General features: G+C 45.3%; 1 long non-coding RNA gene across 1 annotated transcript; it reads left to right on the top strand.

Annotated features, from left to right (window-relative positions):
• The first annotated feature begins 38345 nt into the window (after positions 1-38345).
• Positions 38346-40430, top strand: LOC146183958 (uncharacterized). The gene is made up of 3 exons (XR_014708523.1): positions 38346-38400; positions 39550-39638; positions 40349-40430. It is a non-coding gene; the product is annotated as an uncharacterized LOC146183958 (long non-coding RNA).
• The last annotated feature ends 31659 nt before the right edge of the window (positions 40431-72089 follow it).

Genomic DNA, 72089 nt, shown 5'->3' with positions numbered 1-72089 from the left:
CCTAAGAAAATAATTTAGGTTGCAAAACAATTTTGTTCCGCACTCAAAACAAGCCGAATGCTACTCAATTATTAGTAGCTGTACTGTCCAAATTGTGTGCTCTATATGGGCACGCCTACTCTTTGATACATTGTGCCTAATCAAACAGTGGTGAATAGCAGCACGAGTATTAGGAAGCAAACAAGAACGCTTCTGACCACAGTGCACTTGATCGGTAATACGTTTTTCCGCGGCACAGCCTCTGTCCACGCTGCATTTTGAGCCGAGTCCGATGGAAACTTGTACACTTGCGCTTTCGATCCATTGGCGTAGTTAGAGCGACAGTTAAGCGCACAACAACACCCAGACATTATAGATACCTTGGTCGCAAGCGCTTATGCAGCACGGATTAGGAACACACTAAACGCAGGCTGAAAACACGCACGCTCAGGCCGAGTCGTTCCAGACTGCCTTGCCTGCGTACGCTTGCGCTCGGCGCCGCCGACCTATCCCCGTCCCCTGACGTAGGACTAGTGGAAAGGGGGACTTGCGCTGGCCTTCTTTTAGTCTAGGTGGTATTGGCCGGTCGCGCCAAGGCAGAACGATGATGCGGTAGAAAATCCACGGGCAGAGCGTTCTCACGGGCGCGGGCGCACGCGAGCGCGCGAACCGCGCTGCTTGAAGCAATCTACCGACACCCCATTCAGCGCACAGTTTTTTTTGGACCAGTCCGCTATACGGCCTCCCCTGTCAAGTCCATTTTTTACGCGCCCCCTCCCGCTATAATGGGGAGTTTGGCGCTAGCGTCTGTAATTCGTGGCCGCTGGGAGGCATAGGGAGTTTCACACCAGTATTTATTTTTCATGCCTGTAAGCCTCTTTTTATTCTAACCTTTCTCTCATCTATTTTCGGGCGTTATCAGTCACCACGCTTTCGGCCCTTTTCGCGTTTCTTGCCTCCAGTGTTCCGCATCATCACCGAATCTTGTCTCCCTTCGTTTGTTTCCTCTTTCCCCGATCCTACAGCCGTCGGCTGTGCGTGGGTCTGTTCTGCTCCTTTTACGCCGGTATATATTTGCCTATGTATCGCCATGGCGATGTTTAGTTTCCTCATGCTAAACCTTGCCCCACCGGCATGCGACGGCTGCACTCTCTACTCCTTTTCTTTCAACATATTTTTCTGTGGCGGCGGTGGCGGGCTCTTATATGGTAGGGGGCATGGTTTCAGACCTACCCGGTGATGTTGCGGTCTTTGCGCCACCGCATCAGCGTTCACTATTTCTTACACGGCATGCTCCGTTCGAGGTATTTACTGTCGATGCCTCCACATTTTTTGTGGCGGTGATGTGCACCTCTTCGTCTGTTTGCTTTCATTCCGTCTCCGTTTATTCTCCCCCGCACGCCTCATTTTACTCTGCTTCAGAAGAACTGGATGAAATGATTACCTTGGCGGCGTACCGCCCCATCATTCTGGCTGGCGACTTTAACGCCAAACATATGCGGCCCTGCGTACTTCTACTCACGTGGCTATAATTAGTCCACATTGCACTGGCCCATCAACTGATAGTTTTGAATAACCCAGCTTCCGCCCCGACATATGATAACCATTCCGCCGAGTCGTGGAATGACGTCGCATTCAATTCCCCGTCCTTTCTCAGCTCCGGGTACATTTGGTTCGTCTAGGATTCCGAATCCATGTCAGAGCACTGTCATGTTGAAGTGACAATTGGTCTTCCTCCTCAACAGCAGCACCGTGTAGCGGTTGCGTGGAGGGCTCGTATCCTCGAATCCCTCCTATCGGACACATGGTTTCCTCGGATCCCTCGCGCGGACTTGCGTTCTTCTGACGCACTGGAAACCATGGTCACGCGGTTCCATGACCGGGTTGCCACGCTGATTGAGCTCCACAAACGTACTGCAGCGGGTTCTCAGAGCTCTAAGCCACCGAAGCCAAAGTAGTCACCCGAGACCCCCTCGAGCGGCGCTGCGTTCGAGCTTTTGCAGTGGCACCTCCAGCGTTGCTCAGACCTGCCATGCGGCCTGAATACCGCACCGCGTTTCAGGTGGCACGTAGTGTGCACGTAGCGAGTGCGTTCACGCGCAACTGAAGCTCGTTATTCGAGAACGGTAGGTCAGGAGGAACGAAAGGGTTATAAATCAAGTCAACAGATGCAGGGAAAGACGCGTGTAGCACTGAATCAATTCAAGAATCATCACAGGCTACCTCTGTCCAGAGCGAAACTGCCGCGAACTCAAGGACGGAGATCATCAGGACGCTTCCAGCGATATGCAGGGGCGGTAGAAATACGGGTGCGCGCCGGTTGGAGGATGCTTGCTTAAATGGTGCGCCGAAAACATTTTTCCAGATCGCATTGCTGCAAGCCTGTTGTACGAACGTTGTCTGCGCCTCCTTGTTACTTCGCCGGTAACACGGATGTGCCACCTGAAACGCGGTGCGGTATTCAGGCCGCATGGCAGGTCTGAGCAACGCTGGAGGTGTCTCTGCAAAAGCTCGAATGCAGCGCCGCTCGAGGGGGTCTCGGGTGACTACTTTGGCTTCGGTGACTTAGAGCTCTGAGAACCCGCTGCAGTACGTTTGTGGAGCTCAATCAGCGTGGCAACCCGGTCATGGAACCGCATGACCATGGTTTCCAGTGCGTCAGAAGAACGCAAGTCCGCGCCAGGGAGCCGAGGAAACCATGTGTCCGATAGGAGGGATTCGAGGATACGAGCCCTCCACGCAACCGCTACACGGTGTTGCTGTTGAGGAGGAGGACCAATTGTCACTTCAACATGACAGTGGTCTGACATGGATTCGGAATCCTAGACGAACCAAATGTACCCGGAGCTGAGAAAGGACGGGGAAGTGAATGCGACGTCATTCCACGACTCGGCGGAATGGTTATCATACGTCGGGGCGGAAGCTGGGTTATTCAAAACTATCAGTTGATGGGCCAGTGCAATGTGGACTAATTATAGCCACGTGAGTAGGAGTACGCAAGGCCGCATATGTTTGGCGTTAAAGTCGCCAGCCAGAATGATGGGGCGGTACGCCGCCAAGGTAATCATTTCATCCAGCTCTTCTAAAGCAGAGTAAAATAAGGTGTGCGGGGGAGAATAAACCGAGAAGGAATGAAAGCAAACAGACGAAGAGGTGCACATCACCGCCACAAAAATGTGGAGGCATCGACAGTAAATACCTCGAACGGAGCATGCCGTGTAAGAAATAGTGAACGCTGATGCGGTGGCGCAAAGACGGCAACATCACCGGGTAGGTCTGAAACCATGCCCCCTACCATGTAAGAGCCCGCCACCGCCGCCACAGAAAAATATGTTGAAAGAAAATGAGTAGAGAGTGCAGCCGTCGCATGCCGGTGGGGCAAGGTTTAGCATGAGGAAACTAAACATCGCCATGGCGATACATAGGCAAATATATACCGGCGTAAAAGGAGCAGAACAGACCCACGCACAGCCGACGGCTGTAGGATCGGGGAAAGAGGAAACAAACGAAGGGAGACAAGATTCGGTGATGATGCGGAACACTGGAGGCAAGAAACGCGAAAAGGGCCGAAAGCGCGGTGACTGATAACGCCCAAAGATAGATGGGAGAAAGGTTAGAATAAAAAGAGGCTTACAGGCATGAAAAATAAATACTGGTGTGAAACTCCCTATGCCTCCCAGCGGCCACGAATTACAGACGCTAGCGCCAAACTCCCCATTATAGCGGGGGGGGGGGGGGGGGGGCGCGTAAAATATGGACTTGACGGGGGAGGCCGTATAGCGGACTGGTCCAAAAAAAACTGTGCGCTGAATGGGGTGTCGGTGGGTTGCTTCAAGCAGCGCGGTTCGCGCGCTCGCGTGCGCCCGCGCCCGGGAGAACGCTCTGCCCGTGGATTTTCTACCGCATCATCGTTCTGCCTTGGCGCGACCGGCCAATACCACCTAGACTAAGAGAAGGCCAGCGCAAGTCCCCCTTTCCACTAGTCCTACGTCAGGGGACGGGGATAGGTCGGCGGCGCCGAGCGCAAGCGTACGCAGGCAAGGCAGTCTGGAACGACTCGGCCTGAGCGTGCGTGTTTTCAGCCTGCGTTTAGTGTGTTCCTAATCCGTGCTGCATAAGCGCTTGCGACCAAGGTATCTACAATGTCTGGGTGTTGTTGTGCGCTAAACTGTCGCTCTAACTACGCCAATGGATCGAAAGCGCAAGTGTACAAGTTTCCATCGGACTCGGCTCAAAATGCAGCGTGGACAGAGGCTGTGCCGCGGAAAAACGTATTACCGATGAAGTGCACTGTGGTCAGAAGCGTTCTTGTTTGCTTCCTAATACTCGTGCTGCTATTCACCACTGTTTGATTAGGCACAATGTATCAAAGAGTAGGCGTGCCCATATAGAGCACACAATTTGGACAGTACAGCTACTAATAATTGAGTAGCATTCGGCTTGTTTTGAGTGCGGAACAAAATTGTTTTGCAACCTAAATTATTTTCTTAGGGAAACAATTTTATTTCGCCAGTGGCCACGTGATCGTAGTTGCCGTAGTAAATGACTGGTTTAAAGCCGAGTTAGCTACTCGCTGCGTTAATATACTTATGGCAATCGCTGCTCACAGCTTAAGCAGTTTTTTTATAATTACGTTACAGCTTTGTGACCAGCATTTCCGTGAAAGCGACCTCGTATTCACGACAAGCTACACCGAGTGTCGTCAAGGTCATCGTTCTGAGTAATATCTCTGCCTACTATTCTTAGCTTTATCTCTCCATCTAACAATAAATGTGCTCTCAGATGAATTGTGTGCCTGTCTTAATGTTTATTCAAGTAACTCTGAATGAAGGTGAACATTTCTTCGCAACGTCATTTCTGCCATTGAAATAAATGCAGGTAGATTGTGTCAAACTTCTCATATACTTCAAAAGACTGGCAATATAAGGTAACACATGTTACACAAATATAACCCTCTTCATCGCTAGCACAAAAAAAAATTCAAAAGGTAGCTCCAGAGCAGCGTTGAATAAAAAAAAAACACGCAACCGCATAGGGTGAAGCCTACTTTCAGTACGATCTCACTGCGATGACGTCACATAAGGTTGCATGCGCCTTGTACTAGTCTAGGTGGTGCTGGACCGCCTCGCGGCAGAAACAGTGTGATGGAAAGAAAAACCGCAAGCATAGCGCTCTCGAGGGCGCAGGCGCTCTCGAGCAAGCGTACCCGACCGCATCAAAAAAAAGCACAGAGAACAGCAGATATCGTTTCCCATTTTTATTAACTGCACGTGAAACAGAAAATGAAATGATGCGACGAGGTATCCTTCTCTCTCTCTCTCTCTCTCACACACACACACACACACACACACACACACACACACACACACACACACACACACACACACACACACACACACACACACACACACACACACACACACACACACACACACACACACACACACACACACACACACACACACACACACACACACACACACACACACACACACACACACACACACACACACACACACACACACACACACACACACACACACACACACACACACACACACACACACACACACACACACACACACACACACACACACACACACACACACACACACACACACACACACACACACACACACACACACACACACACACACACACACACACACACACACACACACACACACACACACACACACACACACACACACACACACACACACACACACACACACACACACACACACACACACACACACACACACACACACACACACACACACACACACACACACACACACACACACACACACACACACACACACACACACACACACACACACACACACACACACACACACACACACACACACACACACACACACACACACACACACACACACACACACACACACACACACACACACACACACACACACATTTTACATAGCCAACAGTTTACAGTAGTGTTCTGTGTTCTGCGCTAACATTGTAATCTTTCATGCTTGCTTTATCACTACCAAAGAACCCAGTTTGCCGGCACTGCTTCTGTCAGCATGTGTACAGTTGATATGAAATTAAATAAATGTTGCACATATTCGTTCTATGCATTCCATACCATCAAAGCAATGTAGAAACATGGAGCAAATACCTGCGTTCTAGTTACCTAGTGGTTGGTATTTGATGCAAGTAATCACATGTCACTGAGCTATACATAACCAAAATGCATGATTAAAAATTTGCATTACCCTTCCTGGAAGAACAGTCTTCTTCGAAACGCAATTACGCCTCTCCACAGCACATGAAGGTAACAAGTTCAACAACACGAACCACAGCGGATATTGCCGACTGTAATGGCCAGCACAATCAACAGACGAGATGGGTCCATGGAACTGGAGGTGCACGCAGACAAGTCTCTCGTGTTATGAAGGGGCGAAGAGTCAGCAGGATTGAGATGCACAGAGTAAAATAACCATGACGAAAAATCGCGGCTTTTGCCGATAAGCCAACACGCAGAGAATTCACAGCGCTAGGCTACGCAGACGACCGACGCAGACGACGGTTCTAATTCAAAACGAGCGAAGTTTTAACGAAGCAAGCCACGTAGCGGAGTCGGCGGCGGCGTCAGTGCGAGGGTAAAATTTAGGCGCGAGGGAGAAGTCTTCCTCCCAGCTTTTTCTTTCCTCCTTTCGCCCCCGCTTGGGAGAATTATACGGCACGGAAGTGCCACTGACTTTCCGCGGCCTAACTCAACGCCAGTAACCAAAGCCTGCAGAGCGATGAAAAACGAAGGCGACGAAGAGGCGTAAGCATGAGGAAGGAAACCACTTAGGAGAGGCCCTTGCCATTCGCAATGCATTAGAGAAAGTGTAGCGGAAGTGATGTCAAAATTTAGGGTTAGCCAAGTCGGGCCATAGCAACAGCGACGCTGTTACTATGAAAACTCGGGCCACTAGCAACAGCGTTGCTAAGGGCCATAGGTAGGTGAGCGTCGCGGAGAAAGAAAATGCGGAGGGTAAAGGAGGAGGAGAGACGTTGCAGCGTCCGGTCTAGGCGGCGCGCCCGCGCCCGGCTTCAAAATAATGACGTTAGGGCCTCTCCTAAGTTCTTTCCATCCTCCATAGGAGTACGTGTCGGCTGGTGGCAAACGAAATCTGTTAGAAATTACAAGGGGCTGAAAAGTACCCATGCACGCGAAAGGCATTATACACTGGTCATGTTTTGAGTCATCTATATAGCAGGATAAGAAGATAAATAAGGTTGGGTAATCGCTCTATGAAGTCGCAAATGTATAGATAGAATGTAGATTAGAACCCTGAACAGGCGGAAAGACGAAAGGGACGGTTGCGCGGACAGCTCTTTGTTTACACGTAACACGCGGTCAGCATTTGACTCAGTTAAAACCTCGGCGGTGATGCAGGCATTGCGAAATCAGGGGGTAGACGAGCCGTACGTGAAAGTGCTGGAAGATATATATAGTGGCTGCACAGCAACCATAGTTCTGCATAAAGAAAGTAACAAAATTCCCATAAAGAAAGGTGCTAGGCAAGGAGACACAATCTCCCCAGTACTATTCACAGCTTGTTTAGAGGATGTATTCAGAGACTTGGAATGGGAGCAGTTAGGGATGAGGGTAGATGAAGAATACCTCAGTAATCTGCGATTTGCTGATGACATTGCCTTGCTAAATAACTCGGGGGATGAACTGCAAATAATGATTGATAACCTAGACTGTAAAAGTAGAACGGTAAGCTTGAAAATCAATATGCAGATGACTAAGGTAATATTCAACAGCCGCGGGAAGGAACAGCAATTTACGTTACGTAGCGAAGCACTGGAAGTAGTAGGCGAATATGTCTACTTAGGACAGGTAGTAACCGCAGATCCGGACCATGAAAGCGAAATAACAAGGAGAATAAGATTGGGATGGAGCGCATTTGGCAAGCACTCGCAGATTATGACTAACAGCTTACCGGTATTGCTCAAGAGGAAAGTATAAAACAGTTGCATCTTGCCTGTACTCACTTATGGGGCTGAAACGTGGAGGCTAACCAAGAGAGTTCTACTTAAGTTGAGGACAACCCAGAGGGCTATGGAACGAAAAATGGTAGGGGTAACATTAAGAGATAGAAAGCGTGCAGAGTGGGTCAGAGAAATAACTCAAGTTACAGACATTCTAGTGAAAATTAAGAACAAATGGACATGGGCAGGACATGTAGTGCGAAGAGAGGATAACCGATGGTCGCCGAGGGTAACAAACTGGATTCCAAGGGAAGGAAAGCGTAGCAGGGGGCGGCAGAAAGTTAGGTGGGCGGATGAGATTAAGAAGTTCGCAGGGGTCAAGTGGATGCAGCTAGCACAGAACCGGGTTAAGTGGAGAAATATGGGAGAGGCCTTCGCCCTGCAGTGGGTATAATCAGGCTGCTGAAGATGATGACGATGAACAAGCGGGCAGTGCTTCTGGCTTCACTCGCGCAAGCTGGGGAGGGCCGTTTTTTACTATTTATTGTAATCTTTGGCTAAATGATAGCTCTCAAATATCTCAAGTGCCGAAATGGCCGACCACAAGGAGAACCTATGGTCTCGGAAACTTGAACTACGCTTGTACGTCTCGGACGAACGAGGAAGAGGAGGGGGAAGGGCGCAAGCATGAGGCGGTTCTTGCGAAGGGACTTTAATGTAAGAGCACGCACTCTGACGGGACAAGGTTGACGCTACCTTTGCGATACATTTCGATTGTAGATATGCCCGGCCGTTCGGCGCGATCCTCGAACAACGCGGCCACGACGAGACACGGCTTCAGGCCGCCGAGAACTCGTACATTGCCCTATATGGGACGATGTCAAGCTCTCTGGCTCTACAATTGCGACTTAAATCGAATTGTCTTTGAACTGCACTCGCCGCTTTCTTTAGGCGCAGTTACTGCAGTCCATTTTCCTCAGGTTTGAATTTCATGGAATGTTAAAACCAGAGTGTAAAATAGCCGTGGTTAAGGCCAGCTTTCTGAGATGCGATCAGTACTCAATGAAAACCGAGACGCATCGACGATGAACTTAATAAAGTAAAAAAGAAATTATTAGTTCGTGTCGCAACTTGCGAGTGCAACGAAAGAAGTGAAAAGCAGCATGAGACAACCAAATAAAGAAAAACAACTAAGCTTACAGGCGACGCGTGAGCAGTGGAAAAAAAAAGTAAGCGTAAGGGAAACAACCTATAGAAGAGACATTTCATGAAAATTTTGAACCTCATCTTTTACTACTTGCTCTGTTCGAAGTGTGCAGTCATCGAAACTAATTGCAGAACGAAATGAATATTAGTGTTTTAAAGACCCTCTATATGTAATCACATGATAGACTTGCAAGATGCGCAGTCGCGAGTTGTGGTTACTGCAATCATGCGGCGCATCCTTATCAAAAACGAGTCTCTGAAGAGCACTGAATCCGCTACGGATTCCTTCCACAAGACGTATTGTCGACAGAGGGGAAACGTGTTTCTATGATGGCAATATTTAAAACAGCAAAAAATTCCGAGAGTCCTGCAGAATCAGCAGCATCAAAGTTCACCGGTATTCTTTGACTGGTTAACAGGAAATGAATGGCGCAGTATGTGCCCCTCGCGGAATCTTGCCGACACATCTCGCGGTCAAATTACGCACACGGGAGATTTTCACCATGAGTCATTAAAAAGGCTTTCAGCTTAATAATTTGTTCCCAGGAAGGGAAAGGCGCAGTATCTATCACAATTGTTTCTGTGGCCACCTGAAGTCGTTTTGGGGTACAATCGAATCCAGACGCCGGCGACTGGATTTTCGCATTAAGATGCTAGCAAAGCTTTATATTTAGAACTGTAGATTTTCGCCTTCGAGGTTTTCGCCCCAAGTAATGATTCCTCCTTGAATTTCCCTCGACCGTTCTTTCAACATACTTCATTTACTAACATAATTTAGTAGACACTATGAATATTCGCGTGTATATGTAAGCATAATTTTCCTTCTAGACGTGGGCAGTAATTGTGCCAGCGGTCGCACAGCTCCGCAGTCTTTGTGCGGGCAAAATCGTCCCTAGCGGCGAGCGTGAACATCACATCGTAGAGAGCAAAAGAAGAGGACGAATACCTGTCTCAAAATGGAGTCACCGCTGAGAAATTCCGTGCTGGCCACCAGGACCGACAGGCGATTATATTGCATTTTTACACTCCGACAGAGGATCAGGAATGCCCTCCGCTACATAGAGTTCGTCGACCGGATAATCAACGATTTGGAGAGGCTTCGTTTGCGGGCACTGATCAACGAGCAAGAAGACGATGCGAGGAACATTGAACGGAGGCAAATAGCGGTGGAAAATGTCAAGAATAGGCTCTACTACTACCTGAATATCAAGCAAGAGGAGCTAAACCGAGTCGCCAGACGTCTGGAAGACTCTTTCTATGACAGCGATTGCTCGAGCAGCGACGGGGAATAGACCATGGTGCCGTGTCCAGAGTGCGTCATCCTGGCAACTTCTAGACCTTTTCCTGGACGCTTGGATTGCCGCTGTGTTCGTGAGAACTCTTCCGCTTAAATTCACACCTTCATTCTAGTTCTCCTTTTCAACCAGGGGCAGTGACCAGTGCTGCATCACTGAAGTGAAAACAGTTCCCTTTGTGTGACTCATGTCTGGTGCTCTTGTTAGAGACGCAGTAGATTGAATGACTCACTCCTCACCGGCGAGGGTAATCCTGGAGAAAGGACATTCCGAAACATGTGTTGACTGTTAAAGTTTGTTGGCAAAGCTTGTTGTTGGGAGAGAATGATCATTTGTTGTAATATATGTTTTTTTGTCTTGTGTCATGCTGATCTCGTACGTTTTACTTAGGACAAGTTTTGTTCCAGCAGTACAGTTTTATATGCAGGAATGCATTTAGAGGCTGCACTTTAAATAGGACACGCTAAAGCGAAAGCGAACTGAGGTTGCAGTGCCGAAACGTACAAGCACATCGTGTGGTTTCTTTTCAAGTGACAAAAAGAGCGCAACTATTCGCTAATCTTGAACTGCACTGCATAAAAGGCATGGGTCAATCTAGGATGGCTCACAGGTGGCACCAGCCGCATTGTAGACTTGAAGCCTCCGCTAACACCCAATTTTCTTCGTCCAGTTTGATGGCGACTGACAGAGGGCTCGCCTTCCTCCGCCAGTTTTCATATGTGGTGAGAGTAAGAGAAAAGGCGTCAGCATGCGCTACAGATCGCGGTCGCTATACACCTGCCGACCAAGGCGGTATTTACTGTATCTGCTTCGACGTAGCGGTTTGCAAACTAGCGTCAGCCGACGGCTCCTTCAGAATTACGCAACTGGCACAGGCCAATCTAATCACATTTTTAAGAAGGAGTGTCGCTCATCGAAAAGTCATGCGTGAGAAACATTCCGTCCTTGAAATTCGTAACTCATCCCTATAGAGTTAGGAAGCTGTCCTCACCTATCAACGTATCCACTTCCTCTAGAACTGCAGGCCGATACAACATCCGCCCTAATTGCTACTCTCTAGCGTAATGCGCCGTGGCCTTCTCCGGTATCCTCATGTATGCCTGTTCAAATACTCTCCCTTGTCCACCCTGACCACTTCCCTGTCCTCATGCATCATGAAACAAAGCTCACCGACATCAGAGCCGCGTTTGCTACATCCACAAAGCGCATTGCAACAATGATACGGTTGTGTATGTCAACGAGGCCGTTTGCCTTCTCTTTATAAGCACGGTTCCGCGGCTCTTGACAACACCTTCGCTCCCTAATTTAAAAAAACCATAAGAGAAATGTACAAGAAATCTATGATAGCTGAATGATGTATGTGATCTGAACGATATATGTACAATAAAGATATTTTTGTACGATCTCATACAAAGGTTGACTATTTCGGTTAGAGATCATATAACTTGTCTCATATCTTCAGTCATACAACAGTATGTCACACGTCTCATTCAGCCCTCATACAACTGGAGTTTATATCATATACCCTGTACGATACTATATGAGGTCACAAGAATTGCGTGATATCCCATCATTCAAAATCATTCGCCGCGACCTTCGTATTACATTATACAATATCTTTTTTGTACACAGCATAAAAAAATGTCACTGTATTTGAGACATAAGGATACGATGATGGACATAATATAGGTTTTAAAATGTATCACGAAGAGAAATGAGTAATGTAAATCGCTAAATGAATCGCTGCACAGCTTTGGACTTACATCTTTGGTGAACGCAGTCAATTCAGAACGTTAGTATAAAAGAACACTGCACAATATATAGTTATTGTATTAAAGGAACCACACACCCCATGAAATAAAATTAGGACAATTTACGAAAGGAACCATGCAGTGCAAACAAAAGTAAACTTCTTTTAGCCCCTGCCAAACCATGACAATAAACATTGCTTTCACATGATTTGATCGTTTTATGCGAACTTAAACCGCGGCTAACTTGTGTAGAGGAAAAAAAGGAAACCTCCAGAGCCGAAGCGAGTACTCCGAGACGTACGTACTTGTTTCCGCGCGTTTTCGCCGCCCTGAACGCCGGCTGAGCGCCTGCTTCTGAATGTATGCTTATGCAAATGTGTCCGTGCGTGTGTATGGACGCGCTGGCGGCCGAACTTCAACGACATTCAAACCGGCAAGAATGCCGCGAGCGGGCGCTGACGAGGCCATGAGTAGAATGCAACCTGCGTCCGCCGTCGTTTTTTAACGGAACCATGTGTCCGGCAGCACTATATGAGCTTCGAAGACCCCAAGCAGGCAGTACCCCTGCCGAGTGCCAAGGAGGCAAAAAAAGGAGATAAAGGAAGACCTGGAATGAGGGGAGGGAGCGGGGGGGGAGAGGCCAAGCCGCGGCGGGGAAAGTGGCTTGCGAGACGCCGGACGAATCGGTCGTCCATACCAATTTCCGTACAGTTTTCTCCGTGTAGCCATTTAAACGATTCGTCAGGTTTCACCGGCGTTTTGTTCTGTGGCCAATACCCCAATGCATAAAAAACAAGAACAAAAAAGAAACTTGTGTTTTGTTACTGCCATGGGGCACCAAATATCATTTTGTGCGGATTATAGCATCGATCAATCCAATAGCGCCATCAGCGCACTCAGAGTTGTGAAGTGCCCGAGGGGACTTGTGCGCTGCGCCGCATTACCGCTCAAATAAAAAAAGTGTGTATTTTCCAGCTGAAAAAAAAGTATTCCAAATAAATTATATCGAGTTAGGAGGAGATGTATTGGACTATGAGCAGAATAATATTTTTAGGTGGTGACCCCAGTGCGTGCATCCTGCAACTAATATTTCTGGAAATAGCTCGTTTTCGCGCATTTTTGATTTTGTTGTGCAAACAAAAACACAGATCATGAGAGCAATTAAGTTTTTCTTCAAAGACAGCCTCTTCGTAATTATTGAACACAATTTAGTCAACCACAATACGAGCACTGCTTTTGAAATCAATCCGAGAAATAATGCCATTTTTGCGATATTGAAGTAAGCAGAATTTAGTGACGAAATTTTTTATTTCTGCATTAAGCTGAAGCGTGAGGAATGTGAATATTTAAAAAATATATAAATGCAAATACAAATACAAATACAAATATAAAACACAAAGAAGCTAAACGCCAAAGCCCGCTGGGACGGCGAGTGAGCCGAGTCCTACTGTCTCGACAAAAGAATTCGCGCGCCATGTGCACGTCGCTCCCGTTTGGCTGCGTTCCGGCGTTCCGAACTAGTAGTGCTGGAACGAGATGCACATTCCACAGTGTCGGCCAAACTTATAACTTCCTCACTTGCTTCTGCCGTTGATTCTGCTGGCGAAGACGCTGAGCGTTTTTTTCGCCTGGCTGCATCTTGAGCTCGTCGCTTGGAAGGCCGTTCTTCTCATTCTTTTTCTGTCTCCGTAGCTCGCTGATGCTTTCTCTTTGCAACCTGCCGAAGCGTATAGACTGGAGGCGGCATCTCATGGGCTTGACGAGAAGAGCGGGAGTCAGGCCGCGGCCGTGGCTATGCGTCGCGCAAGGCGACGGCGTGTTGTTGTGGCTGTAGGAAGAAGGAAAAGAAAATGGACGGGTCTGCTACTGGCTCTGTAGCTGAGCCACGTTCGCTGCCTCATGCGGACAGAAGAGCAAATAGAGAAGAAAGGAAAAGAAGAGGGAGAGAAAGACGCGCGCTGCAACAACAGCCGTAGTCCACCACCTAAGCGGTGGCGGGTGCAATGGCGGCCTACAATCGATAAAAATTCGGTGGCTAGCTAGCCCCCGCCGCAAACCTGAGATGGGTCCCGTTTTTAAGCAGATGGTATGACGTCACATAGCGCGCAGCGCCCCTGGTGAGAGGGGCGGGAGTCAGGCCGCCGCCGCGGCTATGCGCCGCGCAAGGCGACGGCGTGTGATGGGGCCCCTTTTTTACACAGATGGTATGACGTCACATAGCGCGCTGCGCCCCTGGTGAGAGGAGCGAGAGTCAGGCCGCAGGCGTGGCTATGCGGCGCGCAAGGCAACGGCGTGAGATGGGGCCCCGTTTTTACATAGATGGTATGACGTCACCCAGCAAGGTCACGCGAAGGTCAAGCGTGGCTATGCGGCCGCGGCATGGCACGGGCTGAGGGGGTAGCTAAAGTTGGTATTGCTTCGCAATAGACCGTTTACAGCGAGTAGTTTCACTCTTCCCTAACAGGTGGCGCCACTAGGACAGCCGTCATTGCTGGCCTTCGGAACGCATCGGAGCGCAGTGGTAACTGCTGCTGTGTATCTTGTGTAAGAATACCAGCTGACTTTTAAACAGCGCTGCTTTGATGCAGGTGTCATCTGTATTGTCGAAGTATTCTGCGAGGAAGTAGAGCTAATGACCCTGTTGTTTATTGGCGGAAGAACAGAAGACGCTTTCTACATAAGGTGCACATCATGGCCTAGGCAACCGTTTTTCTGAGAGATGTATCACGAGTTTATGTTCCTTTCTGGGATAAGAAAGCGCCTGTGAATTGAAGAGAATGGCTATACCTCACGCCTCAGCTCGTTTTAGCACCGGCCGTAGCAATGGCAATGTGAGAACGACCTTGACGTTTTCACAGGAATTGGACATTGAGTCTTTGCACTGTTGCCGAGTTTTTTTCGCAGGGCGTTAGAGGTAAATTGACGTTGCTATTAATGTCTATGCAGTTATACGAACTGATTGCGCAGAGAAGGGAAGTTAGTGTGGGCATGTAAGTGAATCTGTTTACTTTATTTAGGTACTATTCCCAAGGATATGCGGGGTAGAATCTCGGCCTCGGCGGCTGCTTTTCGCTGGAGCCAAAATCCCAGGCGCCCGTGTTTTGTGCTATATCAGTGCACAATAAAGAACCCCAAGACGATGGGAATATCCGCAGTCCTCCACCATAGCCTGAGTTGCTTTGGAACGTAACACCGCACAAACAAAACCAAACTTTATTTAGACAAGTACTGCTGAAATACATGTAATAACTGCTGCTTTTATGAAACTAATGCACGGCCCAATGATGAAATTTACCATGATAAGATTTTTTTATATCCCCGCTTGCTTGGGCTGCGTGCTGTGCGTTCTGAATTCCGGTGCAGTTTCCAGTCACCTTTGCCCTAGCGCAGGCGAACGCCGCTGAGCGCCTTATGCGGCCTTCAAGCAGCGTAATAGTCTTTTGAAGCCAGGACGTTTGCAGGAGGTAAAATTATATCTTAGCAATTGTCGGGGATTACACGCGCGTCCATATTGAGCAGTAAGTATTGTGCACAATGTTAAATGAACATCCATAATGCGTCTCAGCCAGCATAGTCTGAGCATTCGTTCGCCCTTTGCGCAAGAAAATTAAAAAAAAAATAAGTTTGAAGGAATAATCAGTTTGTAATCTATTCAGTTTTACAGAAAGTCACGTTTTCCCCAAAGAGCACAAGAGAGAGAATAAATAAAAAAGGCAAAACAAAAAACCGAGTAGACGGCTGATGGGTTTGTCGAAACGTTCTAGCCAATGCAGACATTTAGGAGGACGCAGTAAATGAACTACGTGGTTACATTAAACATTTTTGGCACCTACACATACTATAGGCATTCACATGAAGTTTATTGCCTGTCTACAAGCTCGTTGTCCCCAGCGAAAGCTGGTACGCCGCACCGTGCAGCCGAGTACCAGCGTGCCGGAAGCCGCCAAGCCAGAAGACCGGAAGGCCGGCGATGGCGGAAGGGTCACATGATCAAATATGGCAGCGCCCATGCGCTCGCGCTGTAAAGGATCTATAAAAACAGAACGACAGTTACTCGCGCATGCTGCCAAAGTCTCAGCTCGTATATATAGCCTCAACACATAAGTAGTCATGGCTAAAGAATAAACCTGTTTATCATTCCAACCGCGCTACGCGGTGGAAAAGGAATAAAGAAACACTAGTCAGAAGGAGCGGTTCCTACGAGTTGGAATCGAAACAGGAAAGAAAAAAGATCAGCGTGCCTGTCAGCGCCAGGCAAGTTTGTTGCGTTGCCAGAAACTGTAACGTGATTGAAGACAGGGCGAGATCTGGTCATGACAAAATGGAAAAGGTTATACTTTCAAGCTACTGCAGAAGTTCCGAATTACTTGCAGATGTGTGCATGCCTTTCGTTAGCAGAGCGGCCAGCCCAGCTAGTTCTTTGAAAGAGGGGGGTGGGTGGGGAGGGGAGAGATAGTCAGGATGGGCGTCTCCCCCGCGGGTAGCCCAGGAGAGATAGAGAGACAGTCATCTCTATGCAAGGCTTTACTATTGTACGGGGGTTCACTCGCCCGCTCCCTCCCTCTCTCCTGTCCCTTTGTAGCTCTCAGGCTGCCATCGCCTCAGGGGCCGAGGGGTAAAATATAAAGACGGGATGTGTCGTCCGTGAGGCCCAGGTGGAGAAACCAAGGATGGCAAAAAGGGGAAAAAAGTTTTTGGAGGGTGGATGGGGAGGATGCTTATCTTTTTTTAGAATAAAGCGCTTGTGGCGGTTGCTGCGCGGATGCGCTACCACCTCCATAAGCCTTCACTTCAGAGCTTGTTGGAGACCCTACAAGACCTGTGACCGCTTCTTATGCCTTCAATTTCTTCTTTCGTTATTTTTCTTTTACATTGTTACGTGTATAATGTCGTTCTTTTGCGCATATACACGTTACATGTGCTCTGGTTTGTGCTTGCCACACATTTCGTGAATAGAAGAGCTGGAAAATATCGCTGACGTACGGCGTACAGCAACGGCGGGAAAGCATCGCCATTGTCGGACTCGGAGAACGTCGTCATCTTAGACCGTGAGTATATATTCTTGCAGCGTGCCTTTCGCCTATACGGGGTTCTGTATAATCTCCTACCAATACCAAATGTTCTGTTTGTTTTTTTATCCTGCTGGAAATAATTGCGCAAAGCAGGACTTTGAATGACTAGGCGAATTGTCGTCAGGGTTACACGCAAGGGAGTGCGTGGACTTATTTTGCTGGCGGCGATATGAACAACTTTTGTGCTGAAAATTGAGCAGCCGTGCATAACAGGTGTGCGTAGCACCAAAGCGCGACCGAACGCTCAATGCAGCTATTTGCGCAAATTGTCTTGAGTGCGGGGCGCACCGCAATCAATTAGTGACAAGATACTACGCGCCCGGCTTTGCTTCTCGAAGGAACCAATGCTTGCTCGTGCAGTTTTTGTATTTTAGGAGTGTGTACAGGGCGGTCTTTTGTTTTCATGTGTACATGCATTGTTTTGAAAACTGTCTGTACGGTCTGTGCAAACCGATTTGACAGTGGGGCGGACATTATGTGCGTGATACCGTTTGTTTATTAGGCTATAATTTAGTCGTAATGAATTCTCATTTTAATAGGAAAATTACATTGAATTGAAAGCCATGATAAGCGCAAGTGAGCCCCGTTTTTAAATTTTCTCAACGACCCCCAGATTCCTTCCCTCGCTCTGAGCAAGCGTCTTCTTGATTCCCCCGCAAGCACGCGTCTTCACGGGCTGTACCGGGCTGGTTTCGACACCGCGGGCAGCGGCTCTTCAGAGGAGGAAAAAATAACAAAACAAGCAAAAAGGAACACACGCCGCGTGTGCACTGCGCCGCCCGTGTCACTGCACAGTAAACAATGCGCATTGACAGCCGGTGTGGGGCGGCCATAATATCCGAGATACTATATCGTTAGCGAAGCGCTCGGACACTGCGCACACATTCGGGCGAATTTTGACAGGACGTGAGGTCTTCCTGTTTGAAAAATTACAGCTCTTGCCTGATGTGCCTTATACATCAATTGTACGTCATAGCCATCACAGAAATGTTTAAACCGAAGCAAAGTCTACCAAGAAATGAAATTCTGTTATAACTGTTCAGCGTCCTAAGTGGATATCAAAACATCATTAAGAAGCAGAAAACAGCAATTGGAATCAGGTGTGCATTGTCCTCTAGTGAACAATATGCATAAAAAGGTGGTTGAATAGTTACAGCAATGGGGTGCTGTGTCAGAATTCTTCGCGGCCGTGACTGCAAATATATATTACTCACATTGCTCTGAGTTTTAGGTTCTGGCATTGACCCCAACCCTATCCAAACAACTGACTAGAAGTGACAAATTGTTTACAGCTGTTAATGAAAAGGCAGGCCATCATCCTATTATTGCAGGCATATTTGCTCCTTTTTTTACCTCTGTTTTTTGCAAGTAAAACTTAATTCCGTTCCATATTCCTAGGGACGCTGGACCTCTTGCAACACTCACTGTTCAGCCGCTTTCAGACACAGTACAAAGAGGGTGAAATGTGCATGCATTTATAGGACAGCCTGTCTTTCTATTAACAGCAGCAAATAATATGCCACTGTTGCTCAGTTTCTTGGATGTGGAATTGTTCATGGGGGTATCCGAGATGCCGAGCAGTTGCCGTGATATTTACAGAAACCACTGCAGTTAAAAAAAAAAGGTAACGCTGCATCACTGTAACTGCTGTATGCACCTCATGTAGGTTCTTAAGTTTATTGTCTATTCATATAGATGCTGAACCTCTTCCTACTGTCTATATTCAGGTACCGCTTTTCATTGCTTCCATTCCAGAAACCAATGTAGTTAAAAAAAAAAAGGTAACGCTGCATCACTGTAACTGCTGTATGCACCTCATGTAGATTCTTAAGTTTATTGTCTATTCATATAGATGCTGAACCTCTTCCTACTGTCTATATTCAGTTACCGCTTTTCATTGCTTCCATTCCTATCTGTCCATCACTTTCTTGTCGCTCTGAATGTGATCATTTAATTTCATTGTCCAAATCATTTTATCGCTTGTGAATGATTTCTCCTAAACATTCACGCCTTTTTTTCTTTTAGATGCGCATCTGGAGTGGTTTTCACGCAGAAATGGATCGATTGAGTTGAATCACTTGTGACCTGTGTCAAGAAGACATGTGTTCTGAGGTTGGAAGGGGAATTAAAGAGGAGGTTAATCACTCGAATAGCCTACCTAAAATACTTACAGATGGCACAAAAGCGAAATGCAGATCAGGGTGAGTGACTATAGACGGAGCACCTTAGTGTAATTTTGTGGCATACTCGCTGAAAATTGTGTAAACACCAAACTTTTTCTTGTGCTTTTTTGTTTTTCAATGACTTGTGCATTGGAATAAAACTAGGTCAGCCACGTAATGCATTAGATGCGTGGATGACCTCATTAGTAGTGCTATTATGTGAATATGGAATAATTTGTGAAATATAATGAAACTTTACAAATCGAATTTGTTTACTGTTAAGCGGAGTAATACACACACTCCATATCATAGTTTTAATCTGCCTATAATTAGTAACTGCTCTTTATTAATATGGACTTTACTATAGTATGCGTAGGTTATCTCATACTTCTATGTAACTGGTGAACAATTTGTAATCGAATTTCTTTTGTTATGTTTCAGCTACAAATAACAGATTACGGTTGTGACATTATGGGGGGCTTTAGGTATAGCATAAGCATTGAAAAACTAATATACTCGATTATATTTTCACGGCCGCTCGATGGAAGCGCACTGGGTGCGGCCTGCTGCGTCGCGCCGCCGTCAATGGGAAAGCGCGTCCTTGGAGAGTTTACAGTTGCGCCCGCTATTTCTGCTGAGGGCGCCACTGCTCGGGGACACGTCGCCGCCGGGGTCGCCGGCGCTGAGCGCGCGGTTTGCTTCCTTTCTGGGCGCGTTCGCCTTGCGTCTGCGTGGTAGGCGCAAACGTTTTTGTGTGCGCGTGTGCAAGCACGTTAACGTTGTGTCTGGATGCGTTTGTTTTTTAAGGCGAAAGCCGTTCTAGGCTCTTGGAGCGAAAATCTATGCGCAGAAACTGTGCCTGTTATCTGTGCGTCGCATCTGTGCACTGGTGTGCCAGCCGCAAAAGCGGACGTGCAAGGAGGGAGATTAAGAATAAAAATGATTGATAGTGATAGGTAATCAATAAAAGTTATAAATCGACATTGATAGAGGTAATGACTAATGCTAATGACTAATAATAGTTAATAATGACTAAATGATTTGTAATGACCAGTATATCAAACTACGACATGTAATGACCGCAATTGATTAGAAATGAGAAAGTGCTTAGCGATGTGTGGTAATGACTAATAGCTAGGCATGACTCATTATTACTGTTAATGACTACGAAATGACCAATATATGAAACGACGACATGTAATGACCACTGCTGTTTCTAAATGAGTAACCTGCTTAGTTATGTGTAATAAGGACTACAATGACTACGCAGGCAGACTCATGATGACTAAGAAACGACCAATATATCAAACGACGACTTGAAATGACGAACCGTGGCAAACGATGAGAGGCCAATGATAAGAGAAGAGTAGGCTTCGCCGTCCTCCGCTTAACAGACATCTAAGAGACCCTTTAATTTTATCTGCTGAGCTCGCTTCAGGCAAAGACAGCAGCGAGGAGTGGAAATGCACTCGCTTCCTCTGAAATGAAAGCGGCGCTGAGGTTAAAAAGTCCACATGCTGAAGCATAATGCCCTATCAGCTGCCATTGAATTTGCTACAAGGGACAGAGTAGATTGAGATCCTAAGTGGGATCTCTCCCGCATCACTAATTTATTGCGCGTTGCTACAAGGGACAGCAGATTGGATTGTTGGGGATTAATTATAGGTTAACCGTGCAAACAGCGTGACGGGAACACAGGAGAAGAAGACGGCACAGCCGCGCTAGTTGTGTCGTCCTCCTTTCCTGTGTTCCCGTCACGTTGTTTAACCTATTTAGTTATCAGGGAGCTCGCCAGTGAACTAGGATTTTTAACGATGCGTTGTGAAGCAGATGAACACGATGAGGTAGCACCAGAAGCTTTTCTCGCAGGTTATGTTGTGAGAACATATAAGAAAAAGGTACGAAGGTTTTTTTTTATATAAACATGCAATTTGTTCCAAATTTTGCCGCGCTAGTCTGCGTGGCCTTGCAAGTAAAGGAGCCTGTGCATACAACATTTGTTTATACTGTTGAGACTATTTGAGCCGATGCGATAAAATGAAAAGCCATGTTCCACAGAAAATCCGGCGCCCGCTCTGTCGGCGGAAAGTCGGGAAAAAACCTCTCTTGTAAGAGGAACTTTAGTTGGTGATATAGCCAGGAACCTCTGACGCAATGAGAACACGACATGTTCAATGTGGCAGGAGGTGCCAAACCAGACAGAGTCAATAAGATGTAAGGGTGAAATGGAAATTATTGAAAGCAGGACCCTTAGATCCCAAGTCAGGCACACTATACTCCTATAGGGCACGTTCGTACGGCTTCGATGAACAGGGGTTTTATATAGCTATGTGTAGGCTGCTACTTCATATAATGCGGGGGCTTAAGGCTACATTCTAATGATATGCGACAGAGGCAGTAATTACGGGATACGGTGAATAAGCAGGTAGCAAAGTGCGGGCACTCTAACGATGTTGCTTAAGGAGACTTAAGAACCCCAAGTTTTGTTTATCACTACCAGGTTGTTGCTTAATTTATGCGATATTTAGTAATGGTTTTGAGGCGACATGTCAGTCGAGCAAGAGCCTGTTGCGGGAAATATGAGTCAACTGGACCAGTTACAGGTTCATGAAAATCAAGGACAATGGAGGCTTGATGTACCCCGCAAAGGAAGTAATCAAGCTTTGTTAGCTTACGAGCACCTTCATTAACAGGATGAAGAAGTCTGAAGAGGTCCGGCGAAGTAGCAAGCTGTGTAAACTTTTGGTTTCATCATTGTTTTCTCACTGTACACAGTACCTGCAGCTAATCTATAAAAAAAAATGATTGTGCCCATGCTGAGGCCCTATGCAAGATATCGTTAAGTTGCTGCCCCCCCTGATAGCGAGCTGGGCTGGAAATGTCAACAGTGGAGCGATGTTTATGGCTATGGGATAAACTTCTCTCAAGAAAGGTTTTCCGTATGCAATTGGTACTTCCTTTTTTGTGTGCCCATTAAATAAGCGTACTCGGCTGCTCGCTTAATCTCGGCTGCAGTTGCACTCTGACGCGTGAACTTTCTTGTGATCAAAGCAAAGAGTTTCACAACAGCAACACTCGATTCGCGTTCTTCCATTGAAAACTAGGAACCAGCAAAATTGTATGGGTTTGCGAGCAGCGAACAAAAATAGTAATAAAAACTTTCGGCGCATATACGTGGCCCCTTGAGGCACACCGGCTCTATCAAGCGCGCTTACTTTGTCCGGTCATTGAAAATGCGGGAAGCCATGACGGATAGCGTTCTGGCATACAAAATTTAAGGTCTCCAAGTGAGTCGAAGATCCCAGGTTATCATCTGGATTTAACCTAATAAACGTCTTCATATTTCCACCGTAAAATTTGTCACAATGAGATAGAAAGGTTGGTTGCATGTCGCATTTTCGTAGAGGTTGCTCATAATAGGACATCTTTTTTATTGGATAGCGCTGGCTGCTTAGAACAGGTTGACTTCAATTTGTGTATAAAAGTTATATGCAGGAATGTGACATAATTAAGTGGCTATGCATTAGGCTACCATGGCAGCTGAACAGCTTCGAATTGTTCACAGCCGGTGACAAACTGGATCCGAATTCAACATCACGGTAATGCGAGCTCTCCAATCGAGTGGCCTTGAACCACCGCCCCTATAAGTTTTTCGGGGTACACTCCAGTATACACCATTGCCGAGCAAGCGCTAAATGCTGACATGGTCACGATGGACATGACAGTATATACTAATTCTTGTGGCCAAATTGTATGAAGCGGAGCTCTTATATCCTTAAAATAAAAGGCTTCTTTCACGCCGACGCCTCCCTCAAAGCGCAGCCAGGCGCAGCTCTCCGCGCGCGGCTGTCCCCGAACGGTGGCGCCGCGGTGGTGGCGACTGGAAGTAGGCGCCTCCCGCCGGTTTCGGGCGACGTAGCAGGCCGCACCTAGTGCGCTTCCATCGAGGAGCCGTGATATTTGTATACACCGCACTGCCTAAACCAGCCTTTTCAGAGACGAAATGAAAATAAGTATGGAAGTGTTCGGATAAGAACGATAAGGGACGTGCCAAGACTATTTTTTGCTTTTAATTAGATTTTTATACGCGGTGGACTAATTATTGTCTCGGCCCCAAGAAATGACTCTCAGTTTTGCAAGATGCGGCGTAGTTTCCTTGGAAAACAAATCGTTTTTCACTAAAGTTGGAAAACGTCGTTTTTGTCTTTTCAAAAAGTTGCAAGTTTGGAGACCTGCTGCTTGCGAACTAAAATTTTCCATTCATTGTTTCTTACTCGCCATGTCTTAGTAACTTGTATTTTTATAGACACTATTAAAAGCTTGTCTTGTTTATGCAGTTGATTTAGTAAAAAAATGCAAAATATTGCTTCGGGAGCCCCCTCCCCCTCCCCCCCCCCTGCGCGCTACAAATACGTTCATTTCCACCTTACAAACTGCCATGACGCTTTGTGTTCCCTTAGCAAAAAGAAGTACGTTTGGAATACACAGTGGCATATTTTTTACGCATTCTAAATGTAATTTGTATTCACGAATGTGCTCAAAATATGTCTGAAATATATTCATCAAATTCCTTGCTGAATATTCAAAATGTATTTTTAAAATGTGTCAAAAATATCGTATCTGAAAGTACATTTCGAGTATAGTTCAAATAGGTGAAAAAATATGTAGGCATTTTTTACATACTTAAAATGAATTACATATGTACTTTTGCAAATATGAAATAAATTTGTCTGAAGTACACTTCAGGTATAGTAAATGGGTGGCCCTTGAAGATATATTTGCAGCACCGTTCAAGCATCCTTAGAAAAACCATGCTTAAAATCATATTTGGGGCAGCATTTTGAAAATGAATTTAAAATGTACTTTTGTAAATGCGAAAGCAATGTGCCTAAAGTATACTTCAATTATGAAAATGGATAGACCTTGAAAATATATTTGAAGCACACTTCAAGCTGCCTTCAAAGATCAGTGCTCAAAATCATATTTGGGGTAGCATATTGGCAATGAACTAAAAATGTATTTCTGCAAATGTGTATTTAATTTATCAAAAGCACAATTTTAATAAACGGACACTGGGGACTAAATTTAATGATCATTAAACCTTGTGCAAATAAAAATGCATTGTAATGATGTGGATGACAGCTCGTGCGGACTGGCCACACGTGCGCATCCGAACAGTGAGGCCGTTAGCTGGAACGGTCAGGTAATGTGGCCGCGTGAGACTGGCATTTGGCAACGCATCATGGTACCCTGCCAGCCGCCAGCCCGTATGTTATCTGACGCAAGCGCTCAGCGCTCCAAGCCACATGCAGGCAACGCACGCTGCTGTCCCACACCTCGCTGCCAGCCATTGGCATTAAACAATGCCGTTCATGTAGGATGCTCTTTTTGTTTTATTGTTTTCCTGTCATTTTCATTGCCGTCCGCGGGTCCACTACATTGCCATGTGTGTTCAAGCTGTCTCTGGCTCCTGGTGGACCTGGGGCCACTAACAATATCACAGACATTACACTACCTATTACCGCGCGAGCTTTTTTAAACACATAAAACAGTGCTTCGAATAGTGTGCAGAACCTATATTCATTGCTCAACCCTTAATTTCTTCTGTGGATTTTTTCAAAGGTAATAATAATATTTTTTTTGCATGTGCAACAAAGCTACTTTCACAGAAAGAGTGCTCAACAATTTCTGAAATTTTAATCCAGCAGAAAAATTGACACACACATAGGCGCTATTGCACTGTATGGTGTCAAGCAAAAGACATAATGTTGCATTTCAAGAAGAGGGCTTTGTCGGGCTGGTTGGTTCATGTTGAATGGAAGGAAGGAAAAACTCAAATGGACGGGACGTGTAGGAAGGCGAGACAGACACATGAGCTACTCATGTGCCTGTCTCGCCTTCCTACGTCCGGTCCGTTTGAGCTGTTCCTTCCTTCCATTCAATGTTGCATTTACCCACAAGCTCCTGTTCCAAGAAACTGCCAAAAAGTTCTTGCACAAAGTGAGGCCGAGCAGGTCGGGCTTGCATAAAATAACTATTTTGCACTTTTTACTCATTCTGGAACACACTTTTTTTCCAACTTTTGCATGGTTTTAAATATTGATAATGTCAAACTGAGCTACATTCATCAAACTGACTATCTTTCCCAATATTTTTTTCATTTAAAAGGGATTTGTTGCTACTGCGGGTCTTAATCTCTGGTCATTAATGAGCTGGTGGCCAAGCAGCGCTGAATTAAGATGTGGGCTAAGGAGGCTGCGGCCCAGGATCTTATCTCCGAAAGTAGGAGGAGGGGGCCAATTTATTCTAACCTGCTTCATATATAGGACAGCAAATAACGTAACTTATGAGCAACAGGTATGAAGAGGAAAACTAAGAATGAGACGGGGTCCCTGCTTAATCCGATTGATTTGTTTAGCAACAGGGGAGACCCTGTCGAGCTGCAAAAGCAGGGATTCCCCACCATTCTTGGAGGCCCCTTTCATGTGAGGTGATCTGCACCTGCTTATATTATCACAGAAGTTTTAATAGTTTCCCCTCCATCCTGTGATTTTTATTATGTTGAGGCATGCAAAAGGAAAGAAAAATAAAGAGCCTCTGCCCGTGCCACAAAGTATAACGGGCTTCCATCCTGTGACAGTCGACTACATGAAAAAAATGTAATTGAAAGAACTGATGCAAGTAATTTTTTTTTTTTTTACACCGCCACCTTCATCCCTATCACTATCGCCCTTCATCTCTCAAATAGTTCTGTCTGTTCTTTTCTGCTTCTTTAGGGGAGGAAAATGGGCTGTATCAGAGTGAGTGCTGGACTAGTCATGTCTGACTGTTAATGGCTTTGCTTCTTTTCTGTGTGGTGCCAAACTAATGCATCACTCTCGCACTAATTGCAATAATCACATCTTGTCCTTCTTAAGTTTAATATAGATAGAATAAACTGGGGCATATTGCAGAAGTGTAGGATAAAAGTGAGTAAGGACAAAAAAAAGGGGGGGGGTGTTTATGTAAGCGCTTTAGCCCACGGCTATTTTTTAACTCTGCAAAAGACGTTAGAAAATTAACGCTCAAAATCCAGTCAGGCTGAGCAAAATGTGGTTATTTTGATCATGGTAAAAGAAAGCAGCTTTTCTTTATGCCCTCTAACTTTCCAAACAAGTGTTTGTTGCAATCTATAGTTGTTCCTTTCTGTGCAAAAAAAAAAAGAAAATCTCTTACCTGGCATCTTTATTTTAATGAGTCTGCAAAAAGCTATGAAGTTTCGAGCTCTAGACTGGCTGCTTCATCAAGTAGGCATGGCTGAAATCATATTTAAACAATGTGTTGAAACTTTACGGATATATGGAAGCACAAATCATGACTCATGTGTCCCTTTGTAACTTATGAGCTGCTCTCAGTGACGTATGTATCATTGTAGGACAATAATCACGAAGGTTGCAAGACATTCAAAAAATTTATTACACATTTTTAACCAACAAAGAATGGTGACTGCACAAAGAAAATAATAGAATAAAAATATAACAGCACCTGTGCTACAAAATGAAATTAGTGTGAATACGAGCCATCCATTAGAATCAGCAAGTGACACCCGAAGAGCAATGGAGTCAAAACAATAAGCTTAGCCCATTCACGAAGCCAGAGACAACCACGGCTTCATCTTGCGTTATGAGCCTTTGTTTTAGCCATTCTGTGTAGTTGCCTGTAATCCAGTTGTTTGAGCATCAAAAAAAAAATTTAACACAGTGAAATCGAGTAGGACGTCGAAAGCTTTTGTGCACAGGTGGCAGTTGATGGAGATGAGGACGTCCAGTGCACAGTGCAAGAGTGTGTTGCAGTCTGCACATGGCGGATCCACTGCAGTTATAGCTACAGCACTTCATACTTGCTTCCCATGAGTAATTCCTGGGTTTGAATCCACTATGTCCCCATTGTTTCTTTTTAGTGTGAAAGCACTGCAAGCAGACACACAAGCATTAGAGAATTTGGCTATGCCCTGAACCGCTGGATTAGTGCTAAATACATTCATGCTCACATAAGGCACAATAAAAGACACTAACTTCAAAGCATCCTGCCCATTCGTAGCTGACCATATTTGCCAAAAGCCTAGACAGTCAAAGCCTAAGAAGCTGATGCCCACCTGCCCCCTTTGCCCCATTACTGCTGCCAAAACACTCAACAAATTGGAGGAAGCCGCTGGCTTGGTAATCGCTGAACAATTTTGTTATGAAGACGAAATCATCTACAATATTCTTACTGATATTGCCACCAACTGACCCTGCCACTCTGTCACTGACACAACAGCTCTAGCCAACTCTGGCACCGACCCTGCCCAGAACATGCAAGTTAAAACTGTCGACTTTCAGAATCGGCAAGCCTCGCTGCCTCAAGCATTCACAAGAGCAGTGAATGTTATATGACCTTGCTGGACTCCTTGATTGTGACTTTCAATGGCGACAGAAAGCTATTAATGAATAGATGTCAAGATGATCGTAAGTATACCCAACAGCTTGCCTTTTCAGATCCCTTGATCCCCTCTCTCCCGTTTTATATCACCCTTTCAAAACATGATGCTCCAAGCCTTCATTACCATTTCAAAAGCTGATCAGAGTGGAAGCAAGTGCTTATAGTGCAGTTTGGCAAGCAACTTTCTCTTATAAAGGCAAGATCTTGTCAATGTGCCTGAGTAAGCCAGCAGCGAGGAATTCACTTCACCAAAGACAAGATATCTGGAACGTGCCCACTCTCATTAACTGACAAAGATATACTAGTAGCAGATTTAGGAGGAACAACTTTTATTTCATTTATCTCTTTCTTCCCAAGTGGAGCCCTGTGTTCAGTGCTCCATGTGCCACCACTTTCCTCCAGGCCCGTTAGACTACAATTGTAAGAGGTGCAAAAGAAAAAAAATGAAAAAGGCCAGAAAGTGAAAAAAAAAAAACATAGAGACAAAAAATAATGGGAAAAAGGAGATGCACAGAGAACACATCCTTCACTACATCAGATTTAAACTGTACCCAAATACTCGCCAAGCAGGCAAAATTGGGAAAGATGTATGAAAGGGTAAATGATGCACAACTATAAATACATACCTCATAGAAGCCACATGAGAGGAAAAAAAAAACAAGCTTACTTGTAACAATAGCAAAAAACTTAGCAGGGAGAAGTAAAATGTACATATACGTATATATATATATATGTATTTATACAATTTGAAAAAGAATTAGCAAAAATGACAAATGTAAAAGTAAAGGCAATAAAAAACTCAGTAAGCATCCATGACTGGAAAACTTCCAAAATGCATAAAGCTGCACAAGTGGAAACAAGGAGTGAAAGAGGAAACCGACACTTACTAAAGATAATGCCTATTGCGCCAATACTGCAGGCTTCTGGAGCTCAAAAAAAAAAGCCTCAGTGAATAACAGTGCACCACAGAGGAGTTATGAAATGTATCGACACAACTCGTGTAACTATTGTTAAAGCATCTAGCAGAGCTGGTTCAGTCTAAAGGAGTAAGTCAGACCTGCACATCGCAGCACCTCCAGCAAAAAAATAATAATAGAAAATAAAAGAAATAATAATAAAAAGAAAGAAGTGGTATGCCCAAAGTAACTATTTGCTCGACAAAGAAGCAGGAGCCCTCCTCTCTACAGAGCATGGTAGGGGGTCTGCAGGGGGTCTGACACCTTCCAATTACCTAGCTCAGTCTTCAAACCTCATTGGGGTGCAGGTGGTCTCTATCGGAGGTGAGATGGTCAACACCAGGCTATTTAGCTGAGTCAATTTGTTTCTTTTCTACCTAGGGCAGTCATACTCGCTTTCTAGCCACAGTTTGAGTAACTGTCACATGACACCAAAGCAGGCACAATGTTGGTAATCAGGGATGAAACCATCCACCACATCAAAACGAGGTCACGGCAGGTCCCTTGACTCTATTAATAAATAGGCACTTAAGGTGTGCCTTTTCTAGCCACTTCAATATGCTTCACAGCAGTCCTGCACACTGCAGCAGGATCTCAATATTCATATGAAGAGCCCCCAGGGTAGTAGCACCAGCCACACCCATAAAAACCATTAAATTGTTTATAGTTTCTGACTGCTGAACGAATGGCATCCACTGAATACGCAGCTACAAATACCCTTATTTGGACCTGTTCTCCATGTTTAACTAATGGAAATCCTAAGGAAAGCTTCTGTAGCTCCTTTGCAAAGGGTGTAAAAAGAGTGGTCATGTTTGGCTTTGAAAAACCAAAACAAATAGCAGGCATAAGCATGTTCTGCTTTCAGACTGCAAGGTCCAGCTCAAGAATATCACACTGAACTGGCCAGATGTCAAAAGTTAATTTTTAAAACACTTTAATTCTATCTGTATTCCACAATAGTGAAATATTGTGAGTTGACAAATCAGCCGACATGCCTGGCATGTTCTATGCCATCCACTACGTCATCACACTTCCTCTGATTCTTTGCGGAAGCAACTTCAAGTTTTGCTGCCCAAGAATTCGTTGAAGGTGCTCTTTCAAAGGAATTACAAGGAAGGAAGAGCAAAAGGCTATGTCAATATCCCATTCACAGTTCTCGCAGTGAATCTCAATCTGAGCTGTACTACCCAAGTACCTGGTACAATCAAGACAATAGAAGTGGTTCTCAGCTTCAGGAATGTGTACACCCAAAGCTTTGAAAAGCAAGTATATTTCAATTTTTGGAGCTTTTCCTGGGTACTAGATGATATTCAGCAGGTCCAGCGGGTCTGTCATCCCCCTGGTCGCTGACTTTATAGCGCATCACATAGGACATGAGAAGGGCTGCAACTTGTGTCCTCTCATCAGCAACTTGCAAAGTACTTTGTTGAGCTCTGCAGTCAGCATCTTAAAATAAATGAGATATTCCACAAATATTAATTGGAGGAAAATGTTAGTTCACATCAAATTTTCCTACAGTCCCCTTATACATAAGTGCCAAATAGCAGAGTCTAAATGATACAATGACAGGTGTATTTTACTGACAAACAGTGCTATATGGTTCCTTGCATGATAAATTCCATTTTTTTACATTTGTTAGGGTCAGCATAAAGGTGAGCATGTACTGAACATGCAAGCCAGAGAAAGGTTATCTGCCCAAAATGCTTAACATTTGCACTTCATTCAAAGCTTTTCGTGTCAAGATGGAATTATCCTTTACAATTATATACACATAATAAACTGAATTTTGAACTACAATTAATGTATACTGAAAGTTGCATCCTTCTAATTTATGTTTTATATGGCATTTAAATCTTCAGAATTTCAGAAAAAAAGAAACATGCTCACTTGAGGACCTCAGTCTTCTTCAGAACCTGAGCTGTCTGCATCATTTGGCACAGGATAAGGTACTGGCACTTCTTCCTGCTTTGATAAAAAAAAAATGTTGTGAGTCCAGAGGAGAAAATCTTGCCTCACTCAATAAGAACTTAGCCCAGCTTTCCTTTCTGAAATTATTGAAGCTTAAAATATTTATATCATGGTAAGCTTCATGAACAGCACTGCACGCCACTTACAACTATTAAATGACAGTAGCATATTAATCAATGTTGCATGGCAGTTTCATTAAACCAAGGAGGCGGAGCAGAAAAGTGGAGATAACAGATCCAATTCTTTAAAAAAAAGAGAGGATGGCCACTACATGCAATTCATTTTTATAATCAGTTTATGAGGCTCGATAAACGTTTAAAGAGACAATAGCTATCCCTGATAGTTTCCTATTTAACTAAAATTTGTTCGATTACTTTTTAAATCTTCACATGAAGGCTGGTTCACATGCAAGCAATTGAGTGAACTCAGTGGTGAGCGGCATCGGCACAGCAAAAAATCTCCAACAGGTTGGAACTGGAGAGCTCGAGCTGCCGTGACAGCTCAAAATAAGTTTTTTAGTTACTCCGGCAGAAATTGCTGGAGTTTTCACTTGCATGTAAAACAGGCTTAAGCGCTCATATGGTAATTATAATTTTAAAAGCAACTGTTATAACTGAAATTGATTGAAACGCCCACCTAAAGCCGTATATGTAAACACTTTGGATGTTAAGGGGTATCAATGGAAGGAAAAGGAGAAATGCTGCATGGTGAACGCTGAAAGGCCAAGTTTACTACATGGCCGCTTGCCAACTGCAAGCCAAAAAGTGTTCGTAATTTCAGTATATGGAACGATATTCAGCCAGGAAGAGCACCTTTTTTTAGTAGTCTTGGAGGCATTAGAGTTAAAATCAGCAATTCTCCAGAACTAAACATTTAAATAACTAAATGTACATTGGAAAAATGTAAATCTTAAGCGACTACATTGCCATAGGTCAAGCACTCATCTTTTATGTCTTTTATGATAACCTGAGTCTCCTAACATTGTGGCATCCTATGGTAGACACGAGTAATTGTGTGCAGCTGGGGGTAATTATGGCGTGCTCTTGTTGCAGCAAAAACATGAAGATGCGCGTGGTAGCACTGACTGACCATGATTTTGCTTCTTCCAGAGCCACACATGGCTCCTCCTAATGGTCAAGCTAGATACGTACATAGATCTGATTCTGCTAAACAATATTTAAGTATATATTTAGCAATTTTTTGCTTCCACCTTGCGCAGCTGCTACATTACAGGAGAAAAGAGTAATTCAGGCCCCACCAACCTTGATGCATAGAAGGTGACAAAGCCCTGACTAAACCTTGAAGCATATTTTTGTTTATCCACTTCCCTCCAAAATCACAGTGACATACCTCTCTATGTCACTGAACTGCTTTTTGCATAATTATCGCAGGCATTACTGATCACAGAATCTCACTCTTGGTAGCGCGAGTAACACTCAAGCTGAAAGAAAACTAAAAAACCTTCAGCGCGGTGCATATCAAAGTCACATCCTTGTTTATGCAACAATGTGACCAGAGCTTAAAGTGCTGTTTTGTGATATGGGTCAGGTATTAAAAGGTGGGAAAGAAAAAATAAAAAGTATCTGAAGAGCCACTGACTTTTCAGTAAATCCATACAACTATAGGTGTCATTGGCATTAAAATTATGATCTTAAAGTCATCAATAAAGCTTGACAGAAGCAAATTAACAGGCTTTAGTGAGTGACGTTATATTTATTGATGACCAACCTCAGATAGGGTGTCCCCTAAGCATGGTAAACACACTTGATAACACTGTGTATTTTGGAAACTGCAACTTGGTGACATTGGAAACCCTGTCCTCCTACAGGTGCTCTCATTTTTCAGCTTTTGTCAAGCCATTTCCTTGCTTTAGCAGCAACTCAGCCACTAATTCCTGTTTCTTGCCGGCAGCCAACTGGCACTGCGGCTATCAGCGTTCAGAACGATAAATGGATTTCAAACCTGCACAGTCCTTTCTCCATGAATATGAACATAATACTATGCTTTCATACATAGTCATCTTAATTACTGCATTACGACTTGGGATTTCACATATCCTTCACACGTAACATCACACCACTACAACACGTACAAAACCAAGCTTTACGTATATTTACATTCAGCCCATACCGTGCCAATATTCCCGAGTTTTTTCAGCAACTTAACATTCTTCCCATCTCTGCCTTACTCACGTATCACTTAGGCACTTTCACATATTGTTTTGTTAGTGACAACAATCTTCTCTAGTTTATAAATCGTCAAGATCTTACTGACCCCAATACCACTAGATTTTCATCAAGAAGTAATTTTCTCCTGCCAAGAGTGAGCACTAATTACTGTAGTTGGATTCACATCAGTCAAAGCATGGAATAACATGCCTCCGGACATCAAATCAAGTCTTTTGCTACTTTTGTTTAATGGCGCTCATTTTTTTCTTCAATTCTTCAATCATTCAGTGCCACCAACTAATGAAATACTTCATACACACTTCAAAAAAAGTTGCTTTTAAAACTTTTTTTGCACATGTTCACTTGTTTGTATTAATATTTGAATAATGGATACTTGTATTTTCTTGTATTACTTTACGCTATGCTGCTGTTCTTCCTTTCATTTTTTTATGATATGATACTACTTGTCGTGTCTACGGTTACTTCTATGTGGGATATTCTATAATTTAAGAATGAATTTTTTTCCTTGCCTCTATAACGTTTATTTGTTATAGAGGCAAGGGAGAAAAAATTATTATTGTTATAACATACTATATTTTTACTTTGTACATTTGCTGTTACCACTGGTCCCTTTCATAACTCGTTTTAATTAGCTGAGGAGGTCCCAGTACAGTACATTTCACTATGGAACTCCTTTTGTATTTATTTATTATGTATGTAATGCTATCATATATGAAGTGCAATAAACTTGAAACTTGACAAAAAAAAAATTGAAATCTTAGACCCTGGTTGCAGTTTTAGTTTGAATCTTAAGACCACAATGTTCTTTTTTTTTCTACGTGCAGCACAATAGGTTACAAAAAAAAAAACAAGCACAAGAGCTACTGTAACGTTTCCATAACAAATTCTGGGACAGGCCAAACTAAAATGTTACAATTTTACCTGCGCTGTTGCCGGCTGCTCCAGGAGACTGTCACGCACACCTGTGCCTACTGGCAAGCAATATCTTGCTTTGGCCTGGTGTAAGAAAGGCAGGGTTATTGGTTATCACGTTTATCACTTTTTAGTGGCAGCTCTAATAGGACACCAAGTTTCTCAACAGAGAAATAAAAAGTATTTTGAAACATCTAAAAAAAAAGACCATCAAGGAAAGAATGCAGTGTGGATATGTCATGTGTAAACTATGCTAACTGTGCTTAGTTTGAACTGTGCTGAAAATTAGATACTAGATTATAAATCGAGAAACTTCGTACTGTGCGAATATGAAGTTACTTGTAGTGTGAAAACTGAAAAAAATATATAATTAAACACTGACAACTTTGTGCCATGAGCATTCTCTTTCTCTGCCAAAAGCCTTTTTCATACCTGGCATCAATCCAGGGGCACCTCTCTATCCTTGTCTTCATCAATGCTCTGTGTAACCTGGTAACAAAGAGCATAGATGTTAAACAATAAATCAGCCGACTTTCATGAAACATCGGGCACACCGTTAACATACATTCAAGTAAAGCTTCGAATACAGAGCTCTATGCAACATGCTGAAGAGCATGTACCCCCCACCCTTACACACACACATACACACACAACAGTGGCCCTTCCTACTATGGTATATATCTAATAATGTAAATAATATATCCTGGTTCATATGTTAGCTGCATGGAACTAAACTAGTATAGTTAGGGCAAGGGTGATGCATTAGTTTTTCAGCTCACAGAATCCAAGCACAAGCTATTTAACAATCAGACGTGGAGGTAATGCATAAAAGACTAGTCCTGGACTCACACTGATATGGCCTGTTTTCCTCCTCTAAAGCGGCAGAAAAACATTGATGCAACTATTTGAGAGATGTAGGGTGATTGTGATGGTGGTGGCAGAAAAATATTTTCCTCATTATCTCATTTATTGTGCAGTTCCCATTTTTCAATGTTGTCTATCACCACAGGACTGTGAGATTCACAGTAAACCATTAAAATCACTTTTCCAGTCACTAAGCCAGTGCAGATCACCTCACAAAAAGGGACCTCCTAGAAATCCTGTTTTTTCATCTCGACAAGGTCTCTCAACAGCTGAACAAAGATTATGCGGGGACCCCGTCTCCTCGTTCTAGTTTTCTCTCTAAGTGTCTGTTGCTGGAAGTTCCATTATTTGTGATTGCATATATGATGCAGCTTAAAACAAAGTCCCTTCCCCCCCCTCCCCCCCCTCCTACTCTCATAGGTTGCAGCCCACTGGGAGCAGAGAGCTTATTTAAGATGACACTTAGTCTATGAAGGTGCTGTACGGAATACCGTGCCAATTACTGTAAAAGGTCAGTAAACATGGCGTCAGTGTAATGTCCAGCCCACAGGCAGTGAGAGATTCAAAGTAGCAACTTCCGAGATGTTTGGCGTACTTATAACCCCCCCCCCCCCCACCACTTTTTCTTTTTTTTTTACGGGATCTCGACTGCGCACACACTTATGCAAATGAGACGCTCCTCAAAGACCGCGCTTTCCGACCCCAGAACAATTATTAGACTCGGCTCTATGTTTTCAAATAAAATGAATTAACACCATGATCTTCACTGGTTAGAGATTGAACAGCAAGCCCAGATTTGAGTAAAGTCTGTCCGCGCATCTTTAGCCAACCGAGTTCGAACGTATATATTTACCTCTCCGGCCGCCTTGTACTACTGCAGAATTGTCGGTAGAATTGTCGTCGTAGATCTCGCCAAACTGGCGGCGTCGAAGTCGGAAGTTCCACCGCTCGAAGAGGCATGAGAGGTCTCGGCAGCCATGTGCATTCTGAACCGCCGATTTTCCGTTTTTCTGTGCATGAGCACATATCTTGCTCAAGGTGGCATTTGCACCTTAAAGGCATAGCGCGCGTCGTCCCACAGGTTCCACAGTCCCCCTTTTGTCACAGAACGCACATCGACGAATCAGTCCAATAAAACGTATCCAGAAATCGTCCTGCCTTTACAGCTAGGCCTTGGCCTTCCCTTGGCAAAGCGGTGTGTGTTTGTCGATTAACTCTATGGGTCTATGGTTTGGTCGTTTGGTGTGGTTGGTGTGGTGATTAAATAGATAACTGCCACATATCTGGCAAATAGTGTAGATCATGAACGTAAATGTCCATACCACTGAAATTAAGTGGTACTATGCGCCATCTGCCTTTTGTACTTTGTGAAAACTACCTTGCAACAGTAGCCCTTAAGCCACAGAATCCTTGGCCTACATCGTTTTAATTCACTCGTTTTCATTCTCGGGATAAAAATTCAAACGCTGAAGAGCGTGAAAGGCTGTCCGTTGAACATGCATGGGTACATGAGCGCAGCCGCGGTATCCAAGTTGAAACGGACGTTCAGGGCACAAGATTAATTCCCGGGTCGCTCGAAATTGAATTTGGCTTTCCTGCAGTAACGCACTTGCACAATTGAACCGCTGAACGATTATGTTCTAATTGCCATAGTTTTTTTCTTCAAGGACCATATATATAGTTATTTGATACTGCCCATGGTAAATTGCATGGTCTAATTGTTTATAGAACTTAATTACCAGTTGATATATCTGGCTGGCTTATAGAAATTTCTTGCAAAAAGGGTCTTGGGTTCGCGCTGCAAGGTTTCATGCTCTACGTGCTTCCAGCATTAACACACGCTCGACCCCATGACTAGAGCATGCACCTGATTTTCCGGTCCGGGCCCGGCCCATGCCCACCGTTTAAAGGCCGAGCCCAGCCCGGGCCCATAACTCCAAGCCCGGGACTGGCCCTGGCCCATGCACACATGAACCAGGCGCGTACCTGGCCCGCGTTTCCACTAGGCCCGCCCCAGGCCCGACAAAGTCTGCATGCGCAGACGCCTTAAAAATGTACTGCTTACCGCCAGTACATAAAAATAAGCCAAGATGAAACAAAAAAAAAGAAACTTACAGTAATAATATTCTCAACATAGAATTAAGGGCAATAGTATGTAGAAGCAAAGGTTTCGTCAAGAGAGTTTTGGGAACACATTTTACTCCTTTGTCTACAATACGCTTTCTTTTATTCGGCGTCAAATAAATCACTGGACCAAATTCAGCGGCAGGTTTCCTTCATTTCCGAAAGAAGCTGTATACACAGGACGCTCCGGCCCGCGGCCTGTTCCCATGCAGTGTTCTACCGACCCCCTGCCCCAATCCCGATCACCTATATAACACAAGCAAATATACGGGACGTCGTGTCAGACACGTATGGCGAGCTTAGTACGGATCACACATATGCTCTTTCACATATGTACTGCAATCAGCTAAATACGGCAGCGACGATGTCTTGCGATGTGTTTGCTAACACGTTGAAATGGCCACAGAGCGTAGCGTGGCGGAACGTCCGTGGCCACGATGGCCACGATGCCGATCTTCTCTGTCTCTTACTCAAGTGATTAAGAGGGACTCACGTATACCACTTTCAGGACTAGATCATACCTCCTAAACCTCCTGCGTCCCTTTTGTTTTCCTGAATACATTCGAGGGGTGCACATACATCATGACTGATGTTTTGTGGTCGTGTGCGCCTCTCAGCTAGCAGTTCTAGTGAAATGATGCCGAGACAGCGAGAAAGCCGAATTGTTATCCTTTCGAACAATCGTCCTCATAACGCTGGGGACGTGTTCTTCGTTAACTTCCGGGCAAAAGGAGCAACATGCAGTACGACTTGTCTGACGACGGCGACCGCTAATTGACAAAAAAATAAAAATAAAATAAGAATGGAGTTGATAATGAAATTGCTACGCCTTTGTATATGAAGCTGTACACATTATGGTGCGTTACAAAACCTAAGCTTACACAAAAGCAGATGCAGAAGGAGCTGTGTAAGAACATTGTGTGTGTCAATGTCAAGCGAGACCAAAATGTGTCGTGTAGGCCTATAAAATTTGAAAAATAAATATATAAAAAAAATTTGCTTGTATTATGGCCTCCGAGATCACCAAACGCGCGCGTTTGGTGATCTCGGAGGCCATGCTTGTATACATGGTAAAAAGATGTCATAAGTGAAAAAAAAAATAAATGAGGAAAAAGATTGTTAAAATAGAATAACAAGGGCTATATTTCGGCTAAATGGTGTGAGTTACTACTAAAAGAAGAGACGGAAACATTATTTACTCCTTATAGGTGGCGGGTGCGACACACGTGCGATTAGGCCATTTTGGGATCCATTCGTGACATGTGACACCTTGTTCAAGTTCGCGCTGTTTCAATTTCCCGATGAGTCTTTTGCTGTAGAGTATGTTAATGTAATTCAGCGGCACGACGCAGTCGTCAAACGTAACTCAAAACCTTGCCGACGTTCAGCGGCCCTTCACAGAAGGTCAATCGAATAAACATTGCCTGGCCCGAGAGGATAAAAAGCGGCGGGCAACTGGCTCATCAAAGCTGCTCGTCGCGCAAGCTGTCAAGTTCAGCCGTAAGTATACAGACTGTTATTGTATTTTTTGCAGATGTAGAACTGGCGCCCTTGCATTGAGCCAGATAGCGCTGCTATTTCGCTGTGGCGGTATGCATGCATGTTTATCAAGAAGGAGGAATAGACTTCGCGTATCTCCTCCACCCGCGTCTGGCGCTTCGCCTCGGATGCTGGCTGGTGCGCGTTGTTCTTTGGTCAGGTTGATCGCGCCCAGCTGGGTCTCAGGGTCAGAGCTGTGCAGGGTCTCCCAGGTTCTTTGGTTATTTATATTTACGGCCCTCCTTGGGGAGAAGGGGCATGCACGTAGTACTCAACATGTCGACAGTGCAGTAATTTTTTTTCCCCCAACGTTGGTATTAAGGGAGAAAAAAATACGATGTCACGCCACAGAAAGACTTTTGGCACATATCGCAGTGTCCGGATTTTGCAGTGACGTAAACAAGTGGAGCCATGGTTAAAATACTTTGTGCTTGTTTCTGTACTCTGAAGGGACGGAAGAGGAAAGTTTTTCGTCAATAACTGGTTCTAGATACCAAAAACCGGCGTTATTGGGTTTTTCAGATGCCGTAATTTTTTTACCGGCGAATGTTTATCAATGTTTTTTGGTTAGAACCGGAAAGTACATTGCCTGCTTGTGCCGTCTGTTTTTTTTTAACGATATTTACTGCCTAAGGGCATCAGTAGGGTGTGAGATGAAGAATGAAGAAATGATTAAATTAATGGAAAAAGGTTGGGTGATTTTATGAAGTCAAGGAGTGAGCAATGATGTCCCTCCGTCCAGGTGATATACGAGGCAGGATTGTTTGCTGGTAGGCTAGCTATCGCCAGCCTAATTGACAATAGGCTAGTAAGTGCCGGATTCGTGTCAATTTCAGTGCTGGGCAGTCCCACAGCAAGTGGTAAATGTCGGCTTCAACATTTTTGTTCTTGCATATCGGACAGCGTGGGTGGGGATATAAGTGTCCCCGCCCAGGGTGTTCGATATGTAAAAAGAAATATGAACGTAGTCATTGCTTTTTCAGAGCAAGAGCTCAATTTTGAACTGTGCCATTTGTATGTTAAGGCAAGTGATGTCATTCACAAGCCATAATATAGAGTGAAGCAAAGACGGGTATGAGAATGTCTGCTAATAGGTTCTCTTCTTCCTAGCTGTGCGCAGCAATCTGGAAATATTACTGAATGCAATGCTTGAGGAAGAGGAGGGATATGGTGATGCCCATCGACTGAAGACCAGCAAGGTTTCTGTCTTCTGTACCTTCCATTCCTGTGTTATAGGCCATAATGAGAAAATGTTTTGTATTGCTTTTTAGATTTCTGTAAAAATGTATTGTTTTCCTTCTTTGACAACAGCATGAAATGCTTACGTTTGCAATCTAATCCCTGAGACAGAGTCAGAAATTAAATAGATCTGCAGGCCATTAAGGTATGTTTTAAGATCATCATGTAACAACTTCCTTATTCGAGTTAGCAGTGTGCTGCAGAAGCCTGTTTGAGCCAGAAATCCTGTACAGGGTGGTCGTGAACCCCATGTGTATCGGCCAGCTCCACAGCATCTTGGAGCTGGTAGATTGTCAAATTATTCAGCAGAAAGCTTTTTATGTTATTCAGTAAGTCTGGCACACCAATTTCAGCGAGTTTAACATGCAGTACATTGGCAAAATAAATTATTTTTCTGAGCCTTAATGGGCAGCTTGGTGGCATCACCTGTTGCCTTAGTGTTGATGCTAAGCTTTCACTATTCTCTTAAGTACCACAGCTTGCTATTGAAAATAATGTTCAAATTGCATTCTTCATTATACCATTAGTCTCTTACATTCTTTCAGGCCTCTTATTGATGAATGACTGCTGCTTGTTAAAAGCTAGGAATCAGTTCTAAATTGTTTGTGTTTAAGCAGTTAAACCTCATTTTTGAAAAAAAAAATTATGGTGTTTCTTTTTTGTATAATAGAAGCCAGGAAAACGAAAGGGGGAGACAGCATCTTAGGCTGGAATTAGATCAAAAGGAAAGCAACTACATGTTTTTGGCTATGTTGAAGTAGTTAGAAGGCTTATCTATGCATAACTCATATTGAATAAAAAATTGTCATTGGCAATTTAAATACACTTTTGCGATATTATGATCCTCCACATAAATAAGAGTTAAAATCAGTCAAAAATTTTTCATATTGTGTCTACTGGAGAAAGGAATGGCTTGTTTGCAATTTTAATGGCCTGGGAATGCAGCATCATATTATGCATGTAGTGATCACACAGCCTCAGCTCTCTGTGTCAATTTCTACAGGTCATGTTACAGCTAATGATTACTTTTGTAAATAGGGAAGGATTTTCACGGTACAATTGAGTGTCACAATTAAAGGACTGTGATCATTCATTACATGGCACTCTCTGGCACATTAAATGATTGGCATGGTGCATGTGCAGAATTAGACATATGATGAGGAATGTTTTTCAATGCCTGTCCCAGTCCTATCTGCCATCACTGCAAATTTGTGACTGCCTGCAACCCAGTATTGATTTCAAAACTCTGGCTTGACTTAGAAAGGGGTCCATTCACAGCTGGTTCATTTATTGCTATGTCTTGAAGCCGGTTAACCATTGGAGGGCCTGTCTAAGAGTGCACTGACTTAGCTCAGCGAAACTAACAATAAACGAACACGCAGCGCAGTGCTAATACAGTGGAACCCCACTATAGTAAACTCTGATATAGTAAAATGAAACTAAAGTCCCAGTTCCACTTCCATAAGTGACATCTTTTGCCTAAATGGTAAAAACATTTTTGGTAACAATCAGTTGTCGTAAAGTGCACCTGGCCACGGGAATGTACTTCCCTTCAAATTACATCACTGCACACACACTACTTAGAATCGAAGGGCAGATATAAAAAAAAAAAAAAAAAAAAACGCAAAACTGCTTTTTTAATGGCTTTACAATCAGGCTCACCAACACTAAGGAGCCAACTTTACATAAGTTTTAGAACCGTGAAGGAAAGAATGCAGGGCATAGGATAAAAAAGTAAAGTTGGCTATGAATATGGAAGGGAGGTGGTGCAGTTCACTCAGAAGTAAAAGAGCGGAAAAGCGTAGCAAGAAGTAGGGAAAGAAAGAAATTTCCGAGCTGCAGGGCGAAACACAAGGGAGTGATGGCAAGAAATGTAGGCGCGGCATGTTCAGTTCTGCTGTGCTTGACTGTCACATTTCTCATCTATTGCCTTTTAAATGCCCTAAACAGTGGAACGCATTGCCGTGTACATTCAAGGCTTTGGTTTTCACATGAAATCACTCAGTTGAACAATAATAGAGTAGAACGTTGAGCTAGTTGGTGTAACATCTTCGAAGGAGGCAGCAGAGCAGGGGAACAAAACCGAAGAAGCGCACACAGACGCAAGGACAACGCTGCACTGACAACTATATTGATCTGAAGCCGCGCATCTTTTCTCCCTTCACTTTACCTCTGCAGCTAACTTATTCCTTATCTTTAACATCCTGCCAACAAGCGTAATCTAATTCCTTTTTCAACAGTACCACTGAAGGCGTGGTAACACACTGGTCTTCCAAGCTGCTGATTGCACGTGCTTCGAAAATTTCCCTTGTTAACCTGTCCTTATTCCTTCTCAAAACCTTCACATTGTGAAGGTCAGCTGGACATTTTTGGTCTTTGCAAATACAAATAAAGCAGCCTCTGCAGTGCACTGCGAGGTTGGTGTCTGACTTCTCCGATATTGCTGCAGCGTGCTCTCTAATTTTGTCATTAATGAATCTTCCTGTTTGTCCAATGTACTGCTTGATGTAGGTTTTTCTTTTAGCGCAAACAAAGACAAAGACAAGAAAGGCGAGACGTTTGCGCTAAAAAAAAAAAAAAACCTACATCAAGATGAACTACCAACTCGCCCAGCAGGAAGTTTTAATCAATGTATTGCTTCCCACAATGTAAGGGAATCTGGTAGACAATCCCCTGGATACAATCGGAGTACCTTGTACGGTGCGCAGTTCGGCATCTAGACCTAAACTCCTGGTTATTCACTCGAGCAAACTTGCCTTTGGCTCTGTTTTATGTCGCAGGACACAATCCCGATGCCATGTCTGTGTCCAATCTTCATCAAATTATGGGTCAATCCATGAGTATATGGTACCACTGACCACTTATTTCTTTGTTTAAAGAAATATTTTAAAGGGCATCCTCGGAAAGAGGAGCCGTCCAAGCTTACTTTGCGTGCGCCGTTACTGCTGATTCTGGCATGTCGGTGGCAGCACTTTTCAAAGTGTGGAGGCCACGTGCTCCTGTGTTCTCTCTTATATTGCTTCTAGCTGTACTATGTCGCATACTTCCATGCCAAAGTTACTGGCACGAGTGCAAGACTGCCTGTCTTGTTTGCGTGATAGAAAAAGTTATGCGTTCACATAACCTTTACTGTGTTGAAGAGCTGGAAAGGAGCAGACATTTTCTGCCAGCCAAATAGTCTGTCTCATCATCATTATCATCATCCTTTTCTATCCCTTAAAGACCCCAAGTGGGGTATTACATTGGGGGGGGGGAGGATCGATAACATATGTATCAGCGGTCAGGAAATGAAAAACGATAACAGGCACTACAATGCAGTAATACAACAGCAATACAAGAATACCATAAATTGTACCTGAGCACAATTCAAAAACTCCTAAAACAGACTGTGGCAGTATAAGAGCAAAAACAAATGCAACATAGACCACAATCACATAAACTCGAAAGAATAAAAATTGCACAGAAAGGAAACCAATGTAGTTGTTCGTTTAGATCGGCAGCAAGTATAGTCGTAAATTTAAATGTCATGCTTGGAGGCTATTGATTCGGATAATTTATTCCATGCTGCAATTGGTCTAGGAAAAAAGGACCTGCTGAAAGCATCAGTGTGACCATGAAGACGCTGAACGCTCATTGAATTATAATGGCAACGAGAAGTGCCTAGTGGCAACTCTAAGAGCAAGTTTGGTCAATGAGGACAAAGTTGTGCAATTTTCCGTCGGAATTTCCAGTGGGTGAAGGTCAAGGGAGGCTTTGATACCAGCTATGTAATCCAAATAATGTGCGCTAAAATGTTGTTATCTGAGCACTGTTGCGATACAGTGCTTGTCGTTCAGACTTAGCACTGTATGTGACTACTTTTTAGAGTACAAACATTTTCGTTGAATTGGGAACCAGAAATCTTGCATCTAGAAAGAAAAGTGCAAATTTTCTTGGGCTGACTCAGATAAGTGCAAATTCTCTTGGGCTGACTCATTCAGAATGCACCTTGAATATTTTAATCTGAGTGTTCGCTTTATCTGTTTCATCTGAGGCAATTGAGACCATTGCGCATTATTTTGAGCGAGTCCATTTAACCGAGCAGCTGGCGGGTGTGTATGTAGGCACACCTTCTTCCTGTAGGTATTGCTTTATGTACACTGGAATATGGACACTGCCTCCTTGCATTCCAATCTTATAGTTGGTGCTGTGCAGTGGTAGCTCAATCGGCGTTGGTTGTACAATACATAGCTGCCTTTTGTGGTGCCACCTCAAGGACGATTTCTAAACTCTGCAAGTGATACCTTTCTGATTATGTCTGCAGACCTTGTGCAGGAGCAAATGGGAAAAAAAAAGGTTATTTTCTAAGGCCCAGACAAAGGCAAATAACTTTCACTCAGTAGCATTGTTGGTTGCTGCACGACATAGTGCAAATGATTTCTAGCTGAGTAGCATCTTTGTGTTGCTCTGTGCTGTCGGTAGCTAAATAAGTTCGCAAAATTTAAACTTCACCCATCTGAAGCTCCGATGTGCAGTGTTGCTCATGTTTTCTTTCGGTAATGTTCTGTTGTTTTATAGAGTTGCCAGAACTTGTTGACGTCTTCAATACTTTTGGGATGGCTGGTGCAGCAGGAGGAAATACTGGAGGTACTGATTGTTTTGGCTGTCCTGTAAGTGTTGATCAACTGTTGCAATGAAAATTAAGTTAACCTGTAGCCTTTTATAAGAGGCACCTATTCTGCATTATTTTTCTATACCCGTTGCTAAGCATGATTCTCTCAGAAAGTACTGTGTGTCAAGTTGGGTAGTGTAAATGCCTTATTGGGGCACTGAAAATTGACCTGACAGAGCTGCACAGTCTAAGCAGTAAGAAATTTAATCGTCCCAGATACACCTTCAGTTTTACTATGAACAGAAGAATTTAACATCAAGTCTAAACAATGTTTGTTGCGCTGTTGGGACCATGAAGGTGGCACATCTATTAGATCAAAGTAGGGAATTCGCTTGTAGGATGAAAGAGCATGAACAAGTGTAGAGGGGGAGCCTCAGTTAGCAAGCCGAGCCAACATTTCGACAAGGGGACTTGTCTTCGTCTGGGCAGCACAATTACTGGTGGAGGTTTTAAATACGGTTTTGCTTCCGAAGAAGAAAAACTAGGGAGGAGGGGGGGGGGGGAGAAAGAAGCAGGGCGAGAAGTGAAAGAATGTTTCCTTGGGTATGAATTTCTATGAGCATGGAAGCAGTGCTTTCATCATCACATGAAAAAAAAAAGAAAAGCAGCAGCAGCAAGAAAATCTAACATGCGAAGTAGACGATTGTCAGCACCTAAAGCAGGTTCGATGCTGACACGTGTTTCTTGAAAGGGGACAGGTAGAACGAAAGGAAGATGGTTTACCCGGTATGAAGAAGTACTGAACAAGGGTAAAAGGGGTACGCCTCAGTTCACAGGTCGAGCCAACGTTTCGACAAGTGGACTTGTTTTCGTCTGGGCAAAGTGATTATCACTGGCAAGGGTTTAAATATGCTTTTGCTTCCGAAGAAGAAAAGTTTAGGAGGGGAAAGTGGGTGAGAACAAAGTAGGTGAAGGAGTGTGGAGGGGAGGATGGGTGAGAAGGAAGTAGGTCATGCAGTGAAAAAATAAATAAATCTTCAGTATGTATTTCTCAGCCTGGAACCAGGGATCTTGTGGTGGCCTGCAAAAGAAGTAAAAGCAGCATACCAGGAAAAACTACAATACCGGGTAGATGATTTGTCACCACTTAAGAGGGTTTGGTGCAGATACACCTTACAAAGGGACAGGCTTTGCAAAGGGCCCTGATAAGGAATATATCTAAGGGGGCCAATTCTTAAAACTTTCTGCAAAGCTGGTGGTGAAAGGGGGGGGGGGAGGTCAGTACAAAGTCGCAGGATAATAACTGCACAGTGAACCACAAATGACATGCAAAAGAAAAAGTTTGAGGACAAACTCAAGCAACAAGTGATAAGGGGGAAATGTGTTTGGAGAAGCATGTACAGGTTATGCTATTGCAGAAGGGAATAGAGTGTACATGCGTTGTGAATAAACTGTACAATTAATGCTATGTGGGATTGTTTCCCCGAATAGTTATGTTGCATAGGGAATATACTTAAGGGATTCTCTTAAGTGGTGACTAATCATCTACCCGGTATTGTAGTTTTTCCTGGTATGCTGCTTTTACTTCTTTTGCTGGCCACAGGATCCCTGGTTCCAGGCTGAGAAATACATACTGAAGATGTTTTTTTTTGTTCACTCCATGACCTACTTTCTTCTCATCTTCTCACCCATCCTCCCCTCCCCACTCCTTCACCTGCTTTATTCTCACCCACTTTCACCTCCACAGCTTTTCTTCTTTGGAAGCAAAAGCGTATTTAAACCCCTGCCACTGATGATCGCTTTGCCCAGACGAAGACAAGTCCACTTGTCGAAACGTTGGCTCGACCTGCAAACTGAGATGTACCCCTTTTACATTTTAGGAAACGTAGCGCAAAGGCAAGGACAAATGCAAACGCACCAACTCACCCAGTTAAGCATTCTTGTACCCCTTTTACCCTTGTTCAGTGCTCCTTCATATATTGAAAGGGACAAGCATTCCAAAGGGACCTGATGAGCAATACAGCTAGCTGCATGGGAACAGCTATCAAGAGGTTTTGGAAAGGGGAGAGGACAAAAAAAATTAAAATAACAAAAAGTCAGGGTATACTATACCTGCCAAGCATGGAATTATCTGAAACAATTCAAGGGGGAACCAAAGTAAGAAGTAATGAGAAACGAACGTTTGAAAAAACACTTGGAGCTTTTGCTATTACAGGAGAGGGGTGGGGATATAGAGTATGTACATATGCTATGAATAAAGTGTACTATTTGCACTTTATGGGATTGTTGTCATGACTAGTTGTGGCAGAGAGGAAATATATTTAAGGAATACTAATGCTTCTTTCAAGATATTGTTGCAAGATAACAACAACGAAGTGTTTCCTTCACTTGCCTCTTGGAAGGGACAAGGAGATGACAACAAAGTGGGCCTGGTTCCATGTTGCTGCTCGCGGCTATGCTTCTTGAGGCTGTTGTAAATATACTGTAAATACATAGAGTTTCCACGTAACAATTTTTGCTCCTGTTGGTTCCAATCTTCTAAATTTATGGATTAGATATGCCACCCTATATTTTGTGTCCCTTGAAGATTTAAAGCCCAACATGGAGAATAAATAAATAAATTTCAATAACCTTACGGCCCATCTGATTGAAATGCTGGGAAGCTGCTTTTGGGAGGTTTTTGCCTGTGTCTGCCCGATGTTCATTTACCCTTCTGTTCATTGATTGCCCAGTCTCTTTCGGACAAGTTCGGAGCCATAATTGAAAACCTGCTTGAAAAGCCATGTCCTTTGCTGACTGCAAATATCGCTCTGTAGGATGAGCAAATGAATGCGCTTCCTCGACTGCGATGGGCAAGGCATTGATGCGTGGGGTGCAGCACAGATGGCCGCACAGATTCTCCGCACCTCCAGTTCCCCCAATTTACTGCATGTAACACACTGCTCCCCTGCAAGTTCATCGTCGTCTGGGGAAGCCATCGCGCAGGGCAAGCCACGAAACTTTCGCTTACCAGTGACGACTTGAAATGTGCCCATGCCACAAAAGTGTAATGCGATGATCAATTACACTACTGGTACCGGCAGCTGATCAGAGTTATCAAAGCTTATGCTACGCCGCACGTTCAGACTATAAGGATGGTCGACTCTGGCAAAAAAAAGAACAAAGGAAAAAAAACAGATCTGCCGCTCCAAGCGGCCTGGAGTAGAAGTTGCAGTGAAGGCATGTCGTGAATGTGGCAGTTAGTCTTACTGCCATATTCACGACTGCGCCTTCACTCTAACTTCTACTCCAAGCGGCTCCCGAGGCCCGTTTTTCGTTTCAGAAAACAACCTCCACTCGAATAGCTCCCACAGTGGCAGAGAGAACTTGAGTTTTCTCAAGAATCTCTAGTCCGCAGTGCCGCTGCCTTGGCGCCGCTCCTCGACCACTCCACTTGTAAACACTGAGGACATCACATCGTTTGCTCGCTGTGTGGACTTTGTTCTACCGGTATACCAAACTTCACGAAAGTGGATATGACGAGGATGCACCAAACCTTTCTCTAAAGCATTGGCTGAAAGTGACAGCGATCCAGGACATCTGGCACGTTATAGTTTTACAGGTGTGGCCGTAGCCTCTTGCTGCCCGTGCCGAGCTTTTATAACTGTGATCAGCCGCCGGTACCGGTACTGTAATTGATTATCGCATTATGCGTCTGTGGTGTGGGTACATTTCAAGTCGTTGCCGATGAAGTGAACAACTTTTCGGAGCCTACTGAGTGCAGAGTTGAGGCGCGCATTTCATGGTCAATGGTGAGCTTGCTTGCAGGTGGACTCGAGCTGTGGGGGAGGCGCACTCCTTCCATAGCTCGCCTTGTCTGATGAACGGTGGCAAACTTGTCGTGGGGGAACAGCATGTCACATGCAGTACGCTGGGGTGCACCGAAGGCGCGGTGGGGCTGTGCGGACATCTGTGCTGCACCCCACGCATCAATGGCTTGCCTGTCACCTGAGGGTACGTAGTGCGTCTTCGGATGCGCGGCACTGTCGAGGGAGTGCATTGGTGTGCTTGTCCTATGGAAGGATATTCGCTGCCAGCGAAGGCATTCTCTTCAAGCACATTTTCAGTTAGGGCTCCGAATTCAGTGTGTATGCGCTGAAACGCACTGTGAAGCAGCATGCAGGTTTTCACCGTTTGCCCCCGAGCCCTCTGAAGGCCAAAGCCATGTTCATAGAAAGTGCCGGCTTTTACTTTTTTTTTTCAAATGTATTTTGATGTCTGTCAAAGCATGGCAATAAAAAAAAAGGCCAAGCAGCAAAGGGCGAGAACATCTCACACCAAACAAATAAACTGAAGTATTTACACCATTTCTCAAAGCATATGTCATGTACTGAGTAAACTCTATGTCACCAGCAGTGACTGTTGCCAGGCGCAAAAGCATTTTTGGTTGTTTTTCACAGCCACCCTTTTCATCTAGCCCGCAAAACAAGTTCCACTATGCTCTTAACATCGAACTTGCTTGCGAATGTTGTTGAAGACTCAACATGAAAAACTAAGCGTGCTACTTTAGCACACAGTTTTCGGGCCAAAAGTACGCCTTAATTTCATCCCCATACGCCATTTGCGCTGCTTCAAGTAGAGAGAGAACTTGTCAGAGGAAATGCCGAGTTGGATTCATGAATCCTAATTGGCCCTGAAGTGGAGGAGTGGCTGTTTTCTCCACTCCAAGCACTGGTGGTAGAGCGTCGAGTCGAGGCACTTTTACAATATGGGCGCTAGTTTGCATTCATGTGAGAAAACCATTGAGAACTTACAGTACAAGAATCAAACTGAACTTGGTGGTCTATACTGCTGAGACTTTCAGTTTGCACATCCCATTCCTATTATACCTGCAATGCAGTTGCAGGCTTTCAGGCACCGTTAAAACATTCACAGCACCAATTGGTTTCGTATTGAGTGGGAGCACCCATTTCATGGCAGTTGTATCAACACATGAAGCTCATGATAATTTTTGATGGCAATGTTTGTACCTCCAGCCGTCAGTCAGGATTTTAATTGAGATGTCCCAAGTTTGGTCAAAAGGTTTTCTGTGGGTAAAATTAATGGTAGAGCACCTGTTGGGAGCAGCTTGGCTCCACAGAAAATTTCAACTGTACTGATATTTTGAGGTATGCAATTGTATGTTACCAAAGCTTTACTTGTTTCGTTTGCTGTTTCTTCCAAATTCGCTTGTATTATAGTCACAAATGCATGCATTCAAGATTAAGCGGAAAGGGAAGGGTTTGAAAACTTGGGTTTTGTATTTTCTACACCGCTAAAAGACAAACTGTTCATGCAGTGAAGTTCGTAATATAACAGTGTTTTTTTTATATAAATGCTGCTGTGTAAAATCAAAATTTCGTCGTAAATTAGGATGGATTAGGGCGGACGTTAAGAAGCGGCAGATGTTTTTTTTTTTCTTGTTTTTTTGCCAGAGTCGACCATCCTTGTCGTCTGAACGTGCGGAGTAGCATAAGCTATGGTGGATGCGAATGTTAAGAAGCGGCACATTTATCTTTTTTTTTTTGCGAGAGTTGTCCATTCTTGCATTTATAAATCAACGAAAGCATGCGGTCAGCTGTGATCATGACACCGGCTTTTAGAAGGGCGGTATTGGTATATCTAACCTGGCCAGATTCGGGCTGCATTTGAGAATTTTATTCACTTATTTTGCGTTAATAGGGGCTGCCATATTTGTTACAGCTTACAGTATTTATTATTTTGTTACAGTATTTGATTGTTTTAAATGTTAAAAAGAGGGCTTTAATTTGTGTCTTGTTTCCTTCCTCTTCAGTTCATGCGATGTCAAAATTTCCCCACCTACCTTACTCTATGGTCCAGAGTTTTTTGCGTCACAAATTCAACAATGCAGCGAGTGCATTGAAGAAAGCAAGTAAAGAATCATAAACAGGAAGGGTCAGGGTTCGGGCTAGTGGGTAATCTACATGAAGTTCCATAGCGCACATTAAAGAAGGGACAGAACACGAGCGCTCGTGTTCGGTCCTTTCTTTGATGCACGCTATGGAACCTCATGCATAAACGGGAAGTATGTTTCATTTCTCATTCTCTGATAAAAAAAAAAAAAATATATGCTTCCAAGATTCTCACCCGCACTCCTTTATTCTGAAAAATGGAACTATTATATTCATGTCAGGATCAGATAAAAATACAGAATGCCCCATTGTGGTTTCCATTACAGGTTGGTGGCTTTGCCATAGTCTACATTTCAAATACGGCGTTTCAGACATTGCGGTTTCCAACTCCAGCTCAGCTTTTTTACTTTTGTTTTGTCATCATTCATAACCATGTTAAGAAGGAACGAACCATCGGGTTTCTAAAGCTAGTTCTTGTAGCAGTATATGATTGTTAATTGGAATGTTAAAAAGTCTACTTTAATTTGTGTCTTGTTTTCTTCCTTTTCAGTCCACGTTGCATCCAAAGTTTGGAACCTATCTAGATCTGCTGTCCGGACTTTCTACTTGCTTTCGTTTAGCACGAGATCAGTGTTTTGTTACTCTATATATTGGTGTATTGTAGCACTGTTTCTTGAAAATTAAACTCTGTAAATAGATATTGAGTGGCATAGGCGTATTTCCTTTCCATGGACTGTATTGTGATTTAATGTGTGATATGATATGGCCGAAATTGTTTGCTGCGGGTACTATGAAAGACCCCATAGTGGAGGGCTTTGGAAATTTCGACCACCTGGGGTTCTTTAATGTGCACTGACATTGCACAGCATTCAGGCGCCTTGCTTTCCACCTCCATCGAAAAGTTGCTGCTGCGGCCGGGATTCGATCCCACATCCTCGGGCACAGAAGTCTTGCACCCTAACCACAGCACCACCACGGTGGGTCATTGTACTCAAATGCTTCAAATAAAGATATAAAGGAAGTTGTGTCACATATACTCAGACTGGGTGGGTAAAATACAGGGACGGAAATAACGATAAGTTAGCTTAAGTAACATTGACTTTTTAAAACTGTCAACCAAGGAGCATGAAAAAGGGTCATGACAATGGACACAAATGTCACATTGAGGTGTTTGTCGGTATTGCCCTTCATTTATGTTTCTCGGTAGCTAGTTTTCAAAATGTCGGACGTATTTTCAGCATTTGGCAGCTATATTTTTGGTGCATTTTTGCAACATTTTTGTAATGCATCAAAAATATGAGCGCATCACATTTTTCATGTATCTTTAGTGCATTCCGAGAATGGTATAAATTTATGCTTTTAGTATATTATTAGTATATTTTTCTTGGTTTGGAAAATATAACTGCAACATATTTGTAATGCTCCAAAAAATATGAGCGCATCCTATTTTTCATATATTTTTAATCCATTCCAAGGGTACTTTCTGCCAGTATGAAAAATAGGTCAAGTACATTAGTAATACTTTCAAAGTACATTGTCAGACTATTAGTGGAATATTTTGTGAACCCTGCCAAGCTGAAGAAAGTACATTTTCAGTATGTTAGAAATATGCTCAATAGGCAAAAAGCATATTTTAAACATATTTATATTAAGATATGCAGTGTTGTACTTCTAGTATATTTATAACATATTTGTATGGCATTGGGACAAAAAAAATGCGAAATTAATACGAAATAAATACAATGCGTTTGAAGTACATTTTTAGTGTGCCTGTTTTTTGCTAAGGGTTGCTTGCACTATAAACACTTTCCGTTTATTGTGCAGGTTATATTGTTAATTTAATGCAGAATTTGGAGCTCTAGACAGCTTGGTGTGATCCCCACAATGCCAACAAAACTCCGCGAAAACTCGTGCGCCAAAGCAATTTGTTTGTGGTAGTATATTTGAAGTGCACATTAAAAAAGGATCTTCAAACTATGGTATTGGTAATTATTGCCAAACTCGAGAAATAGAATATTACAATTACAAAACTGGATTGAATACTACTGAACTTCGCAATAAAAAAGAAGGCAAGATAGAGAAAACAATCAGACTTCACTTGCGTTCTGACATCAAATTTCAAAAAATAACGAATATATACCATTTTAAGCTATATTCAACCCTTGCCAACAAGCAGAAAAAGACTTTACAAGCACTGGGAGAGCGTTGGTATTTACATAATATTATAATGTATCTAAACGCAGCAAGTACTAAACGAAGTTTTGATACCTATTTCATAAGGTAGCCATAAGAACACCTGTAGAATAAAAGCATGTGTTTTTATATTGATATTGTTACTTTACATAATGCAATACTTTTAGTCAATGATAATACTAATGTACAAAGTATTCTTTCCAGAAATTTCTATAACGATAGAAATCGTGGTAGTTTCTTAAATTCGAATCAGCATTCCATCTTTTGCTATTTTGGAATTTTGGCCGATGTCAAAATAATCTGCAGAAAGAACAAACAAATCTTTAGTTTCAAACTTTTCCAAGTTTAAAGAACACAACCTGGATACCACAGAGAAACAGTTTCAGTAGCTATATTTAATTCAATCGTGCCAAATGCAAGGCTGAATATGGCAATTTTATGGAGAAGCACTCAGTTTTATATTTATTGTTATATTTTTAAACATTATAATGCTACTCTTTTTTTGTTCGTAATATTTCAAGGTACTTAATAATCTTGAGAGAGCAATGAATAAAAATCGAATATTATCTTTTCAATCTGAATCAAATTTCCTCCCTTTTTTCTTGATTCAAATTTCGATGCGTTGTGGAGAACGCACCTAGGGGTCTAGAACTCCAAATGTTGCCTGAAATCAAGAACATAAGACGCATATGAAAGAGAAAAGCTTTAGTGCAAACAACGTAAACGAATCATGCCAGTATATAAGGTTAAAAATGGATATTTTGCACCACGTTGCTCCGGAAGCAAAGTCTGCTATATTTACTAAATTACCTGCAACAACCAAACATGTTTTTAATAGTTCTTATTAAAGTAAAAGTTACATAGATTTAATTAGTAAAAAAGAATGGATGACAAAAAGTTGTTCCGCAAGCAGCAGGTTTCAAAACTTGCAATTTTTGTAAATGGCAAAAATGTCCTTTTCCAACCCTAGTTATATAGAGCTTTTTTTTCCGAGAAAACTATGCTGAATCTTGTATAAATAAGGATCATTATTCGCCTCGAGAGATGTTCCCACCACATATATAAATTCTATTGAAAACGAAAGAATGGTCATGGGACCTCGATTGGAATTCTTATCTGAGCACACCCACATATACGACCGAGTTTGTTGAGTTTCTTAGTGCCTAGCTTGACCTTAGCACCATTGATGTCGAAGCCATTGTTCTCTTGTTCAAAGAGAAAAAGTAGATGAGAAGAATATCACCTGCAAATTCAGTAGTGGCCAGTGGTAAATTTCATGTGCTTTGTCCATGTGCGCATGTTCAGTGCATTGGAAACGCAAATTTAAATTTAGGTATTCGGTCAACTACTCATTTGCTCTGATTTGCGCTACTCGTTTGCGCATTTAGTGGAGGCAAAAAGAAAAAGGTGCCCGTCTGCAATGTAGGGAACAGTGGCAGCCTTAGACGCCTTGAGGACATTCAAGCCTGCATACAATGTCGTACACCATTAGGTCTTGCTCTCAGCGGTAGCAGTAGGCGCCTCGGATTAAATAATAATTTCTGCTGACACCATTGTTTCTGCATGCATATCGTAGAGTTGTAGCTGAGCAGTTTGCTTGAAGTGTACATGATGCTTGCTGCTTTTGTTTCTTAAATAAAATAACAGTTGGAAGGAATTGCTGATCTAATGATCCTTTCAGCAAGAATTTAGCAGGACAGAGACATGCACGTGCTACTAATATTCATCGAAGAACCACAAAAGCCAGTTTTCCTCGGTTCTCAGGAAATGCATAGGCTGTGGAACTTTGTTGATATTCGTCATATGGCTTATATTATTCAATTTTGCTGCAACTTTAAGGGAGAACTCATCACGCTTGAAAGAAGACCCAGAATGGCCGGACATCGACTTCCTCAAGCGCTACAACAAGCATATCACTTTTATTCTTCGCTACATGTTGAGTCAGCATAAATAAATTGACAAATTGTACTGGTAGCAAGAGTTATAGATCAATACACATATTGCCAATACCCATGGAATACATCCTCAAGGCAGTGGCGGTGGTATCGTGGTCTCTTTTGTCGTGGTCCTAAAGTCAGCTGTATGTGTGACAAAGTCGCATATCTACATGATGTATGATATGGAATAAGGTAATTTGCATTTGTAACATCATATTGTCACGTAGTGGTGACAAGGTCGTTGACACCACATGAAGACACAACATTGATGGTACTGAATTTAAATCTTTATTCGGCTGACTTGAGCCCGCAAAATGACTAAGCAACTCGGCGGTGGCGATAGCAACAGACGTGTTCGTCGATCGTCGAACAAAAAATGCCCGTCACACTCGTCTACGCTGAATTTAAAGGCTGCTCAGAATAGTCTAGATAAAGTCGCAAACTGCTACTAGAAAACCTGTAATATTGTAGAAACATACGCAAGTGATAGAAATCTTCGAGACAGATCTCGGCGCATCTATCGCGATAATGAAAATGCTAACACGTCGTATCGCGACAACAAGCATGAACAAACACGGGATACAGAAATGATACAAGAGCCGGGATCACAGTGATAAGCCCGCATGCCGGCGGCTGTTAAAAAACAACAAATACAGTTTTGAAGGTTCCGCGGCATTACTCCCCCCTTAAAAAAAAATATCGCCTCGATGTTCGAAAATAAACAAAGCAGCCTAAATAGAAACATTACAAAGGTTAAACACAACGGTTTCTTCAACGGGCGTAATAAGGCTTCAGACGAACAACATGTACGATTTCTGGGCGCGCGCGTCGCCGTTGTGATGCAGTCGTAGCGTCGGAAATGACTTCATAGCCCAGTTGTCCGACGCGCGCAGGATTTGTACGGCCAAAAGCATCGACGCAGCAGCTTTTCACTTAGTCAACGGCGGCGAATTGGAGTTCAAACCCACACTTGGTCTCCTGGATTGTACTCTGCGTGGCGTCGTCGTAAGCTGTATCGTCGCGTGTCGATGCGGTATTGGTCTTTAATACGCGGCTGTGCAAGTCGTCGGGCTTACTCTGCATGCTGCAGGTAGTGGTTGTTGTTGTTGTGGCTGTAGGAAAAAGGAAAAGAAAATGCACGGGCCTGCTACTGGCTACGTAGCTGAGCCACCTCCGCTGCCTCCTGCAGACAGAGGAGGAAATAGAGAAGAAAGAAAAGGAAGAGGGAGAGAAAGACGCGCGCCGCAATAACGGCCGTCGTCCACCACCGAAACGGTGGCGGATGCAATGACGGCCTACAACAGATAAATATTCTGTGGCAGGCTAGCCCCCGCCGCAAGCGGCGGTGACCTACCTGTCCCAGCCCCATCAGGGGATACTCAGGCGGCGCAACAAAGTTGTCCTCGTTGGTTACGTATGGCAGCATTGCATCGAGCATCGTCGTGGGCTGCCTGCCGTACACAAGCTTGAATGGGGTCGCTCTGGTCGTCTCCCGGAGTGCCGTGTTATACGCGAAGATCCCGTACGGTAAGATGGAGTCCCAGGTCTTGTGTTAGGCGTCGACATACAAGGCGATCACGTGCGCAATTTTTTTGTTCAGGCGCTCCGTAAGGCATTGGTTTGGGGATGGTATGCAGTTGTTCGTCGATGGCTCGTATGACTATACTTCAGGATGGCTTGCGTCAACTCTGCCGTAAACTTCATTCCTCTGCCCGTGATGAGCACTTTCGGGGTTCCGTGTAGCAACAGAATTTGCTGGACAAAAAATTTAGCAATTTCTGCCGCGGTGCCTTTCGAAGTGCTTTTGCTTTGGTGTAACAGGTAAGGTAGTCAGTGGCCACAATGATCCCCTTGTTACCCATACACGAAGCTGGAAAGGGGCTGAAGAGATCCATCCCAATTTGTTGAAAGGGCAGGTCTGGGGGCGGAATAGGGTATAGTAGTCCTGCTGGTCTGATCTGCGGTGTCTTGCGTCTTTGGCACTCACGACATGTCTTCACGTAGTGGGAAACTTCGGCAGGCAGTCGCGGTCAGTAGTACTCATGGATTTGACGCAGCGTGCGTGCAAACCCAAGATGGCCTGCTGTGGGCTCATCGTGCAACGCCTGCAGAATTTCCTGCCGGAGGTTTTTAGGCACAAGAAGAAGCTGCGCGGTCCTGTTGGGTGCGAACTTCTTCTTAACGAGGAGGTCATTGTTTAACGCGAACGATGATAAATGTCGCCTGAACACAACAGGAGGGGAAGCGTCTTTTTGGCTAGTGCTTTCAGTTCAAGGTCGGTACGCTTAGTTCTGCGAAACTGCTGGCGCTTACGGTCCCAAAAAAGCGACTTCGTAATCTTTCGCCGGCGCATGAACGGAGGCTCGTGACAAGCAGCCTGCATCGTGCGTGCTTGCGGCCTGACTTGTAGACGACTGTGATGACGAATTCTTGAAGACGTAGGCTCCACCGGGCAAGGCGGCCGGAGGGGTCTTTCAAATTAGCCAACCAGCAGAGCGCGTAGTTGTCGCTCGCCATCTTGAATGGTCGACCGTATAGGTATGGTCGAAACGTAGAAGTGGCCCAGATGATTGCGAGGCACTCCTTGTCGTTGAGTAATTGACTTCGGGTTTTTTTGAGGGACCTGATAGCATAGGTGATTACGTTTTCCTGTCTTGCACTATTCTGGACGAGGACGGCTCTTAGGCCCACAGTGCGAGCGTCTGAATGAATTTCGAACTCGGCGTTTTCATCAAAGTGGCCAAGTACCGGAGGGCACTGCAGACAGCGCTTAAATTCGTCGAAGGCTTCTTCTTGCAGCGCTTCCCATTTAAAAGGTACGTCAGCCTTTGTGAGCTGAGTCAACATGCTCAGCGATGCGCGAAAAGTCCCTAACAAATTGTCGAAAATAAGCGCACAGCCCAAGGAGCCTGCGCACGGCTTTCTTGTCAGCAGGCGGTGAAAATTGTGCAATTGCAGCTGTTTCTCCTGGTCTCGCCGATCATCACCCTTCCGAATGATGTGACCTAGGAACCGCAGTTCCTCGTAGGCGAAGTGGCACTTCTCTGGTTTTAAGGTTAGTCCCGATGATTGATGGCTTTCAACACTGTCTGCAGCCATTTCAAGTGGTCTTCAAAGTTTGACGAGAAGACAACATCGTCCCAATATACCAAACAAATTTGCCACTACAAGCCTGCCTGGACTGCGTCCACTACTCGTTGAATCGTCGCTGGTGCGGCGCAGAGGTTAAATGGCATCACCTTGAACTCGAAAAGGCCGTCCGGTGTGATGAATGCGGTCTTCTCGCGATCTCTTTCGTCGACCTCAGTTTGCCAATATCCGCTCTTCAAGTCGATCGATGAGAAGCACCTTGCATTGCATAGCCGGCCCAGTGTGTCGTCGATGCGGGGAAGTGGATAGACATCCTTCTTAGTTATCCTATTCAAGTGGCGGTAATCGACGCAGAAGCGAAGTGTGCTGTCTTTCTTCACTAAAATGACTGGTGCCGCCCAGGGGCTGCTGGATGGCTGGGTCACGTCATCACGCAGCATTTCCTCAACTTGATCGCGTATAGCCTGGCGTTCTCGTGGCGATACACCGCAGGGGTTTTGACGTAGCGGTCGAATGTTTTCGTCCGTGATGATACGAGGCTTTGCCAATAGGGTTTACCACACCTTCGACGCTGAAGAAAACCACTCGCTTTAGTTTTCAAAAAGAATCCGAGTGCGGTCTTGTCTGTCTCGGGGGAGGGCTGGATTACCGTCAAAATTGAGCTGCTCGACTCGGGTGGTTGTGTCGTCTTCAAGTTATCTGAGGAGCGCGAAGATTTCTCGGGTGACTGCTAGCTCGTCAAGGAAAGCAATCGTCATGCCCTTGTTCAGGTGTCGTATTCATCGGTGAAGTTCGTGACGAGCACATCAGCTTGTCCGTGACGGAAACGGACGATGCCTATTGCGATGCCAAGTCCTCTACCCAGTAACAACTGAGTGTTTCCTTCGACAACCCCTTACGTGATTTTGACTTCTGTTGTAACCACAGGTACGATGACGCTTGATCGGGAAGGTACGGTCAATTCTCCATCGAGGACGTTGAAAGCGACGTGATGCGTCGAAGTTCTCGTAGCCGGTATGGCTTTGTCGGTCAAGAGCTTGATGAGTTTGGATCGGAAGTCGATGATCGCATCGATGTTCGTTCAGAAAATTCATGCCCAGAATCACATCACGGGAACAGTGCTGTAGGACAACAAAGCTGGTAGGGTAGGTACGTCCATTTACTCTAACCAGTGCAGTGCGTCGCCCCGACGGTGTAATAAGGTTACCACCAGCGGTGCGGATTAGCGGGCCGTCCCAAGTGGTCGTCACTTTCTTGAGCTGGGCGGCGAAAGCTCCACTGATGACAGAGTAGTCGGCACTGGTGTCCACTATAGCGGTAACCGCTCGTCCGTCGACAGCAACCTCATGGTCGCTTGTTCGCGTCCTTGTATTGCACATTGGCTTCGGTGTTCTATCTCTGCTTCGTCTTGTGCTGAGGTCGCGGCCTGGGCACACCGCTGGGCGGCGATATCAACTTGAAGTCTGGTCGTGATCTCGTCGATGTTGTCCTGTGGATCGGCGATTTAATGGCTGCGTCGTCGTCACTCATCGTCGGCGATGGAGTATCTTCATGTTTCGCCGTGAAGCAACCTCACCTCCAAAGGGTGCTCTATTTAGTTTCCCCTGCGCGGGCTTGGGAACCTTCCGTGCACACTCTCATCATAGTTACGGCCTGGCGACACAAAGCGGGCCCTGTACAGTTATGGGGACCTAAAACCGACGGCTTGGTGGAGCAATCTCACCTCTCCGCAGATAGTTGTCGATTTCTTGCGGTTGTTCACCTGGGCGTGGTCGTGGAGCTTCGACTGCAAATCCGCGAAGACCGATTCGTCAATACGGGCAGTGGCGCAGAATTTGGCTGGCCTCACCGCAGTGGAAGCATAATGGCCGGTTTTTGCTGTCCTCCAGTCATCGCACTTCATTGGGCTTGAGGGTCGTTGGTAGGCTCGGCGGGCGGGGGCCAAGGGGCGGCTTTCAGGAACAGGACGGTAGCGGTGAGGGCTTGGAAAGCCATCATGTCGGGGCACATGTCGACGAAATGCAGTAGCGTAGTTCACCGCTGTTGCCTCTTGTGCTGGAACAATCGCAGCAGTCACTTGAGGAACGTCCAGCGCCTGCTGCACTTCTTCATGGACGACGAATGTCGCCACCTCGGGTTGCGAATATGCCAGCAATCGGCGGAGCTCCTCTCGCACGATCTCCCGGATGATGTCCCGAAAGTTCTCTCCGCTTGCAGATGCACTGGGATAGTGGCTTGAGTAGTCCGGCTGAAGTGGTCGCTCGTAGTGGCGCATCCGGTTGTCCAAACAAGTCCTGCAAAAAAGCACTCTAACAACTCGCAATAACAGTTTCACTCTCTCGCCTTCTGTCATGTTAGGGTCGGCGTAGCGAAACGCGCTTCATCTTCTCTACGTATACCAAGATCGGCTTGTTTGGGAATTGAAGTCTTTATTGGAGGATGGCCTGTGCTCTGTACTTTCGGACAGAACGTCCAAAGGCCATCAAAAACTCTGCTTTGAATATCTCCCAATCCTTTAAAGAAGTCTCGTTATTTTTTAACCAAACTCGGGCATGTCTCTGGAGAACAAAGTAGACTTGCCTGAGTTTGACAGCGTCATTCGAGCCGTTGAATTCTGCCACACGGTCGAAAAGGTCCATCTAGTCTGCCGCATCTTCGTCCGATCGTCCATGGAAGCATGTAGGCTCATGGGGTTGGACGAAAACAACCGGTGCTCTAGGGTGGGCCATTGTCAGCATCGATGCCTTCCGAGATCGAATGGGGTCCGGCAGCAGACTGTGTTCAGGCTGGAGTCCTTGAAGCCGGTGACTGGTTCGGTGGCCTGTTGGCTGGCCCTCCAAGGTAACAGCAACAAGGCTAGGTGGGGTCTTCGCTTGAAGGATCAAAGGCAGCACCTCCAGCAGATGTCACGTAGTGGTGACAAGGTCGTTGACACCAAAAGAAGACACAGGCTTGAAGGTACTGAAATTAGCTCTTTATTTTGCTGACTTGCGCCAGCAAAAGAACTAAGCAACTCGGCGGCAGCGATAGCAACAAACGTGCTCGTGGATCATCGAACAAAGAATGCTGGTCACACTTGTCAACGCTGAATTTAGAAGCTTCTCAGAACAATCTAGATAACGTCGCAAACTGCAACTAGCACAACCTGGAACATTGTAGAAATATACGCAAGTGATCGCAATCTTCGAGAGAGATCTCGGCTCATCTCTAGCGTCAAAGAAAATGATAACGCGTCGTATCGCGACAACGGGCATGAGAAAACACGGGATACAGAATTGATACGCGTGCCAGTATCACATTGATAAGCCCGTTGCCGGCGGCTGTTAAAAAACAACAACAAATACAGTTTTGAAGGTTTCGCGGCAATAGGGTTTTGAAGGTGCTACGTATTACTGGCCTACTGCAGATTGCAGAAGTGTGCATGCTTGTATACTGTGTCGTATTGTTTTCTATACATAGGCAGCGACAGTTGTCAGCTTAAACAAAATTATGCGTCTGTTTTGCTGCAATTTTATCGAGGTATTCTTAAAATGGTGAAGTATGAGTGGCCTTACGCATCACGCTGCAGACGTGTAAAAGGAATGGTAGGGTCTGTAACTGCTCCGCGTTCCACCTCTGTACTAAACGTATTCACAGTTGAGAAAAGTGCAACAGTTGGGCATTTCTATGCGTTTCGTAAGCGGCATAAGCCACGCGTCCGACATAATGGCAATATTGCACGAAGCACGCCCTGCTTGCATGCGTAGGGCCACCCAATCATTCATTTTGGGGCTTTCTAAATGTTTTGGCTCTAGAATGTCTGCATTAATCTTATGGTATTGGTTTGTCAAGAAAATGAAGCCTTACGCCAACAGGGTTTCAGTCACCGGAGCAATGGGAGAGGACCCTATGCCTACCGTGCCCTTACAGCCTAAGCCATTTTTCTTGAATAAAGTTTCTCAACTATATCGTTGACGATGTATAAATATACTTGAAAGCCATCGCGACGCACACGGTAGTATTGTTCGGGACGTTAAAAATATATCAGGATATACAGGGGCCCTATTCTCGGCCATTCGCCATTTTATTCAAATTGTGATGTACGCGTCACGTGTGCATCAGGATGGTGCCAGGTTACGTAAGCATACAATCGGGTTACGCATTCTGAAGAAAAAGAGAAATAAAGTGACAGAAAAAACCGCGCTGCCGTCTGCTACTATATATTGGTGCCAAGTATTAAAAACGACGGTGCTCCTGCCTGCTCCTGACGGCGCCCAGCTTTGGTTACTTACAGCAATGGCAGAACATCCTTTGCGTAATGAAACGTCATTTTGGCGTCATCATTAAATGTTTATGCATGACGTATTTCTCGCCACAAAACACCAGCCAATTAGATTTCAGGAGTCTGCTCTTGACAGTGGGCGGTTCATTTCAGCCCATTCGTAATACAAGCGTAAGTGCTTCTCTTTCTGTCATATATGCCTCTGTTTTCCCTCCACAGTTACTTATATACCCTCCATGTATCATGAATATCGCTACTAAAAATTCGTTTTCCCGCTCACATCATTTTTACGTCACCGCAAAAAGCCATTTCGACACATCGAAATTTCGCGCCGCAAATTTTAAACATGTGACTGTTCTAAGAACCAATCAGAGAAAAAAATGGGGCCTAACGGCGGCCATGTGTCGAGAATAGGGCGCCAGGTTGCGAATTGATCGTTAATATCTGCAAGCCAATTCCGGCTAACACATGTCATGATATGTGCAATGGTTTTCCAGCCGTCAGAACTCAGTGAATATGACTGGGTTATGGTGGTCGATATTGTTCACCATAACCTAGTCATATTCATTGTTGTAAAATCCCCAAAACTGGCAGGGCCACATCGACCACTGAATGCAAAAATGTTTTCAATGTAGATAAGCCAGCTATACAACAAGATCATAGCAATCAATGCATACAATGATGCGTGCAATGTTGGCAAGCCATCGCAGCTGCTCATAAAATATCGACCACTATAATCCATGGTGAATACAATATTGGAAAACTGTCTCAACTAGTAGTAAAATATTGACCATTGTATGTCAGTAAATATTTCGAGTTGACAGGTTATCAATGATGGCAAAAGAATATTGATTAATCTATGTAAAGATCTATGGTGTTTGGCAAGCCATTACACTTGGTCAGGCAAAATCGACCCCTGGAATTGCAGATATACAATGTTGGGAAGCCATGACGACTGGCGGGAGGATATTGACCAATGCATGCCAAGATACATTCGATGCTGACAAGCAATCAATATTGGCATTGCAATATCCGGCAATGTATGCCATGATAGGTGCAATGCTGGCCAGTCGCCACAGCTTTTTGGCCAATATTGCTCACTGGAACCAACAAGTATACATTATTGGAAAGCCACTAAGACTGGTGGGATAAAATGGCAAGCAATTCATACGCAAGGTCATTATTGCCCATTGATAGCCCATCAATGCAATAATGGTGGGAACATGAAATCACTGGTCCAAGATTAGTCAATGTTATCGCATGGCTTTACCATTATCGATAGCGCATTGGCAACGCCGGGCCACTGGCGGACCAGACGTCGCCGATCAATTTCCCATATCGGGCCGGTCGCATTTGCCACCTGGGTCGAGTGTCTTTTTTCCCACACACAAAAAAAAACGAAGACTATAAGCAGCGTTTTATTACTTCCTAGATTGGAACTGCTAGTTTGTTCTTTTTAGTGGATTCTATTCCACATTCGCTAGAATAGTTAGTATCTAATACAACAACAAAATACTCAGTACCAGAGCCACGGCAGAAAGCAATTTTTCGTTTCTGCAGCGCATTGATTTTATTCGGCATTACAACAATTTGCCTCAGTCGCGTCTATCCAGCATTGATTCGACTCAAGATTTGATTTTTTGCAAAAATTTCTTTCTTAGAAATTAGTTCTTACTTAAATTTATAACTTCTTTTTGTTTTGGTTCCATTTACATTCCTCAAACTGCCTTTATTGCTCAGTGCTTCATGTGTTCTTTGCTTTATTTGTTTCGAGCTTTCCGTTATAGTTGCGCACTTGGCTTATTGTTGTACGTCGTTTTTTCTTGAACGATTGTCTCTTGTTCTCATTTTATTTACCAAGCTAGTAGACACGTTTCACTATCTGAAAACTACTATTTTCTTGCATAAATATGTTGCAATATTATCGCCGTACGTCCCCTGCTTGGGCCATATCAAGGCTTGCAGTAACATTTATGGAATAATAAATCAATAGTTGGGCCTCACACAGGCTCTTCTGCGACAACGACGCACACAATGCAGCTATCAAAATGTCCGCTTCAGAAAGATTAAGCATCGTATTGGGTTCTAATATTTTTGGTTTAGTTTACTTTGAAGGGTTTAACTTCCCAAAGCGACTCAGGCTATGAGAGACGCAGTAGTTTCGGACAGCGGGAACTTAAATCACCTGGTGTTTTTTAATGTGTGCTGACATCGCACCGCGCACGGGCGCCTAGTTTTTCGCCGCCGAGCCCGGAATTCAATCCCACATCCTTGGGAATATTAATCGAGCACCGTAATCACTGCACCTACCCCTGCGGGTGTTCTAATACGTTTTTTATATGCGCGGCTTGCGAAATAACTCCGCCTTAAAAAGAGACTCTGTCGCTAAAACTGTACAAATGCGACCAAAACAAAAGTACCACAAATGCTCATGCTTCGGGAGAGATATTTCGTTATTGTACTGCTCAACTAACGAACCAAAGAGGGCGGAACCAACGGAGTAAATATGTTGTTATACATTTTACCCTCGCAAGTACGTGTCTCCCTTCTAGTGGACAGGCGCGTAGGTAATGAACAATGCCACTCTTAGCTTCAGCGCATGGAGAGGAAGGCGAAGACAGAAGTGCAAAACGATCGAGGTAAGAATGGAAGCGGCCGTGCCCTGTTAGGAGAGGAAGAAGCGAGCGGGAGAGAGGCAAAGAGAGGGGTAGAAGATAAATGGCTTGGAAAAAAAATCGACAAAAGGTTATCTGAGAGATGTGAGGTCCAGATGGATGCCCAGTGCTTTAGAACAGTTGTGCGCACACGGGTTCCCACAGAAAAAGGCAACAGCCACAACGGCCGTAGGAGGCCACGCATCGATGCCAGAGAGGTAGCCCTGTCTGCTAGCTCGTTGCCCCGAATGCCACAGGGGGCAGCAACATGATACAAAAAAGAAAGGACGGTGAAGAGAAATGGTGGCAAGGATGCATTTTATGTTGCGGATGTGGAAATCTTTACTGGAAAGAGAATGAATAGCCTGAAAGGAGATAAAGGCAGTCAGAGTAGATGTCCAAGGGTAAAGGAGAAGGCGAGTGGCGGGCATAACAACAAGCCTCGTGATATCAATCATTATTTGCGCCGAAAGCACTGAATGCTATTTCATGGCGAAACCGACCTAATTTACGTAGCGGGGAATATGATGAAAAAGCAGCAAAGGCAGCACCCACAGAGCCGTATCTACAGGAACTATCCGTAAAGATATTAAGGCTGGAAAGTGACGAGTGAAAAGGCAAATTAGAGGATAAAAGACAAGTGAAACAGAGAGAAAAGCACAGAGAGGGATGGTCACACCAGGAATGAAAGCGTGGAAGGATATCGGATGGGAGAGATGTGACCTCCAAAAGTTACGGGATCCGGACCGTTTTAGAAGCGGTCCTCGGCACACAGGCGCTCCAGCTTCAAGGGTAGAGGAGGCATCCGGAGGAGCCCTAGAGAGCAGCCGTGCGCGATGTATGGAATGCTCCTGTGAGAGTGAGAGGCGGGAATGAATGGGGCATCGGACGGGAATGAATGGGGCGAGGCCGCCTAGCTTGTGCAGCGAAGGTAAAACCGGCTTGTATCACATGGAAATAAAGCCAATGGGGAGAAAAACCAGATATCGAGGGATGCAATGAACGAAGTGAGACAAGGCGCCGAGTGAGTACAACTGCCTTGTCGCGCAGGAAGTTAGCATGAGGTAAACATCTGAGATGGCGTACAAAACCAAAACCTAAAATTATAAGTTCTTGTTTGAAGCTCAGCCGCTGACCCGCGAAGCGCACGGGGGTTACGCTTTTGCATGCCCTCCACGCCATAAGAAACAGGCACACAGAATGTTTCCTCCCACGAGATGGTGATACGGGAGTATGAACCCCAGCTGGCTGCCCTATCGAGAACGTCATCACGAAAGTGTTCGAGTTCATGGCGCGTTCTGGCCGGTGTCAATACTATGATGTCGTCAGAATACGCCTGTAAGAAGACACCAGAAGGCATTGGATACTCGAGAAGGCCTGTGATAATAATATTCCACAACAGGGGGGAAACACGTAATCCCTTGGGGCAGCCAAGAGAGGGATTGGCAGACACTTCCTCTCCCGTGCGCTTGCGGTAGACCACCGTGCGCTGGGAAAGGAAGGAAGGTAAGCGGTGATAGAGGTTGAATGGAATGCCGCGGGCACAAAAGCAACGAAGGACGAGGGGATGCAAAACGCTATCGAATGTGCCCTGAAATTTTAGGCATATGAGGACCACAGGCGGGCGGGATGCGCGGAAACATTCCTGTGGAGTCCGCAAAGAGTACTGCGTGACTGTGTAAACCAAAATTGGTTGGGGTGGAATGATCCCTGCCGTTGTCACGAAATCGGCTCACATTTTTAGCCGGCACAGCGCGAGGCCCGCGCGGAGTCGCATGGAAAGCTCGAGAAAAGCCTCCTTCCCCGCGCTGGAGAGCGCGTAGCTTTGTACGCGACGCCGTCGCCCTCTTTCTCATCACCCTCTTTCTCATCATGCCAGAAAACCCTAGAACATTCTATGGAAGCTAGCGAATGAGGACGCGCGGCTCGACAGGAGGAGAAAGGAGCGCTCTAACCAGCGAAGCTAAGTGTGTGTGCGCGCTAGCTTTGGCGTGTGTTAACAGACAGACGCGGCGCGGCCTTTTTAAAGAGACCGGGCCGCTTGTGTGGTCCGTCAGTCAGTCAGTCACTCAGTCAGTCAGTCAGTCAGTCAGTCAGTCAGTCAGTCAGTCAGTCAGTCAGTCAGTCAGTCAGTCAGTCAGTCAGTCAGTGGTTGCGGCGTGTTCGCCGGTGCTTCGGCTGGACTCCCGGGGATCACCAGCTGCTGGCAAGCCCATGGACCTTCAAGGGAGGGGCGCTCGTCTTGTATGGCGGCCACATCGTGACTCTTGAGGCGTCGGACTGCAACAGTGCCCGATGAACAATTTGGTGTTTGTTTACGTAACTCTCTCGTGTTTCATCTGTGTTGTAAAGCCTCTTTGTTATTGAATACCTCTGTAATTGCATGCTTAGCGTTTGTGTTTCTGTGAACCTCTCGACTGTGCAATTTTAGTGTTAGTGTATTCCTCTGTATCGTCTCTTGCTGTACATAAATTGTGTTTTGTTTGTTACTCCTGACTCCGATCCTTACTCTGGTTTGAACCGGCGACCGAGGGGCACCAAACGGCCACCCGCTTCTGTCACTACTAGGCAGCTGAGTTCCGGCTGAGCTTGCTACGCAGGTCGAGGGCATCTCCTTTGCGGCCGGAACAGCTACCCCCACTCACTCTAAGGGTGTCTGGGAGTGTTCGCACCGTTCATGGCACATCGTTAATAACACCTCTCTAATTATTAACGGGTGACAGCCGTACAAGGAATAATAAAGACGACCGGAAAGTAAGCGTTCTAAAAATTCGCCCAGTATTGAATTCGTTGCTATAGGCCGGTAAGAAGTAAAGAAAGAAGATAGACAGCCTGCTTAGGAAGGAAAACCATCCGCCCCTGTGGCAGGCCGAGAGAAAGTGGCCGACACGGGGGGACCTAAAAGGAAGAGGAAGAAGGACTAGCGAGCACGCGAGGGCCCGGCAACCAATAGTGCAGTCAGCACTATAAGAATGGGAACTGTTTTCCGCACCACATCCGCGCCTAGAAGCTTCTGCGCTTGCTATTTAAGAGCGCGCCGAGCAGTTATCGACGGTTCTGGTTTTGATTCCGGTTTGATTCTCGCTCGGAGAAAACAGGGCAGCTGGCAGGCCCCGACTGAGAAGTCGTAAAATGAACGATGAGCTTGTTTTGCAGTTAGTGGTTCGCTCAGTGTTTTTTGTAAAGTGTGTCCTGTCTCTGCCTGGTATTTTCTGTACCCTGTGCTACGTATTCTTTTTATATAAAGTTAATTTTCGTTTTGTTGCTGCAAGTCCGTCATCCAACGTCTCATTGAGTGTGTGTGTGACCTGCACATCGCCTGCTGAATCGAGGAGCACTTTGGAGAAGTGCGGAAGATTCGAATAAGACGAAGAACCTGATCTTTTACTGGCGCAGTCGACAGGGCGATTCGACAACTGCAGCACTCCGCAAGCCCAGCCTGCTACTCGAGCCGTCGTAAAGTTATCGGCGCTCACCAAAGTCCGCTGGCCGTTCAAGGTAGAAGAGCTCCGCCACGTGCAAGTACCTTGGGACCCCAAGAGGTGACGGTCAGAGGCAGCGGCGAGAGGAAGTGCCCACCAGCGAGGAGCGACGCAGCAAGGAAGGAGCAGCCGTTGCTGAGGTGCAGAGATCTCCCTGTCGTTCGGGACAGGAGCTTCATCGACACGTGCAAGGACCCAGGGTCCCCCGCCGGTGACGGTCAGAGGCAGCGACGATCGGCGGTGCCCCACTGCAAGAAGTGACGCGGCGATGAAGGAGCAACCGTTGCCCAGGTGAGCGGGATTTCTTGCGTCCGTTGATGTGCGTGGCTCAGGCAATTGGAGCGAGAAGTGCGCGGTGTCGACGTGTAGTTACATTAGTCAACATGAACACGAGAAATTAAGTGTTTTTCGGATGGACCAGCGTGTCCGTAAGAGTCCCCGTAGCAGCACTGAGATGGAAGGACTATGTAACAAAGACGAAAAGTAAAAACGAAGTGAAGCGTCGAGAGACCGAGGCGAAAAGAGAGACTGAATTAGAAATCAGAAAGTTGGAGGTAGCAGCTCAGTTAGAAATCAAAAAGATAGGGCAGAATTGCAAAAGTGCGAATTGGATGCTCAAAACGTGATAGCGGAGGCAGACGTCCAAAAGGCACAAGCGGAGGTCAGATTATTGGAAATAAGACGAATGCCTCGGGGTTTTCAAATTGAAGCACGTAATGTAGAAGAAAGTAAAAAGAGCGCTTCGAAAGAGCGGCCCCGAATAGTACTCGAAGGAAGCGTGTCAGGTGAAGAAGCGGCTACGCCCGCCGATGGTGCCGCGAGCACAACGCCGGCAGAGACGACCTTCGGCGAGGAGAGCGATTCTGTAGCTGTGCGCGGCGCGTTGTCGGCGAGCGAAGTAAACAACGCAAAAACAACCGCGGTAGCCTTAGAAGTAGAAGTACCCGCGTGCGCTCACATTTCTCAGTGCGTCGGCGTTCCAACAGCTAGTGCACCGGAAGGCCCGCGGCAGCAGGAGACCGGACTGAAACTCGCTGTAGACGAGGTATTCGAAGAGTGTAAAGCTGCTGCGTATTTACAATCTGATCCTGACAACTTATATGCAGCTAATGCGGATGAAGCAGCGGCACCAGGCGTGAGCGCTTATCAAGAACAGGGCCCCACAGTTGAGTCAGTGACAGCGGTCGCGAGCGATGCGATCGGCGAGATCAGCGATCATGCGTTGACCGCAACAGATGCTGCTTGTAGGGCAGAAGTCTCAAAAGCTGTCGCAAATACTAAAGTTGGCCCCACAATAAGCACGGAATTAGCCACCACTCACAAATGTTAACCAAAGACATCCACGACGCAGCGAGCGCCCTGCGCGAGGTTGAGCTTTCAGGGGGCAGCATAAGCAAAATTCCAAGACAGTCACAGGATACGTCCTACCCCCTTGGCTCTAAAGAACAGGGCGAAAAGAAACAGTCACCCAATCCTGAGCCATGTTGCGCCGGCGGGCGGGAGCGGTCTTGCTCGCCTGTGCATGAAAGTGTGTGCTCTCGCGAGCATGAAGTGACAAGCGAAGCGCGCAAAGAACACTTGCCGGACTTGACAACCTGTGATGCGGGCAGAACGTCGGGATCTGAGACTTGCAGTGAACGTTTTGCATGCCGTGCAGTGACGGTACACAAGAAAAGCGCTTGTGAACTTTGTGTATGAAAAAGTGCGCCCTATCGTGAATGTCATTCGTGCCACCCAAGGACTGTGAGCAGAAGGTGTACATGCAGACTGTGTTGTAGCAGAAGGAAAGTCGCGGCCTTTTGTAATTCGGTTTGGCTGGACAATGGACAAAAAAGCCCAGCAATGCTCTTATGGTGGGGCGTGTAAGGCCGCGGTGGCTCATTCTCTAATGTTTCGGCGCGCGCCGCAGAAAGCGGCGATGGAAATTTCCACAAGCTTCGATAAAACGACGTGACTTATTACGTAATCTTGGCCTCCGCGCTGCGCCTCCTCGTTCTCGTCGCCATGGGCTGAGTCACGCGTGCATTCCCCCGCACGGACCCAGCCCTCCTCCTCGCTTCGCGCGGAAAGGCCGCGCGTGCTGACCATTTCGAGAAATTCCAGACATATCTTGCGAGCCGAGGGAGGAGGCGTAGCTTTGGCAGCGCTAAGCTGTTTTTCGCTCCACCTCCGCTCCTAGAAGCTTCTGCGCTGGCTATTTAAGAGCGCGCCGCGCCGTCATCGACGGTTCTGGTTCTGATTCAGGTTTGATCCTCGCTCGGAAAAAACAGGGTAGCAGGCAGGCCCGGACTAAGGAGTCGTAAAGAGAGCGATGAGCTCGTTTTGAAGTCAGTCGTTCGCACAGTCTTTTTGTAAAGTGTGTCGCCTCTCTGCCTCGTGTTTTCTGTACCCTGTGCTTCGTGTTCTTGTTATATAAAGTGATTTTTCGTTTTGTTGCTGCAAGTTCGTCGTCCTCCGTCTCATTGAGTGTGTGTGTGATCTGCAGGTCGCCTGCTGATTCGAGAAGCACCTTAGAGAGGTGCGGAAGATTCAATTAAGAGGAAGAACCTGATCTTTTACTGGAACCGTGCACGTACCGAGTGCGTTCACGCGCAACTGAAGCTCGTTATGCGAGAACGGTACGTCAGGAGGAACGGAGCGGTTATAAATCAACTCAACAGATGCACGGATAGACGCGTGTAGCACTGAATCAATTCAAGAGTCATCACAGGCTACCTTTGTCCAGAGCGAAACTGCCGCGAACTCAAGGACGGAGATCATCAGGGCGCTTCCAGCGATATGCAGGGGCGGTAGAAATACGGGAGCGCGCAGGTTGGCGGATGCTTGCTTAAATGGTGCGCTGAAAATATTTTTCCAGATCGCATTGCTGCAAGCCTGTTGTACGAACGTGTCCTTCGCCTCCTTGCTACTTCGCCGGTAACACGCATGTGCCGCCTGAAACGCGGTGCGGTATTCAGGCCGCATGGCAGGTCTGAGCAACGCTGGAGGTGCCACTGCAAAAGCTCGAACGCAGCGCCTCTCGAGGGGGTCTCGGGTGACTACTTTGGCTTCGGTGGCTTAGAGCTCTGAGAACCCGCTGCAGTACGTTTGTGGAGCTCAATCAGCGTGGCAACCCGGTCATGGAACCGCGTGACCATGGCTTCCAGTGCGTCAGAGGAACGCAAGTCCGCGCCAGGGATCCGAGGAAACCATGTGTCCTATAGGAGGGATTCGAGGATTCGAGCCCTCGACGCAACCGCTACACGGTGTTGCTGTTGAGGAGGAGGACCAATTGTCACTTCAACATGACAGTGGTCTGACATGGATTCGGCATCCTAGACGAACCAAATGTACCCGGAGCTGAGAAGGGACGGGGAAGTGAATGCGACGTCATTCCACGACTCGGCGGAATGGTTATCATACGTCGGGCGGAAGCTGGGTTATTCAAAACTCTCAGTTGATGGGCCAGTGCAATGTGGACTAATTTGGAGCCGCGTGAGTAGGAAGGCGCAGGGTGGCATATGTTTGGCGTTAAAGTTGCCAGCCAGAACGATGGGGTGGCACGCCGCCAAGGCAATCATTTCCTCCAGCTCTTCTAAAGCAGAGTAAAGTAAGGCGAGCGGGGGAGAACAAACGGAGACGGAATGAAAGCAAACAGACAAAGGGGTGCACATCACCGCCACAAAAAATGTGGAGGCATCGACAGTAAATACCTCAAACGGAGCATGCCGTGTGAGAAAAAGTGAACGCTGATGCGGTGGCGCAAAGATGGGAACATCACCGGGTAGATCTGAAACCATGTCCCCTACCATGTAAGAGCCCGCCACCGCCAGGGAGACAACAAGATTCGGGGATGATGCGGAACACTGGAGGCAAGAAACGCGAAAAGGTCCGAAAGCGCGGTGACTGATAACGCCCAAAAATAGATGGGAGAAAGGTAGGAATAAAAAGAGGCTTACAGGCATGAAAAATAATTACTGGTGTGAAACTCCCTATGCCTCCCAACGGCCACGAATTACAGACGCTAGCGCCAAACTCCCCATTATAGCGGGAGGGGGCACGTAAAAAATGTACTTGACGGGGGAGGCTGCATGGCGGACTGGTCCAAAAAAAACGGTGCGCTGAGGAAGTGTCAGTAGGTTGCTTCAAGCAGCGCGGGTCGCGCGCTCGCGTGCGCCCGCGCCCGGGAGAATGGTCTGCACGTGGATTTTCTACCGCATCATCGTTCTGCCGCGGCGCGACCGGCCAATACCACCTAGACTAAGAGAAGGCCAGCGCAAGTCCCCCTTTCCACTAGTCCCACGTCAGGGGACGGGGATAGGTCGGCGGCGCC

This window comes from Amblyomma maculatum, chromosome 7, assembly GCF_055883805.1.
Source record: "Amblyomma maculatum isolate TAMU_Amacu chromosome 7, ASM5588380v1, whole genome shotgun sequence".
Lineage (NCBI taxonomy): Eukaryota > Metazoa > Arthropoda > Arachnida > Ixodida > Ixodidae > Amblyomma > Amblyomma maculatum.
The sequence above is the reverse complement of the archived record's forward strand: the minus strand, read 5'-3'. Positions and strand labels throughout refer to the sequence as shown.